The sequence below is a fragment of the Castanea sativa genome, chromosome 5, assembly GCF_040712315.1.
Source record: "Castanea sativa cultivar Marrone di Chiusa Pesio chromosome 5, ASM4071231v1".
NCBI lineage: Eukaryota > Viridiplantae > Streptophyta > Magnoliopsida > Fagales > Fagaceae > Castanea > Castanea sativa.
In genome coordinates, this window is record NC_134017.1 from 76106292 (window position 1) to 76162409 (window position 56118).

Sequence of the window (56118 nt, forward strand, 5' to 3'; positions counted from 1 at the left end):
TTTTGCCTATTTTTCTTCTAAAAAAAAATTAAAATTTTGCCTATTTTTTAAAAACTATTTTGCCTATTTTTTTGACTGTTTGAACTTGGCTTTATCTCGGCTTCCAAAAAAAAAAAAAAATTGGCTTTATCCCATTATACTTATCTGTTGGTTGGTGTGTGACTGTGTGTTGGTATTGGTGTTGGTGTTGGTGTTGGTGTGGGTCAGATGGTGAGATATTAATTGCCTTTTTAGTGTAATATTATTATGATTTATGATTGTGAAATTTTTTGATTGGTAGCTGACTCTTGTAATTGGAGCATTAGGCAAGCTTGCCTTTTGAGTGGGGAAGCAATGTAATAATTTTATGTTAGGCTAAATTAATAATTAATAATTTAATAATTGAAGCAATGTAAATAGTAAAGCAATAATTAATAATTTAATTAACTAATACATTATAAAAGACAAACAAATTAAATTATGTTAGACTAAACAATAATTAATAATTTTATAATTAATAAAACAACAATATAATAAATTATAGTTGATAAAAGACAAATAAATTAATGAAACAACTAAACAACAATACATTTGGGGGCTGGAACCGCCACTGGAAAAAATTATGTTTCTTAAGTAACACCCTAAAAAAAATTCCTGGAGCTACCACTGTTGACTGTGCACTATAACTCAAAGATAATATATATATATATATATATATATATATATATATATATATATTTATTATATTCGGTCTCTCTTTTATTATTATTTTTTCTCTCTTTCTCTCTCCGGCTTCTCTCATTCTTTTCAACTTCTCTTTCTCTCCAGCGCCGCCCCTATCTCCTTCTCAACTGAACTAAGCCTTTCTTCTCTTTTTGTGGTGTCACCTAGGTTTGTTGAGATCACCGGTGTGGGTTTGTGGTGGTGGGTCAATGTGGGTCGGTTGGGTGGGTGGGTTTGTGGCAGTGGGTTGGTGTGGGTTGAGTTTGTGTGGCTGGGTGGTTTGGATCGGTGGGTTTAGTGGTGGTGTGGGTTATTGCTGGATCAGTGATTGGGATTGGTGGTTGTGGTGGTGGTTTCATCATTATTCAATGTGAATTTTTACTCAGATGTGTATACCGAACACATCATACCAAATGTGCGTAGTAATCACTTCATTATTAGTTTCTCATTTGCCTGTCCTAAAGGAAAGAAAGTACATAGGATCCAAATGAAGTTGTGGAAAATAGTACATGTGTTATAATACATGTTTTCAGTTTTTAAACAATTTTACACGTATTTTTACATATTTTTTCACCCACACGTATTTAAAAAAAAAAAAAATTAAAAACTGTTGTTTAAACACACATACCAAACAAGCTCAAAAGTATTAAAAAATTTATGGATTTGAAAGAGTACAAAATTGGAATTAAGGAACTAAGGAAGACAGTGACTGAATTCAACTGTCATTCAAAGTCATCCAAAAACTTGCAGGAAAGATTTATTTTTTATTTTTTATTTTTCCAGGAAAGAAGATTCCGCACTAGAAAGAATTTTTTTTCATACATTCATACAAAGAAAAGTCGTAGAGATTGGAGAATTTTGTGTCCTTGATTGATGGACTAGTAAGTCTAGTATGTCCTACCATAGACTTTGTACACTCTTGGGCTCCATCCGCGTCAAAATCCTGTGAGTGGAGCTTACTTCCATCATGACAAATTATTACTCCTGACTCCTTCCATCCTGACACTAGTATGTTTAGGAATAATTTATTTAATTAAAAATAAAATTTTTTGCTAAAAATATTACAAATAAAATTAAAAAATAATTAAAATAGTATAATAAAATTTATGAATAATATTAAAGAGTGTAATAATATTCATTAATAATGACAAAAATAAGTTAAATAATAGTAAAAATAAATTAATTAGTAAAAAAAATTCTAATTTTTTAAGTCAATACTAAATGAAACCGTATTGCCCGAAGTGGGAGACTCATGAGTAGGCTCACCGTTCAGACCTCTTCTATTTGAGAGCGATGTTTTTTGTTTTCTCTTTCATAAAAAAAAATTCAAACAATAGAAAAGGATTGTCTTTTATTCATATTAAAAAAGTAGTATGCCTTGGAAAAAAAGGTGTTCTTAATGGACACGGAGTCGAATACATATAGACGAGTACAAATATTTTTTTTGTTCCTTGTCACATATTTTTTTTTGACTTCCCTTATAAAATAATCAAAATTCAAAATAGGAAAAAAAATTAAATACATAAAGTTGGTGGAACAAAAAGTATACGGAGCAAAAAGTACAATACAAAAGATTAGATAAAAAGGATTTGTATTCCATATAAACGCCATCCTCTTGTCACGTAGTTAGGCTCCATCATCCATGTGAAAATAAATAAAATAAAATGAAAACCTACAAGCTTGTGCCATAGTTCTTATTTTCAAGGATAATTATTACACCCACTAGGGAGTGCTCCGCCCATCTCTATCTCTATCATTTGGTGCGTGTACATATTACGCTCTTAGTAGTGGACTCCACATAAGAAAGTAATAATGTTTCTATAATTTATAATTTCTTAATCATGTGAAACAATGAGAGCGGAAGAAAAAGCTAAAAGGCTATAGTACTAATAATTTTTCGTGTGGTTGGTGTATCCACCATTCATTGGCTGAAATATAATAAGATTTTGTCAAAACCATTGTACACGCTATATTAAGGTTAAAGTCTCTTTTCTCCACTGAAATATCAAATTATCAAAAAAAAAGAAAAAGAAATATAATGATGTTTTACTCTATATTTTTATGTCACATTACCAAACATCATTTATTACCTTGATCATTTTCTGGACATTTTTTTTAACAATACTACGTTTATTCTATGTTTTAAATACCGGATCGAATTGATCAGTTCAACTATAAAGTATAAACAAGCATCAATACTGATCCAGTCATATGAAAAAAAAAATGAAAAATTCTTAGAATACCAAAAATAACTAGAAGGCAGTGGTATAACCTGAAACCATTAAACTGATTTAGAGCAAGTCTTGCCCACTGAGGAAATTTCATTGGCAACTAGATTAATTCAAACATCAACCATCTACAGCTTCGGCCCCTAATTATCGGCCATCGCTCACTCTCAAGGCTCTCCAGCCTCACACCATACACGTCTCTAATCTGCCACATCATCATCGTCAAAATTTTCAGTCTTGAACCACTCAAAGTTACATATCCACCAATTTGTTTTCGCTGAAATTCTACTTATTCGATTTGCTATTAAGTGGGGGTAACACAGGCTTTGAGTTTTGGAAGAGAGAGAGGAAGAGAGAAACAGCAATGGGATTGGCTTGTGGTAACCATGTATGAGATTTTTTACTAAAGTACATCTTTAGCTCTTAAAGTTTAGAGTTGTTTCATTTTGGCTCTTCACATTAATTTCAAAATTTTCAGTTTGGCTTTGCTTTTGTTTTCATTTTCACCTTGCCATCCATTTTTATTAGTAATTTAACCGTTAAGTGTCATATAAGTGGCTCAATTTAAAATATGTCACTTATATATATATATATATAATGTCATTTGTTATCAAATTACTAACAAAAATGTATTGATGACATAGTATGAAAACAAAAGCAAATATGAAAGGTCAAAATAAAAATTTTACAACGTAAAGAACTAACAATCAAAATAACTCCAAATTATAAGCCTAAAAGTGTACTTTAGTTGTATTTGTTTGATAGTTTCTTTAGCCATTATTTTGGCTATTTTATTTCCTTAGTGGATGAGGTAAGTTTTGTTAGGTTTTGAGTTTATAATGTTGGCAAACCATAACAAAAAGTAAGTCTCATTTGGTTTAGAATAGTTTACATTCAAGTCCAAGACAAAAAACTCAAGTTTGGGATGGAAAAAATGAGTTACAATCTGTTTCATTCGATTAGTACTCGATCGATCGAAAATCGCATATCAGCAAAAAATCAGCAAACATAAAAAGCCCATAACTTGACCGTTTGAAACCCAAATCGCAAGCCGTTTTTTCCAGTATTTAAAGGACATTATAAGCTAACCCTAGAGAGGGTTTCAGAGTTTTTTAGAGATATTAGAGTGTATCTTGTACCTCTTTTGTGGATCTAGGGTTTTGTACCCAAAGGCTCTTTAAAGTCTTCTACCGGTGTTATTCCTTGAAGAATCTCAAGATCCGGTATTATAGAAGTTATTGCATACAAAATCAACGTCTAAAGAGATCCAAAACCTTTGAGTGGAGTCTTAAAGTCACAAGCAGGTGAGCTTGTGTTGGTGCAAAGTCCAAAGAGAGAAGAAGTCCATGGATTCAAAGCTGTCACATGGTCGTGTCAATAAATTCTACATGTAATAGCAATAGGATATTAGTAGTCTAAGTCTTATTGTAAACTTCATTTCTTTCTAGTGGATTTGCTTTTTACCTTGAGGATAACTAAGTTAAATCCTCCCCAAGTTTTTTATCGATTTGGTTTTTTTGAATCATCATATCGTTGTGTTATTTACTTTTCCGCTGCTTTGCATGATATGCTTATTTTGTTTTAATCTGGATTTGAATAATAAACCTAAGTATTCACTTGGACACAGGCGAACAAGCATTAGATAAGTTAGCTCTTGCGGAAGAAGAGACCCAGGCGAACAAGCAGATTGTGAATTATTGTTTATCAAATAGCAATTCAAATAATGCGTTACAAAATGAGAAAAGGTTGGTCACCCATTTGGCCTAATCAAAATCATTCTTCTAGGAAATAACGGCCATAAAAATCATGTCATGCAAACGTTCATACATAATTAACCAGCCAAACATGTCATAATAAGAACTAGCATATGAGGTGTCGTTTCTATCATCAGGACTTACAAATTTATTTTTTTGAGTTGATTTTTACCCACTACAAACATCTATGTATCAAGGAAAAAAAAGGTGGAGCTTATTTGCTAATGTACAACTTTTTGAACCTTATTTTTCTAGGTACAATAAAAATTCTAACTTTTAGCAACAGCAGCAACCAAAACAAAATCCAATTTTGTTGTTGCCAAATGAACCAATAAACATGGCAAGCCCTTAGAAGTGTGATTCTATATCAAATTACCAAAGTCATAATGGTAATGCCTTGAGGCATGTATATAGCAATTAGAAATTGAAGTACAGCTTCGTCTTCTTGGTCTTCTTGGTCTTCTAACCATTTTGTCTTGGGTCTTGGTTAATTATACTTATTGGTTTGCAAGCTTTCTATGGTTCATGAAGTCTCAAATCTTTAAGCAATGGTCATATGCAACTCACTGTTCAAATCAATGACTTCCAAACAAATACTAATTTTAGAGAGACCCTTACTATACTCACGCTAGCGAGGGTATAATTCAGTATTTGATGCTTCATTGACAGAACATGAGATCGATTTGCTTGTAGATTGATTTGACTCCTGCTCGTTTGAACGCTTGTTGTCCTCTGTTCGGCTACGAAAAAAAAATGCTGGTCGTTGAGGTAACGGCAGAGTAACAAAGTCACTGTTTAGCGTAAGAACTACTGTAGCCACAGTAGGCCTGTCAGCTGGATTGTCTTGTACACAATGTAATCCAATATGGAGACTTCTGATGACTTCATTTCTCGCGTAAGAGTCTCCCAAAGTTGGATCCAACAATTCCAAGGGTGTTTCGTCCCTCCAATGTTTCCAAGCCTGCATCAATTGGTCATGTAATTTTGTAATGTCACTCTTTTTGCCACCACACGGTTGTGATGATGTTGGCATTCATATAGGAAGACAAAATCTGAATATTTGGTTTATACTCACATAGCTTAAAAGGTCTTCAGCACTATTTTCTTGACAAGAAGAACTGTTCTTCTGGCCGCTTATAATCTCTAGAATTAGGACCCCTAAACTATACACATCGGATTTCAGAGAAAATTGCCCAAACATAGCATATTCTGGAGACATGTAGCCACTATAAAAACCAGCACCCAAGATATGGCAAATGTTAGTAACAAGATATGCTAACGGATTTAACTAAACAATGAAATACTCGGTATAACTGACAACATTACTCATGCATAGATTGATGCTACTGTTAAGGTTAGAGTGCAACACATCTGTAAATCGTAGAAAGTAGAATTTGTAGAATATTAAAGTGGTTCAGATTTTTTGTAGACATTTACAACTTACAATGTGCCGACAATCCTGTTGGTGTTTCCTTGAGTTTGATCAACTCCAAAAATCTTTGCCATGCTAAAATCTGAAATTTTTGGATTCATGTCTTGATCTAACAAAATGTTGCTAGCCTTAAGGTCACGATGTATAACTCTAAGTCGAGAATCTTCATGAAGATAAAGGATTCCTCGAGCAATGCCTTTAATAATTTTGTAACGTGTTGACCAATCCAATTGTTCTCGTCTTTTAGGATCTACACATTCATCAAATATATATATATATATATATATATATATATATATATAGAGAGAGAGAGAGAGAGAGAGAGAGAGAACTTCAAGTTAGAAAGTAGTCATGGCTTACACAGAAGAAAAAAAATGCTATAGACTTACGCAGAGACAAAAACAAAATGCTAGACTTAAACAGAGACAATTTGATCTATTCATCTCTGGTAAGTTCCACAACAATAATGAATTTATTAGTAGTTAAGAAGTCTGCAAACTCAATCCTTCTTAAATGGATTTTATCCTCCTTGAAGAAAAACCTTAATCCTCTCATATTCTATGGCAGACTAGAAAACAAGGCATAAGTTTATAAGTGACATACCACATAGAAAGTAGTCAAGGCTTTTGTTGGGCACAAATTCGTAAACAAGTATTTTTTCTTCTTTTTCCAAGCAAAATCCCAATAACCTTACAAGATTTCTGTGTTGAAGCTTAGCTACCATTACAACTTCGTTTTTAAATTCCTTTGATCCTTGTCTAGAGTTTTGTGATAGCCTCTTCACAGCTATTTCTTGTCCATTAGAAAGTATGCCCTGAGAATATAATTCAACCAATCTTAGAACAATTTACCCCTAACAATTTACGTAATCTCAACATCAAATTGCTTCAGCATTGTTGGAATTGCAAGCATTAGATTATCTATAGTTGATGAGTAGAATTAATCCTCAAACAAAAAAAATGGTAAACTAATCCAATACCTTGTAAACCACACCAAATCCGCCTTGACCTAGCTTGTTATCATCAGAGAATTTGTCGGTGGCTGCTTCAATTGTAGCAAAATCAAATTGCAAGGACTCTACTGTAGTAATATCATTAGCAAGACAACAGTTAATTACGTAACCACAAATGTAAAAATTAGAAAATATGAAAATCAATGCAATCAAATCATTCCCTGTTTACCATTTTCTTCCTGATTAACATTGTATTTTCTTTTCTGCTTCCCTCTAAGGTAGCAGTAGCCCGTAACAAATAGCATCGCAGAAACAGAAATCGAAGCAACAATAACGACAATTGTCTGCAATGAGATTTGACCTTTTCCTGCATAAACAATATTATGTATCATTGCTAAGCTAAATGATAAAATGATTAATAATTAGAGGTCCTTTGTGGACAATGATGACAATAATGTTTGGTTGAATAGTGCCGTAAAGGAGTGATACCGATCGACTATTAAAAAGTCCATGATTGTTCATTTAAATTTGTAGTATCTAATAATATCATTTAGAAATTACCTTTAGGTGTTATTGGTGATTCAGGATCAAGCTGTTCACTTGGGATCTGGTAAAACGGGGACAGTGCATACTTAACATTACAACTAGGAGTTTGAACTAAGCCCAATTTCTTTCCACTACAACAGCTCGGCAAACTAGCAATGGCTATTTTAAGACATCTATAGCAATCGGCACCGGACAGGTCCGGCGTGCACTGGGCAAGTGTGTACAACGTTTCAAACGCTGAGAAAGTCGCTTCTCTTGTCCCGAATTTCTTGGCTCCAGTGTTAACGTTTGAAAGCTTGGTTGCCAAGTCATTCATTGTTGCCTGCACTAGCTGGTCAAACCGGTCTGGCTCCGACACATTCAATAGGTCCCAATTGTAATCAGCTGGGTCAGAAGCCATGCTGGAAAAGATATAGCGGTTTGAGTATCTCAACATGCACTCCTCGTACCAACCCACCGCAACCTTCTCCACTGGACAGCGAACTATTAAGTCTTTGGTTGCGCCGGCGACACAGGCTCGGCAGACATCAGGTGAAATGTCGCCGCGGCATAGGTAGAGGCCGTAGACGGTATCATCAACAGGGCCCGTGGTGGAGGCGGAGGCAGTAGCGTTGTAGAATTCAATGTTGCGAGTGGCGTTGGAGGAGAGGTAAGCTAAGAGGTGATTCAGGTTGGATTGGTAGGGGGTGTTGATGGTGAAAGTGGATGTGTTCGGGCAAGAATGGTCGCTGTAAGTTGGAACAGCTTGGATTCTTGATTGGCTATGGAAGCTGACGATCAGCAAGGAGAGGACCAAAAGGGTTATCCAGAAGTTGATGGAAGGCCCGCCCATTATCATGATCAAACCAACCTAAGCTTTTTGGATCCAGCAAGAATTGCTTGGATATAGAGCAAGTTAACATTGGAAAATAGTCAGATATTTACGAAGTTCATTTACTCTCGTCAATAAAGCAAGTCAAGCAACTCAAATTATTCTAAGTCGTGTTTGAAGGTTTGAACGACTTCTGAGTGGAATCAATGCTTTCTAGCAAGTGGAAGAGCCCAGATTTCAGTATAGGAGAGCATGATTAAAAATAAGTTAATTTGAAAAATATTAGTCAATAGTAATAAGAAAATAAATAAAAACAGTAAACTAATGTAACTCTCAAACAAAAGCTAATATAAATGTAAAATTGTAATATTGTCAATCTAAAAGTGTTTAGAGTACAAAATAGTATATAAGTCCACTTTCCTTTATAAATTTGAACATATTTTTCTACTCTTTTAAGTATTTAAAATTTGAGTTAATAACAAAAATCCAAAATTTGGAGCCATTAAAAAGCCAAGAGATTAAAGAGAAATAAAAAATAGTGATGGTTTCAATGTCTTACAAGAGCATTAAGTAGGACAAATTTGGTAGGGACTAAATCGTCATCTAACTAATGTGGCATAGAAAGTAATTTTTTATTATTCCGTTTAACATATCAACTTTTTTTATCCAAGATATTATGACAAAGACTAAATTAACACGGCAGTGAAAGATAAAGGACCAACTTGATCCAATTGAAAAAAAAAGAAAAAAAGTTAGGGATCAAATTGAAATATGATATAAATGATAATGACTAACTTTGTAATCTATATATTACTAAAAGCTGAAGCATGACATTTATTGCTGATGAACTCTTGTTGCGCTACCTCATTACCATGTAATTCGCCACATAATTATTATTTATTATTTATTCATTTTTTTTACAAAAAATATATATAAATAGATTATTGACTTTGCATATTCGTCTTTGTCGGTTTTAACATATATATATATATATATTTCTTTTTTATTTCCTATTTTCCTATAGTTTTTTTTACATTCACTTATTTTTTAAATATTTACACTTTCTTCAACATTTCTTATTACCTTACGTTTTCATCTCCCCACTACCCTTTACTTTAATATTGCTTCATCTTTCCCTTCATCTTCTTTTATTTATCTCTTCTTATCTCTTCCCTCTTATTATAAATTTGTCACGCTTTTCCATTCTTTGCATAGTTTTTTCTCACAAAAAGGTTTTTCTCTCTCTCTCTCTCTCTCTCTCTCTCTCTCTCAATGTTTTGGTGGATTTTTATTTTTTTATTGCATCTTCGCTTTAGGTTGATAAATTTTTGTGTTTTTAAGAACTCTAATTTAGGTTGATATGATTTAATTTTGTGTTTTAAGTTATTATTATTATTATTATTATTATTATTATTTTGCTCTTTGATTGTTAAATTTTATCCGATTACATTATAAAAAATTAAAGATAGTAAATAAAAATAAAATAGTATTCCATTACATAGCATAATTTGGATAATTTAGTGTTTATTGTTATGTATTTTAATTTTTCTTATTTTTTTCTTCTCTTCTATTTTACTCAATATTGAAATTCAACCATATCCTCCTTATCATTAAATTATTTATATTTTCTCCCTCTTTTTTAAAAATAAAAATAAAAAATGTAATATTATACTTAAATTCAAATAAAAGAAAATTTTTCTTATCAAATTGTACTCATTTTTTTTAACATTTACACTTTCTCCAACCTTTTTCCTTCTCTATATCTTTTCATCTCCCCAAACATTCTACTTTGATATCACTCTTCCTCTTTCCTTTTATCTTCCTTTATTTTGTTTCTTTTTATTATCATCCTCTTAGTATAAATTTGTCATTCACTCTTCCATTTTTTACATAATTTTCTCTCACAAAAAAGTGGTTATTTCCCACTCTTTCTTCCTCAATTTTTTGGTGGATTTTTATTTTTATTTTTCTTGCATCTCTATTTTAGCTTGATAAAGTTTTGTATTCTTTAGAACTCTATTTTGGTTGATGGGATTTAATTCTTTAGAACTCTTTCTCCCTCAGTTTTGCATCTCTATTTTAAGTTTTGTATTATCATATTGCATTATAAATAAATAAAAATAGTATATATATAAGAATGTACTTTTTTTTTTTGAGGGTCACTATAAGAATGTACTATTATTACATTACATAGAATTATTTGGATAAGTTAGTGTTTATTGTCATGTTTTTTTTTTCTCTCATATCATTTTGTTTAACATTTAAATTCAGCCACATCCCCCATATATATCATTAAATTATTTATATTTCCACTCCTTTTTTATTTTAAAAATTTTAAAATATAATATTTTTGATATCATCTATTCCGTCTTGTTCTCATTTTGGTATGGTGGGGGGAAAAGTTTTACAACATAAATCGTTTTGTAGTGTTATTCTTTTCGTTTTATGTTTTCTTAAAGAAATACTAATCAATCTTAAGATTTAAAAAAAAAAAATTTAAAAAAAGAAAGAAAAGGTCACGTAGACCTGACTGGTAAAATTTTGAACATTGACAAGGTAGATGTTAGCTGTAATATTCCTTTCAGAAGGCACTACTCTACTCTTCCGAGTTTTTGTTATAGAAGAAGAAAGGAAACTGCTGAAGTAATACCCCTTTCAGAGCTGCGGAAAATATGGCATAGAATAATTGCTGACGGGGAAAGAACGGTAAGCTAGAATAGTTGTTTTATAAATTTTTGGGAAAATTACCCTTTGCTCAATTGTGATTTGTTTAAAAAACACGATGTGGTTTAAAAATTGACACTTTACTCGCTTGAAGTTAGCTTTGTTTGTTTTTTGTTACCCACTTCTATTAAAAATAGAGATAAATTTATATTTTTATTACCTTTTTATGTCTCTCTTCTTTCAAAACATAAAAAACTAAAAAAAAAAAAAATTTTAAAAATCAAAAGCTAGGTTTTGTAAAAATTAAAATCTAACTTTTACATATTTTTCAAATCAACTTTTAAATCTTCTATTTTAAAACCTTCCCCTCTTTCTACAGAACACACATCAACAAAGCTGTCAACAACTTTGTCTTAATCCTAGAATGAGTAAAGATCAGGTGAACTAAACATAGAGGCAACATTAACCATGAGTCTAGAAAGACATAACAATGAAAAAAGATGAAAAAAGAATTGATGGATATTGGAAAGGAGTTGTTTACTGTTGAAGCAAAATTAATCCTTGTTTGGGTAATAAGAAAAAGGAAAAATTTACTACACTGAGATCAATTTAATTGTGTGGCTTTTTAGTTCAGGTTGAGTTTCTCAATATTCTAGGAAGGAGAAATTTGTTTCATGTTCCTCAATGTCCTCGACAACCAAAGGGATGGTAATAAATGCCATGAGGAAATATGATTCTGTAATGGATATGCATACCGGTGAACTCGCTTAAATTACATTACATTTTTCATATTTTTTACATATTTAATAGTTTTGAGGTTTGATCACTAAAACTTTTTTGTTTTTCTGGTGCTATTTTAATCTGTTGTAGTTCATAATATTGAGTATGCTTTTGGGACACATGAGCATTCAACATCAGGGATTTTTGAAGTATAACTAAAGCATTGTCTTGGTTTCACGTTTAGAAAATCAATATAAGGTCTAAAAGTTGATGCATGGAAAAAGATGTAAAAGTTAGGTTTTAATTTTTACAAAATCTAGCTTTTTGATCTTTGTTTCCCTTGATTTTTTAGTTTTTTATGTTTAAAGATGAGAGAGACATAAAAAGGTAATAAAAATACAAATTTACCCTTGTTTTTAACAGAAGTGGATAACGGAAGATAAACAGAGCTAACCTCAAGTTGGTAAAGTACCAATTTTCAAACCACAGGTAAACAAAGTATTTTTTGGGCAAACCACAAATAGATAAAGTGTAATTTTCTCTAAATTTTTTATTTTATTTTTTAGTTAGGGCCTGTGAGCATCAAGTTTTTTCCCAAAAATATTCTTTTATTGTTTACTAGTTTTTGACCCGTATAATGCACGAAAAAATTTTACAAAAAATATTTATATAATAACTTCCAAACAATTCAACAGAGTCAAACCTTACAGATGAAGGAGAAAGAGAGGAATTATTACAATGGACTTGGAATTAGTTTGATTTATACATTTCTGAATCAAACATCCCAAATAGAGAGAGAGAGAGAGAGAGAGAGAGAGAGAGAGAGAGAGAGAGAGAGAGAGAAATTATTACAATGTAAGTGTTTGCAAATTTTGCTAAAGCATCCGCTACAACATCCTTATTGACCCAATTTTAAAGGACCAAAACTTCTACGGATAACTCTTGTATTATTACATGGAGCTGAGATGGACCATAACATTTTATCTAAAGCTCCATTGAGTGCCTGAAAGCATGATTTGGCATTTTCTTACAATTGATTGTGTCTGTTGCACTAATTGTTGTGACTAAGGAACATAGAGTAGTAAATAGTTGAACTCGTAACTGTTTGCAATATACACAACAAAACCAAATAAAAAAGAAGAAAGGACTATTAAAAAGTAAATATAATTTGTTAGTATCCTCTCCAGATGAGGATGCTAACAAATAAGTATATAAATCGAGTTGCATAAATAATTAATTAATTATATAACTATTTGTCTTTTTCACCTTGAAATAAGTATATAAATGGAGTTGAATAAAAAAATGATAAAGTATAACTACAAAATTGGTTGTAGTATAAGGTTACAACCTTACTCAATATCATTAATATTATTATATATTTCAAAAATCTAATCGTTGGATTATATGTTCTTTACTTTTTTAATACATATGTCAAATTCAGTGCCAATTGGATATTATTTACTATATTCTATAAAATTATATTTTACGCATAATTTTAAAATACAAAAACTTGCAATTTAAACAATTTATAGATGACATAACTATTGATCTTTAATTTTCTAAAAATTTTGCAAGTATGAAAAATATAAGAAAATATAATTCAATAGTTCATTTGTTAAAAATTTATCTTTGATAAAAAAAATATTGAATAAAGTTGTAGTATAAAGTTACAACTAGGGTATGTTTAGATACCACTTATTTTGTTAAAAATTAAAAACTGAAAATACTGTAGTAAAATAATTTTTAAATATATAAATAGTGCTATAAAACTTATTTTTAATAAAAATTTTACTAAAAAAAATAGTACAAAGGACCAACTAAAAAAGCTTCAACAGTGCTGAAATGCACTTCTCCCCAAAAAAAAAAAAAAAATACAGACGCTGATGCTGAATAATCATTATCCAAACCGGTACTAATTTTGTCAAAAAAAAAATTGCCAAAAGAAAAGTGAACGTGGAGTGCCAGTATTTTTTTTTTTTGAAGCCAACGTGGAATGCCAGTTAAATGGGCCAATGTGATGTGATGTTTTCTAATGGAAATGTTAGCAAGAGTTCGGCGATTCACGGTAGAAAGACAATTCTACAAATGAGATATTTTCGGGTGAAAAGAAGGGTTTGACTTACTTTTGTTAAATTATTAAAAAAAATTAATTAAAATCAAATTTTCCCTCACCAGTTGACGTCTCAAAACTCAAAGAAGTGACGTAATGTTTACTACAAATATATTTTTCTAAATTTATATTGGGTTGTATTAACGGCACTGTAATAAGGTGTTCATTAACAACACATTTTAAGTAATTTTTTGTGTAATTTTTTAAATTTTTGACACTTTTTCAGTTTTTGGCAATTTTTTTATATTTGCAATTTTTTTTACAACTTTTTTTCCTCTTTTTAAATGAAACACAAAAAAGGAAATGTTAACAAGTACCGTGCTTGTTAACATTTCCCATTTATATTATATGCATTTATTTAACATATAATGTTTAGTAAATTATTTTAAAAAATTTTTATTTATAAAAAAGTTGATAACTTTTTCAAAAAATTACAATAAAATATTCTCCAAAACATACAAGAATTAGAGCATTTGTATTTGTATAAATACTATAATGTTATTTTAGCATCTAAAACACTAAAAAGCAAGCTACAACAAATGTTGCATTCTTAAAAAAAATAGCAACTTAGCTACAGTGAGCTTATCTTAAAAAAAGTAATATTATTTTAATGCTTTCTCTTTCTTCTTCCCTTTAAAAAAATATTTTTTTTGGAAGTTTTGTTTTATTTTAATAAGCTGTTTATATTATTAGATGTATTGTAAAATGAGATGTTAAAATTGATAAAATAATTTATTGAGATGTTAAATACTAAAATTTTTGAAAGTTTGGATAAGAATGCTCTTACCACCTCAAACTCTAATTTAGCTTAACATTGGTAGAGTCAAAGGTAAAATTTTTTGCTTTCTTGCTGCAATGAATTGTCAGAGACTAGCAGTTCACTAGCAAAAAAGTATTTAAAAAATTATTACTTTATCACTTTAGTTGGGATTGGTGACAGAAAAGAAGTGAGAAATAAATTAATAAAAAAATAAATAGTATTTGGTTAATGGTAAAAATAAGAATATTAATACAAAGTGTGTTGTGAAATTATGTATTAAAATAAATAAAGTAGAATTTTGAAGTGTTAAATGCAAAAAAATTTAGCTCAACTAATGTAAATGCATAAAGCCCCAACTTCTATCTTTTTTGTTCACCTCCTTTCCCTTCTCCATTTGTCTAACAAATCCCTACTCCTCTCTTATTTGGCACAATGTCAAGTAGATCAGTGGAGATCGATGTTTTGGTGTGCGAATTGATGTGATGGTGAGCATAAATGCATAATCATCACCCATTAGTGGAGCTTTGTCACGAACTATCAACGGAGCTTTGTCGTTGCACATGCTCTGCTGCGACCCATTTATGGAGCTCTAGACCCTACTCATGGCCGACATACCTTGATTTTTTTTTTATAAAAAAGTTTTGCATGTAATTATTTTAAAAAATATGTAACTAAGTAAATTTTTTTAGTGGAAGTAGAAGATATTAACTACAATCAAGTTGAGAAACAAACACACACGTAAAAGAGATGGAAAAGAGTTCTAACACAAAGATACTAAAAAAAAAAAAAAAAGAAAAAAAAAAAAAAAACTACAACCAAGTTTCTAATTCAAAATTTTGTCTACATATGTATACACAATTAATAATAGGATTCTATATTTGGGTTTCAACATTTTGCATACTAAAATACCTTCACACACAGTAGTGGCTTCAAGAATTTTTCTCAGGGTGTTCCTTAAGTCTCACATCCTCCTTGCTTACCAACATCTTGCCCAAATAGGTAGCAATATAAACAATATACTGCATCCTTGTTTATACTATATTCCAACTACTTTCTATTTACATACCATTCGAATTTAAATCAACGAAACTTTCCAGAAAAATCTGTTAGAGGGTAATCATGGTCTTGGAAAACAGGTTGACAAGGGCCTTTTTGTAAATAATGTTTTCTTATTTCATCATGACTATTAGAATGATAAGATGATATCTTTTCTCGTAGCCCAGGATTTGAAAGAAGAGTTTCTAAGTTAAAGTCAACACGAATTCGCTTAGAAAATGAAGATGAATCTTGCACAAGAAATGAATCTTGAGTATGTGGTTTTTTTTATCAAATATTTGTCCATAATTCTAGCAAAAGAATAAATAATAAACTATAAATTCATTTGAAATATTAATAAAGCTATTAATTATTGTTGTTTAGCTGTTTCATTAATTTGTTTTGTCTTTTATAAACTATAATTTGTTATATTGTTATTTCATTAATTATAAAATTATTAATTTTTGTTTAGCCAAATATAATTTAATTTGTTTGTCTTTTATAATGTATTGGTTAATTAAATTATTAATTATTATTTATTAGTTGCATCTCCCAATTAATTATTGGTTAATTAAATTATTGGTTATTAGTTGCACTAGCACACACCTCATGTGCATTTACTTCCCCCAATTCAAATATCCCACCCCGGCCCCATGCCCCCATCTACCCCCCACTCAACACACAAGCCCCATGGCCCCCAATCACAAGAACCAATTAGATAAATTCACAATCACAATATACTAAAAGACAATTAATTGTATCTCACCAACACCAACAGTCACCAACACCAACGAATAAAGCCAAAAATAAAGTCTAAGAGAGAAACTCATACCCATTAACCCGTATATGTAAGAGACTAAAGAGAGAAAAAGATGAAATACCTTGAGGTTGAGGGAGTACGAAGGCCTGAGGCTAAGCTGAGGGATGGCGCCGTCGAGCAGCACGTAAAGGCGTGACTGATCTCCAATCCGATCGGACCGATCTTCGATCTCCAATGCCCGATGTGCTCTAGAGCTCCAGTTTGAGGCCCGATCATTGATGACCGATGTGCTCTGGAGCTCGCGCCGTTTGTTGGTTGTTGTCGCTGATGAGGGTTTTTTTTTTTCTTTAGGTTAGGTTTCTGATTTCAATTTTTGCTTTACTTGATGAATCAGACACGTATATTAGGTTTTGGTTTGTTTGTTTGGGTTTGCTACCATTTGTAATCTATTGGGTTTGCTACCATCTCTAATCTGTTCATTTTGATGTTGGGCTTTTTTCCTCTAGTGGACTTGCTCTGTTACAATTTTTTCTTCTTCAGATTTTAGTTCAAAAATGTTTTTGGGGGGTTTTTTTTTTTTGGCTTGAAAGTATAACAAATAAAAAAAAAAATTATTTGAGGGTATTCCTAATTTTTCTTGAGGGTGTTCCTAATTTTTTTTTAAGAGTAAACAAATAAAAAAAATTAAATTATTATATATAAATTTTTTTTTCAGGTCAGGGTGTCCCTGGGAACACCCTGGATTGAACGTGGCGCCGCCACTATTCACACAAATTCTTAAACTCTCTAAAACATCCATATCTTTTAGTTAAATAATTTTAAATTAAATACACAAACTAATTAAAAGAGTAATTTACCATATATTTCTAAGTTTTAGGTTTTTTTTTTGTATCTTCTCCATTCGGCCTAAAACTTAGGAGGGACACTATCTCTATCTCATTTTTAAACATTATTTCATGTTACTTTACCTCTTTTTTTTTTTTTCTTTTTTTTAAATTAGACAGTTATTCATACATCACTTTTAAACGTTATAACACTAAACCAAAAATACAAATAAATGAAAAAAAGTATTATTGTACATGCAAAGCGTGTGTATTATGAGTCTAATATATATATATACACGCACACACGCACACACACACTAGTCATTTAACCCGTGTAATGCACGGGGTTAATTTAATTAATGAGTTTGGAAGGAAAAAGAAAAAACATTATATTTGAGTTTAATGGTTACTATTAAGACTTTAAAAAGAAAAATAGTTAGAAACGTAGCATAGATGCATAAAATGCTTCTGAGGAGATGGTTAGATGGCTATATCTATCCACAACAGTCATTGGAATCATTTTTTAAAAGATGTAATCATAAATAGGTAATAAATAACACTGTATAACTAAAAGAAAATAAAAGGACATAAGAAAATGACTTAATATTTTAAATATATATTCATAGTTAATTGGAAAATTTTATAGAAAGTAATTAATTGATATCAAGAACATAATAAATTTCGGCCTAAAAAACTAACTGAATAAATAAATCTTTAAATTATCATTTTTTTTTATAAAAAAATTGTGATTAATACTGAATCAGCAAAGTACAAAAATCTATACAGAATACATGTCTAAGCATTACTCTAGTCTTTGTAGTATATTATATGCCCATACCAATTTAAAAGGAAACTGTGTAGATCTAACTAAACGCAAATATTCTAATAACACTATTGAGAGATAGTTGGAAACAAAGCCCAAGTGAAAGATGAAATAAATAAATGAAACAAATTTAGTATTTTTTTTTTGGGTATAAAATAATAAAAGTAAGGATGGAATGGTATTTTACGTTTACCTTCCACGAAGTTGCCTTTCTGCTTAAAAGTTGCTAAAGTAGCAAAACTCAACTCCCCCACGTGACTATCATCACCTTTTCTACAATGCCACTTTTTCTTTTCCTTTTTAATTCTTTCCCTTTCTTAATTCTCTTCATTCTTATCTTTTCTATGACATTCTTTCGTCTCCTTCTTTTTTTTAATCTTGTTTTCTCTTATAGTGCCACTGTAACTCTCTCCTATGTTTTCAATTTTTTATTTTATTTAAGTTTCTTTTCCCCACAATAAGATCATCCACTGCTTTCATTCTCATCTTCTTCTTCCTCTTCTTCTGTCAAATGCTGTAATAGTTGAAAAATGGGAAACTGTTGGGTTTGGTGGAGTTTGGACTTGTAAAGTTGAAAAGTAGAGAGATGCATCAGATCATGAAATTAAGATTTTATTATTTTGGCCTCTCTATTTTTTTTTCTTCTGTGTTTTCTGTGTCTTTGTTTTACAATTGTATGGTACTTGTACCTAGTGAAACAATATGGTTTTTTAAAGTGAAGTCAACTTTTGTTAGAATTAGACAATTTTGAGGTTAATAAATATAAATAGTGTGGTGTACCATCATCACTACTTGCAGTAATTGTTCCATTTTTCTTCAACAATTAGACAATTTTGAGGTTAATAAATATAAATAGTGTGGTGTACCATCATCACTACCGGCATTAATTGTTCCATTTTTCTTCAACAATGATTCAAGAGTACCCCTTGAAAAACAACATAATCAGTAACCAAATTTTAAAAGAAATAGTAGGAAAACAAAGGCATATATAAGGACGAATATAGCAGACCAGGAAAATGCACCTCCAGTTTACTTAGTGGTAATGACTCGGAAGCGCCGGTGATTTTCATGAACATGTTGATCGCCTGCTGTATTGGCATTGAGATTGTCAGTAATTTTTTTCAAAGACAGGTGTGTGGTTGAAAAAGAGAAACTGCTTGCAAATTGCAGTTTTTTTTTGTAGTCTGGTTATATTTAAATGTACCGAGGGAAAACAATTGTATGATACAGTGTAACAACTTATTTCTTTTGATTGTGATTAGTTTTTTAAAATCCAAAAGAGATAGTTGTTTAGTGTCTATTTTGCAACACAAAAAGACACAATTGTTCGGTTTTTAAATGTAGATGTGTGGCATAAATTTATGTAATTCCTTGGCGCAATGAGACGCATTCGACAAAAAGTCAAACGTTTCGACTATTAGTTATTATATATATATATATATTAAAGTACAAGTATTGAGAGGCATATTTTAATTTTACAGCAATTAAAATTGATTACAGTAAAACTAGGTTTCCAATTTACTTTGTCTTATTGCTGGAATGATAATACGTGTACATGTTATCATCCGTGAAGTTTCAGTACATATATTAAGTAATAACATAGAACATAGTGTTTGAAATTTCATGACTTATTAATTAAAGAGATAATTGTGGAGGAGCCCTAACTGGTCACCCAAACCAGTTGACTAGTTGAGAATATGCTTCAGTAATTGATGCTTCATTACCAGACGACAGCCCTGACTTGCTTGAAGGTTCATCTGACTCCAATTACTCCGTTGGATTTGTCGGCTCTGTTTCACTTAGTATGAAAACAGCCGGTTGTTGAGGTGTTTTTAGAGTAACAGAGTAACTGTCAAGCATGAGAATTATATTTGCCATTGTGGGTCTGTCGGCTGGATTTTCTTGAACACAAAGTAAGGCAATATGGATACATTGGTTGACTTCATTTCTTGAGTAAGAATCTCTTAAAGTTGGATCTAACAACTCCAAGGCTGTTCCATTGCTCCAGTGTTCCCAAGCCTGCATCAATTTGTCAATGTTCATATAGTATCTCCATCTCTCCCTTTCAACTGGGGGTGATGTTGGCAATTACAGAATGAGCCAAAACAAAAAAAAAAAAAAAAATGTAGTGCGTACTGCATACTCACATAGCTCAAGAGGTCCTTAGTAGTAGTCTCTGATTGATAGAGAGAACTGATCTTATTACCACTTAAAACCTCTAGTACTAGGACACCAAAGCTATAGACATCAGATTTTACAGAGAATTGTCCATGCATTGCATATTCTGGAGACATATAACCACTGCAAACCAATATCATCAATTCAACAATGTTAAAAAATAAAAAAATAAAAAACTTTAAAAGAAAAATAAAACTATAAAATCTTTAACTTATTATTAGTCAGATTCAAAGCTAACTGGGTTCAACAAATAAGTTAATGCACTACATATATCTAACTTGTGCTACAGAGGAGATTGGACTTAATGCATCTCTAAATTGTCTATGGGTTACTTGATATGGAAATTTTTAGGTTAGAATGACCTATCTTTTTCTTTTTCTAGATTAATCTGTTAGGATGAAAAAAATTAATATATCCATCAACCAATAAGAACATTTAAAAAAAAAAAAAAATATATATATATATATATATATATAGAGAGAGAGAGAGAGAGAGAGAGAGAGAGAGAGAGAGAGAGAGAGAGAGAGAGAGAGAGAGAGAGACTCTAATCAAGTACTTACTATGTTCCAACGATCTTCTTGGTCTTTCCTTCAATTTGGTCAACCCCAAAAATCCTTGCCATGCCAAAATCTGATATTTTTGGATTCATATCCTCATCTAATAGTATGTTGTTAGCTTTAAGGTCGCGATGAATAATTCGTAGTTGAGAATCTTCGTGAAGATAAAGGATCCCTCGAGCAATCCCTTCAATAATCTTGTAACGCCTTGACCAATCCAATATTTTTTTCTTGTCAGATTCTACACACCCATCCAAATTCGATATTCAAGTTAGACTAAATGAATCCAAGTGAATTGCAAATTCTACTAATTCGTTAATTTTAAAAGCACTAAATATAGAAAGACAATTTATTCTCTCTTCCTATCTTTCTTTTTTTTTTATTTTTTTAATGGGTTGTCTTTTATCTATTGCATCTTCATAGGCTCCAAAACACTAATAAATATTAGGTAATTTAATCCACGCATCTTATATGACAAATAAATAGCTGAGACATATGCATAGAATGTACAAACCAAATAGGAAATGATCAAGGCTTTTGTTGGGCACAAACTCGTAGACGAGCAACTTTTCTTTTCCTTCCAAACAAAATCCCAATAGCCTGACTAGATTTCTGTGTTGAAGCTTGGCTACTACTAAAATCTCATTCTTAAATTCTTCTACACCTTGCCCAGAACTTTTTGAGAGTCTCTTCACTGCTATTTCTTGTCTATTAAGTAATATACCCTGAGAATGTATTGCAATAACTATTAGAATGGTATACTTTGTGGAATTTATAAAATCTCAAGGTCAAAAGCTTTTGAATTTTAGAGTCAATACTATATCGAATAATGTTTTAGTTTGGTTAAAAAAATGAAATATTTCAATACTAATCAATATCGGTGTATTGTTTTGAGATTATCTCTAAGTTTATATATATGGCCATAATCTCTCTTCTTGTTCTTTTATAGGAATCTCATATATTATATATTATCTTTTTTTGTTCCTTGAAAGTATATATTATCTTAATCTTTATATAAAATGTTAGTTCATTAAAATTAATATTATAATAATAATAATAATAATAATAATAATAATAATAATAATAATAATTAACATCCTTTTAGATATTGTTAATTTGTCATATTTAGATATTGGTAAATATACTACACACATAAATAAAGACATCATAATATATATCGTAAAAATAGTTACTCTATTTTAATTCCAATTTCCAAGTTCCTTCTCTAAAAAATTCAAGTTGCATACTTTTGTATAATGTTCACATAAAAAACTTAGGTCCTTTGGGAGCAATGCTCCCTCCTCTCACATAAGGGGTGGGCCCTACACATGGGTCTCACCATGAGGCATGAGGGGAGGGAGCATTGCTCAATGTAAGAATTACCCAATGTTCACTCTGGTTGTTAGGCACATTGCACCAAAAAAAAAAAAAAAGTAATAACTAAACAGATCTGGAAAAAAGGCACAACAAAAAAAAACTCAAAAGAAAGAAACGTTTAATTGATATATACTCCATTTTCCTAGTATTGTTTCTTGCTAGGTCACAAAATACCCTTCTCTTTCTCGAGAAAGTATCTCATGCGCCAGGCGCATGAGACATCTCTCTCACTGCGCCTGGTGCATACAAAAATTTTCCCTCATTCTCTTATCTCTGACACTCTGTCTCACACTCTCTCTCTCATCTCTTTAAGCATCCACTGTGGAGCCAAATATTTTACTTTTTAACACCACAAAAAGTCACTTTATCTATTTTAGTTTCTCACATCTAATAGCAGTGATTTTATTTTATCTTTTAACACAATAAAATAATAGAAGCACTATAATAAAATAATATAAACACTACAATAAAATAATATTTCATTCAATCACCAAAACACAACCACAACTAAAAATAATGTGAACACATGGTGAACATTGAGAGAGACACATAAAGTGGTAAGTAGAGAGACAAAAGCAGTGTGCACACAATATGTGTATATATATATATATTTATATATTTACCTTTCAGCTACAATGCACAGTCAAAAGTAGCTGTGGCTATATATATATATATATATATATATATATATATATATATATATATATTTACCTTTCAGCTACAATGCACAGTCAAAAGTAGCTGTGCACTATAGCCAAAAACTATAACTTTGGCTCCGCTATTGCAGGGTACATTTTGATATTTAGTGGGGCTAAAAATAGCTATATAGCTACTAGTGCTCTCACTCCCAGACACCCAAGTCTCACCGTTGTAACAGAGAAAGTGGGAAAATTATGAAGAGCAAGAAAAAGAAGATGAGAAAGGAGCTGTGAGACCCACGGTGAGAAGAGAGCAAAGAGACAAAAGAAAAACAAGTGCTATTGATATTTGATAATATGCTCTCACGTGGGTGGGTTGGTAAATGGGAAAAGTAGGCAGCAGGAACTTTTTTTAGGAAGGCTACTTGAACAATTACCCAAATTTTGAATTTTTTTTTTTAAAGAAAAATCATAAATAAATGTTTTATAATAATTATCCTACTTTATTTAAGATTTTAAAAAAAAACTATGTTAAACTTATTATTTTCTATAGTAGTGAAAAAATATATATATATATATTTATTTATTTATTAGTGATAATTTCGAAATGATATGCCATAATATGCAGATATTTAAATATTTAATTCTGATAAATATTGAAATGGGATTTGAAATGTGATTAATGATTTTGATATAACTAATATGGGCTGTACTTAAATTGGTACAAAAAATTCTGATCAAATATATATATATATATATATATATATATAATTGACTCAATTTTTTGAGTAATTGAATTTTTGCATGTCCCCCAGCGTCCAATATATAAATTTTAAAAAAAAGGCAACAAATATACCTTGTAAACCTCACCAAATCCACCTCCACCCAGCTTGTTATCCTCAGAGAACTTGTTTGTGGCAGCTTGGATTGTAGCCAAATCAAATTGCAAAGACTCTATAGTTGTAATGTCAGTGGCATCTACGCACACAAATCGGGTAAACATTGGTGAAATCTTTGGCCCATGGGGGAAGCATAGAAAATATATTATAATTTTGAGTATACTGTCGGTGCTTTATATTGTAATCTTTTTTTCTTTTTCTTTTTTCTTTCCTCTAATAAAAGTTTTCAGTTTATCAAAAAATAAGGAAATACACGAATACACATCTCTCACCATTTCATAGATTTTCATCTTCACTTCTACTTTCTAGAATAACAAGTGGAAGTAATTACAATTATTTCCAGCAAACATAAGGGATTAGGATACAAGAGCAGTTAGAAGATATCTGGAAATCAAACATTATAAATTCAATTAAATTACTCATTACCATTTTTATCCGGTACAGAATTGTACTTCTTTTTTGTTCTCCTTCTTAGGAAGTAGTAGCTCAAAGCAATTAGAACCAAGACCGAAATTGAAGCAACAATGGCGAGAATTATTGGCCATGAGATTCCGCTTTTCCCTGCATTAACATAAAGATTTTTATTTCAAACTAAACAGATCAGTGCTTCAAAATTAGTTGAATTAATTGTAATCCACAAAGAGTTTTAATACTTAGTATTAGCTAAAGAGTAAAGAGTAGGATTATATTCTAGAATATAATCCTACTCTTTAAATCCATGTTTTAGATCTTGTCGATGTTTTAAATCCCTCTTCTTCCAAATATTGAATAACAATAATAATACTAATAAGAGAGTTGTGTGGTTCTTTGTTTAAAAACATGGTCTCTGGAGCTTAATCGACACTCGCACGACACTGTAAAATCAAAAGTTGGTAAATAGGTTTTGCACCTGGTGGAGGAGGAAGAAGCAATGGTATAGGTGGTTGTCCTAGTGCTGGTACGGGTGCTGGTACCGGTGGAGCAACGGCTTGTATCTGATAAAACGGAGAAACCTCATACCTAATGGTACAACTAGGATACATAACTCTACCCCCTTGCTTTCCACTGCAACACGTAGACACGTTTGATATGGCTTCCTGAAGACACCTATTGCAATCAAAGCTGGATAGGTCAGGAGTGCACTGTACAAGGCTGTACATCGTTTGCAATACCGTAAAATTGACTTCTTTCGTAGCGAACTTTTTAGCACCGGAGGAAGCATTTGCGGCCTGAGGCACCAAGTCACTCAATGTTGTTTGCGCTAGCTTAAGGAAGCGATCTGGCTCTGTAATATCCAACACGTTCCACAGAAACTTTGTTGGCTGTTCTTCCACGACAGAGAAGATTGATCGATTTGAGTAGCGTAACATGCATTCATCATACCATAGCACAGCCACTTTCTCTACGGGGCAGTACTGCTGAACAATCTCGTTTATAGCTGTTGACACGCAGTCTTGGCAGTCATCTGGGGTGAGGTCTCCACGGCAGAGGAAGAGGCCGTAAACTGAGGTCTCTGGGTTTTGGCCAACGGTGTTGTTGTAGAAGCCAATTTCACGCGTGGAATTGGAGGAAAGGGAAAAGAGCAGGTCTTTTAGGTTAGAGTGGTAGGTGGAGTTGGGAATGAAGGTGGTTTCGTTTGAACAGAAATGAAAGCGGTAACTTGGGACAAGTGCTTCACTAGTAAGGCTAATGAAGCTGAGCCAAAAAAGAACCAGATTTACCATGGAGACGCTTAAAGAAACCATGACTACTTTTTTGTGTCTCGTATTTTGATCTTACTTCGGGATTAGCTTTATAGGGGCTGTTATTGCTTCCCGGACGGGGCGATGCCCCCTCCCTCTAGCGTAACGGTGAGTCTACTCTACCGTAGACACGTTTTAGGAGACTTGTTGACCTCAGCTAGTCAACTGTCATGGTCTGCTGCGTGGAAATAATTGAGACTCTTTTTAGTGTTCATATGCCACACTAGAGGAAAGGATGCCCAAATGATCTGTATGAAGTTGTGTTCCTTGTGAACGGCATTCGAAAAGTCTTCGAATTAGAAATGCTGATGTCACGATTGGATTGGGCGTTTTGCCCAATTCATGTGTTTTAGGTTTTTTAGTGGATCTCATGGTTACTATTCACTTTTCCACCAAACTCAGCAAAACATAAATTTTAATGCATTTTTGGGTCCCATAATACTATTCGCACTTTTAAAAATAATTTTGCAACAGTATTTTTAGTAATAAGTTTCAGTTTTTAGCAAATAAGCGATATCCAAATACAACCTTAGTAGTCGGGGGTTTTTAATTCCACGCGTTTTTATTATCTTGGTAATCATTTGACAACTTGTTATATTTCTAATATTATTAAGATTAGTTTGTTTTGACAAAAAAAAAAAAAAAAAATTGAACCAAAAAGAAAGCCTAAAAATTGGGCTTTCTTTTAAGCCCACTAGGCCCACTGCCTCCCTTAAAGCCTCAGATACAACCACGTTTCTACAATCTTCTACACCCCTCCAGTTTAACGCTAAGGCCCCATCAACCTCCACAAACACTCCATTCTCCCTAACCTCGCCTTAACCCAACAATGTCGTGGGCAATTTGGATCAACAACCACACAATGGAGCTCAACAACTCCATGATCGACAACATCCGATGAGACCCCTTCATGATCTATGGGTGGATGGACAAAGACCTGTTGGATTTTTGGAGCTTCATCTTCCCTCTAACAGAGCAAAGCAAAAGGGACGGGTGCCTACCTCTCACACACCTTGCATGGCACAACACCCCAAATCCAGTGGAAATTTGCCAGAGAAAGTTTCTCACGGACGAGACAACGGGGGTTCTAATTCAGGGGATTCTCCCACAGCTCAAGCTCATCCAGACTCTAGCCTTCACGGAGAGCTTTACCTTGGAAGCAGTCACAAGGTAGACACAACTGCCATTGCTGGAACATGCCATAACTTTGGCCCATAACCCAGTGATGTCCAAAGAGGACCTGAGGCAGGTGGGATGGAAATGGATGACATCTAAGAGGGCCTTTGCCCAGGAATGTGAGTTCTTTTCTCCTTCCTTATCCCCAGACAAGTATAAGTGGTAGTGGAATTGTTGAGGGGCTATAAAGCCCTTTTTCCGTAGCACTATTCTTGATTTGACAAACTTTCATTCTTCTAGCATTGTGGAGGTCACGGAGACCCGCATTAGTGGCTCTAAGGCTAGTGAAATCCTTCGTTCCTTACCTTATGATGGTATGCACACAACCGACCCCATTGGCTATGCTAGGGGATTTGGCTTTTATGGCGCAAGGATATGGTGGACATGGATGTGCTCACTGCCACAGAACAGGAGATATACGTTATAGTGAAGGTAATCACCTCTCCCACTTCCTAGCTCCTTTCTTTTATTTATGGAAGTCCCAAATTTGAGGAATGCCAAATTTTGTGGGAAAATTTATGTTCTGTCACTCTTTTTCATGACCTTCCCTAGGTCATTGTGGGTGATTTTAATGATATTATTACTAACTCTGAAAAGTGGAGGGGTAATCTGGTAAGCCTCCGTTGCATCACTGCCTATAGAAACTGCATGAACTTCTGTAACATGATTGATCTAGGGTTCTCTGGAGCCACTTTCACATGGACCAATAGTAGAGATATCAATGCCTTAATCCAACAAAGAATAGATAGATGCTAGGCAAATCCGACCTGAAATTTGATCTTCCTTGATGCCAATGTTACCCACTTACCTAGGGTGAGCTCGGATCACTATCCTCTTCTCCTGAGTTTATATAAGAATCACCAAAGGAGGCTAGAAAGGCCTTTACGTTTCGAAAAAAATGTGGCTTAACCACCCAGGATTTCAACAAGTTGTGGAAAAAGCTTGGGGTCTTAATCCTAGTCTTGGACTGGCTATATCCACCTTCAAAACTTTAGCAACCACTTGGAACAAGGAAATTTTTGGGAACATTTTTTCAAGGAAAGGGAAACTTCTTCTCGAATAGGGGGTCTTCAGAAAGCTTTGGCTACTCGTCCCTCGACTTTCCTTATCTCTTTTGAACAAGAGCTTTCCTTTCAGTATGCCTCAATTCTCAATCAAGAAGAGGAGTTTTGGGCATTAAAATCTCAGGTGGACTAGCAACTCTTTGGTAACAGAAAAACTACCTTCTTCCATATAAAAACAATTATTAAGAGGAAGCACAATAGAATTCGGAGGATCATGAATCACTCTGGGGAGTGGGTTGATGACGAGGATCAGGTGATGGGCATTTTATTAAGTGGCTTCAAAGAGCTCTACCAAACTCAACACCTGACTTCCATCTCCACTACAGATTTTGAGCTCAATTGGGCTGTAGTGCTCTCGGATGATGATTCCTACAAGCTTTTAGTCATACAGTCAAATCTAGAAATTCTTAGGGCCCTTTCCTCATTGAAACCTTATAAAGCTCCAGGAATAGATGGTCTTCATACTGGCTTTTTTGAACATTTTTGGCACATTTGCAGACCATCAGTCACTGAAGAAATCTTGACCATCTTCACATCTAAACATATTCCCTCATATTTGAAATCAAACCTTGGTGGCTCTTATCACGAAAAGAAATGGCTTGAAAGTTTTGGGTCATTCTAGACCAATTAATCTTTGTACTTCTATCTACAAAACAATTTCAAAGATCATTGTCAATAGAATAAGGCCCCCAAATGCAACAACTGATCTCCCTACTCCAAGCTGCATTCATTCCTGGAAGAAAAGGGCTGGACAATATGATTATAGCTCAAGAAATTCTCCACTCTATGCAAAAGAAAAAAGGGAGGAGTTGCACAATGGCATTGAATGGAGTGGCACGATGGTGTTGAAAAAGCTTTTGATTGCCTTGAATGAAGTTTTATCAGGGAAGTTCTTGTATACTTTAATTTTCCCTCAAACCTCATTGCCATTATCATGGATTGTGTCTTTTCAACCTCTGTCTCTGAACTCTTCAATGGTGGCAAGCTCCCTGCCTTCAATCCTTCCCATGGCATCTACCAGGGAGACCATTTATCGCCATACATTTTCATACTGTGCCTTGAATATCTTGGACTCCTTATCCAAGACAAAATTGCAAACCGCACTTGGAAGCCCATCAAAGTCTCTAGATCTAGCCTAGCCTTCTCTCTTCTATTTTTTGCCGATGACCTGATGCTCTTTGGTCAAGCTAGTCTCAAGAACAGTGAGGCAATCGATGAAGTGCTAACTATTTTTTGTCATCTATCCAGACAGAGGGTTAGCAAGGAAAAATCTAGAGTTCTTTTCCCAAAAAATACCCCTCAAGAGACTAGAAGAGCAATATGTTGTTCTCTAGGCATTTTAGAAGCACAGAAATTTGATAAATATCTGGGGTTTCCGCTAAAATTCTCTGACTGTGGCTCTAGAGACTTTAACTTCATCATTCACAAATTGCAAGAAAACTTACAGGATGGCACGCTAGTCTCCTCTCCATTGCTGGTAGGAGGACTTTCATCAAGTCTTCTTTAGGTGCCATTCCTAACTATGTCATGCTGGAGGCTTTGCTTCCAAATAGAGTTTGCAAAGAAATTGACCATGCCAACAAGAAGTTTCTATGGGGTTCAACCCTTGAAAAAGGAAGGATGCACATTGTGAACTGGGACACTATTACACGGCCTAAAGACTATGGTGGGTTAGGTATTCATGAAACAAGATCGCGGAACCTTGCTCTCATTGCCAAACTTAATTGGAATTTGTTGTCATAGGACCCCTCCCCATGGGCTCATATCTTAAAAGCTAAATACCTCTTCAGTAATACTAGTAGGAGCCCATGGGCTTCTAAAGGCTCCTACTCCCGCACATGGGCAGCTTGCAAAGCTGCAAAGCCCCTCTTGGATAGCGGACTAAGAAAAGTATCACTACAAGCGCTTCTACCTCCCTATGGTATGACAATTGGACCTCAAATGGCCCAGTAAGAGCCCAAATAATTAGTCCACTCAATATTGGAGAGGAAAATCAGCTAGTAAGTCAAGCAATTGATAATTAGGGTAACTGGAATCTTCAGCTCTCATTTGATCTTCCTGATAATGTTATTAAGCTCATCCAAGCTACCTCTACAAACTTAGCTTCCCAGGTGGATGATCTTATTGCTTGGGCTTTCACTAATGATGGTGACTTCTCCTTCGAACTACCCACAATGCAGCAAAAGGATTAAATGTCTTAAACCCAACCATTTCCTCTCTCTCCTAGATTTGGAAACTTAAAGTCCTTCCAAAATTCATCCTCTTTATTTGGCTTTGCTCTTATAATAGCATCCCTATTAAAGAAGTTTTGGGTTGAAAGGGTTTAAGCCTAGATTAGCGTTGCTCCATCTGTAACTCACAAACTAAGTCCATAAGCCACATGCTCAGAGAATGCCCTTACTCAGTCAACTTCTGGAATCAACTTGGCCCTCCTTCAAGGCTATACACCTTCTTCGGCCTCCCCCTTTCAGATTGGATGCATGTCAATTGTACCTCTATTCTAGTCTCTCGGCACCATGGCATTCCTTGGCCCATTCTGTTTCTTTTTGGTCTTTGGTCCATTTGGACAAATAGAAATTGAGTCACCTTCCAAGCAAGAGGACCAAAGCAGCAACTACTAAGAGAATGTATTGCAAAAGCCCTAGAATTCTATTTCCTTAAAGCCTCAAACAAACCCATCAGAGCAAGGCCTCGACTCAATGCCAAATGGTCCAAACGCCCTTTGGGTTGGCATAAGCTGAATGTTGACACCTCCATCATCAATGATCATACTGGTGCTAGTGGCGTACTCCGTGATTCGAATGGGAACTAGGTCCAAGGATTCTCAAAACTTGTAGGCACCACAATAGTCATAATGGCTGAACTATGGGCCTTGCGAGAGGGGCTCTGCTTGGCAAAACAACATAACATTCACAATCTTGTGTAAATGTGGATTCCTCTGATGTAGTTAGGCTTATAACCTCCTCATCTTCCACTAATAGACTAATCGAGCCTTTGGTGGCTAAATGTAGGGACATTCTTCAAGCTTTCCATCAGGTCCAGCTCACCCACTACTTCGGGAACCCAACCAAGCAGCTGACTATGTTGGATGTATTATTTTTTGATAGCGCTAGTAGCAGCGCCCCTAATGTAACTGCTATATTTGAAACCTCTGTAACTACTAAAACCCGCTCCTTCTTGGGTTAGTTTTAATAGACTCTTTATTTAACCAATTTTTTTTTTTTCAATCTTTTTTCGACTGTTGAACCACTTGAAAAACTTATCAAACTAAAAATGTTTTCGATTGACTTTTTTTTTGTTTGGAAAAGAGACTGAATTCTCATTCAAAATAGAAAAACCATATACAATGAGAAGCAAACATACCAACAGCAAGCAAAACGGTAACAACATAGACCAAAAACAAATAAACCTCACCTAGACTGATCCCTCTAATCTAAGGAGGTCAAACAAAAATTTTGGGATCTCATTCCTCCGAACAGATATTTCTATAATTTTTTTGGCATGTTGGCAAGTTCGTGGGCTATTTTCTTTGCTGTCCCTGTCAATGTGTCTGACTCTAGCGTTTTTGAAAGCTGCTACAACCTTGACCAATGTAAAGGTATATGACAAAGCAGCTGATAAACAACCTATAGTAGAGCTGTAATAGTTAAAATTGCAGGTAGCTTAACTTAGGTGTGAAGAATGGAGTTAGTTATTGATGTAAGTCCATGAGTCAGTATCTAATTACTCTATATACACATGTTAGGATCTGCTGTGTTTGTATTAGAGTTTGTTAGATTCATTCGACATTCTGTGGAGGTGGTTATTGTATATATTGGGACTTGTAACAAAATTGCTTGAATTAAGAAGAACTCCATTTTATCAAATTCTTCACTCTCTGTTTTCTCAATTTTGCATTTCTTTCTTTCTTGTATTGCTTTGCTTTTCATGGCATCAGAGCCACCATTAATGGCTTCTGCTCTGATCTCTAGTTCTTCAACAACTCCATCCACCACAAATACTACAAGTCCTTTAGTGAATCCATCGTTGCTACTCTTGTCCAATATGTCGAGTATGATGACGATGAGGCTAGATTTTACCAATTATATTGTATGGAAGCATCAAATCGTGGTGATTCTTGAAGCTTGTGCCATGATTGGTTTTCTTGATGATTCGTTTAGCTCTTGATCCTTTCTTGAAAGATAGTTCTAGAAGTTTCACTAGAGAGCCAAACCTAGAGTATCTCAATTGGAAAAGTAGAGAGCAAGCCCTTTTCACTTTCATCAATTCCACTCTATCTTCGGCAGTCTTAGCCATCATTGTGGATCAGAAGTCTATGAAAGGAGTCTAGAAGGGGATTGAAAAGAGGTTTGCTTCTATATCTCGCTCTCATGTTTTGAGTTTGAGATATGAATTGCTAAGTATTAAGTAAGGTTCTGAAAGCATAGATAATATCTTTCAAAGAATTAAAGAGGTTAGGGATAAATTAAGTTCTATTGTTGTTTTCATCAATGAAGAAGAGCTTATATATTTAGCTTTAGAAGCTTTACCTCATGAATATAAGGATTCGTAAAGAGTTAAATACTTTATTGAATGTTGAAGAGGGAGCTATTAAGAAGAAATTTGAACCTAGGGAAACAGTTATGGCTATGATCCTTCAGAGTGGGTTTAATCAGAATAATAATAGAGGTAGAGGCAGAAATGGCAATCAAAGGGGTCGTGGCATAGGATTCAATAATTTTGGCCCTAATTTTGGATTCAATAATAGTTAATCCTCTGGAAATGTCACTACCACTGCTCAATTTTATGGTTTTCAACCACAGTCTCAACTCAAGAGTGGTTCTGGTTTTCCTTCAATTCATTCTTAAGGTCAATCTCAGAATTCAAGACTTACTTGTCAAATGTGTGGCAAGAATAGTCACATTGCCTTGGATTGCTATCATCGCATGAATTTCTCTTATCAAGGCAAACATGCTCCAACCAAGCTAGCATCTATGGCATCTAGTTCTATGGCAGCAACTGCAACTACTAATTCTGCTTCAACAAATACCTCAAATTGGCTTATTGATATAGGTTGTTTTGATCATGTCACACTTGATTTATCTCAGCTTTCACTGACATCTCAAGCTACTGTTGGTCATGAAACGGTTACTGTTAGCAATGGGCAAGAGTTACCTGTGACTCATGTTGGTAATGGTAAGCTTCTCAGACCTTCTTATAGTTTTCGTTTAGATAATATCCTTAGGGTTCCTGATTTAGCTTCAAACTTATTATCTGTCTATAAACTCTGTTTACAAAACAATGTCTTTTACTATTTTGATACCAATCAATTCTTAATTGTGGATTTCCCTATGGGTAAGGTTCTTTATCACGGCCTGAGTAAGGATAGTGTTTATCCAATTCCATTTTCTTCATAATTCTCTACAAATTTTGATATTTCTTCATGTCTTACTTTCAACTCTTCTGTTAATGCTCCTGTTTCCAATGAAGCAATGCTATGGCATCAAAGACTTGGTCATCCTTGTTCCAAGCTTCTTCACTCTCCCTTGTCTTCTTTCAATAACAATGTTCAAATTTCTGTACATGATGACATTTGCTCTCAATGTAAATATTGTATAAGTGCTGAGATGCATAAACTTCCTTTTCCAAAGCATATTATGTCAAGTACTTCTCCTCCACAACTTGTTCACAGTGATGTCTGGGGCCCTGCTCCTGATACTTTTGTCCTTAGCTATAAATTCTACGTTACTTTTGTAAATGACTTTGCTAGATTCACCTGGTTATTTCTTCTTAAACATAAGTATGAAGTTTTTATTGTTTTCTTGCATTTTAAAGCTCTTGTTAAGAATCAAGTTGGGTCTAAAATCAAAACACTTAGACCTAATGGTAGGGGTGAGTATACTAGTAATCATTTTAAGTATTTTTGTTTGGATCATGGCATTCAACATTAGTTTTCATGTCCTTACACATCTCAACAAAATGGTGTTTCTGAGAGAAAACATAAGCACATAATTGAGAGTGGTTTTTCCATGCTTCATAAATCTAATCTTCCCTCTTCTTAACGGTGTTATGCCTTTAGCACTGCCACTTATTTGATCAATAGGCTTCCCTCTTCTGTTCTGTCTTTTAAGTCTCCTTGGGAATTGTTATTTCATATTATCCCTCCTTTGCATTCTCTGAAGACTTTTGGTTGTGCTTGTTTTCCTCTTCTTAAGCCCTATACTAATCACAAGCTTCAGCCTAAGTCTACTCAATGTATTTTCTTAGGGTATCCGCCTTTATCCAAAGGGCATATCTGTTTTGATCCTCATACTTAGAAGATTTACATCACCTCACATGTTATTTTCCATGAATCTGAATTCCCTACTCTTCCTACAAGCTTATTTGATTCTTCTAGCAACTCTATATTTGACAGTCCTTCCTTAGACCTTTGGATCTCTACCTTTTTACCTAGTTCTTCATCTAATTCTTTATCTACTATCACTGATGTTTTTCCTTCTATCATTTCACTTCAATTTGCTCCTTCACTTCCTAATACTCATCCAATGCTTACCAAATCCAAACATGGCATCTATAAGCCCAAAGCTTATGCAGTTGTGAGAAATTATTTTCAAGAAGAGACCCCTACTTTCAATGTTGCTTCAAGGTTTCCACACTGGGTTGAAGCTATGGATTTTAAGTATGCCTCTCTGTTAAAAAAAAAAAAAAAAAAAAAACTTGGTCTTTAGTCCCTCTTCCAGCTAGTAAGAATGTGGTTCATTATAAGTGGGTGTACAAGATCAAGAGGGGCAGTGATAGGACCATTGCTAGGTATAAAGCAAGATTGGTGGCTAAGGGATTTTTGTAGCAGTATGACTTGGACTATGAGGAGACTTTTAGTCTTGTTGTTAAGCCAGCCATAGTTAGGATCATTTTGCCATTGGCTATGCAGAATCATTGGTCTTTAAAGAGGCTGGATGTGTCTAATGCTTTTCTTCGTGGGGTGCTTCAAGAGGAGGTTTTTATGTCTTAGCCTCCAGGTTATGTAGATCTCGCTTATCCTACTCATGTTTGTCAATTTCATAAAGCCATTTATGGCCTTAAGCAGGCACCTAGAGCCTGGTTTGATAGTTTTACTTCTCAGCTATTTCACATTGGCTTCCAAGCTTCTTTTGCAAATTGTAATTTGTTTATTATGCATCATGTTTCATTTGTGGTATACCTTCTTCTTTATGTGGATAGAAAGATCCTCAATAAGGGATAACAAAAAGCGAGCACGAGGCTTTGTGATAGTATCATAGTGTGACAAAGGATGAAGGATAAATGTCATCACTATGTTCAAGAATCTCAGACCTTTAGCAAAGGTCGAGCAACGGTTATTCTGACGATCACCCCAAGAAGACGGAGTCTCACAGAACAGAGACATAAGCTCGTAGTTGGACATAGTCCTCAGACGATCACAACTAGGATAGTCAGGATGCGCTACCCTCGAGACATGGAGCACCTCGGATACAATATCCGAAGTGAGCACAATGTGCATACCTCGAAAGCGAGTAGAAAACTAAGGTATTGAAGAATCAAATCCATGCATATTGAAGTAAAACTCCTGTATGATCACAAAAGGGCAAGTGACCAGGGTGCCACACAGTGACTCCCAACCCCTACTGTAGATGACAGTGGGTAGGTCTTTATCGGAAAAATCTGATAGAATGACTTGGCATTCTGAATAAATGCCTCATTTAGAAAAGTTCTTTGAGAAGCCTTTACGAGCCTTCTCATCACGGAACCGAACATGAGAAGGGGTAGGATCAGAAGAAGATGTAGATGCCCAAATGCAACTAACACAAGAGAGAGAGAGAGAGAGAGAGAGAATCAAAAAAGCACCAACAAGATAATATATATACAAATATAGAAACTTAAAGGTACGTATGCATGAAAATGCATGAACATGTGACATGCAAACTTAAAAACATCATGGGTTCAGCCCAATCCAATCTTAACAGCACACAATCATTGCAACAAGCTAAACATACATCTAAATGCATGAACCATTGTTATAATGCACATGTGATGCAATGCATGATATTTTAAGAAAATATATACAAAACCCAAATTTTGAAAAACCCCAAATTTTTCAACAAACCCCAAAAGTTAGGTCACAAAAGATGAAATGCATGAAGAAATGAATGAGAAAGAGCCTTACCAGAGAGAAGAAATGATCTTAAGAACGAAGAACACTTGGGAAAGAGGTTTGGAGTGATTTAGAGGTATTTTGGAGGTGAAGAGGCAGAAAGGATCGAGAGAGATCGAGAGAAAATGAAGTTGAAATCGCGTGGATCGCTTATATAGAAACTTCATAAACCTCGATGGATCGAGAGCTATCGAGATTTAAAACACGCCTTTTAACTATCGAGGAGCTGTCCAGAGGTTTCCTCAGCAATGAAGCTCAATGGATCGAGGTAGCTACTGAAAAGCTATCGAGCATCCAGAAGATTTCTCAAAGGAACGAGGTAGCTATCAAGAGCTATCGAGAATGCGATAAAAAGCAGCTGAAGGGTCTCGATAGATAGCATAGTTGTCGAGAGGTATCAAGAAGCTGTCGAAAGGTATCGAGAAGCTATCGAGATTGCTTAAAAAAAGTTTTTCAAGAAGAGAAAAACATGGATATGAATGCAAAGCATGCTATACAACCAAAGATCCAAACAACATGTTAAGCTCTCGGAATCATCTTTCAATAAGAAAAATGTTAAGCACATAGATCCAAAACACACGTACACACTAAACACGTCTAACTAATTTTATATTTCAAAAACAAGTTAAGACAATTTAGTGAGGATACATTTACATAAGTATTCCTTGTGATGGTCAAATCACATTGTACCTGCACGTGTATTAAGAGTAGCAAAGAATTTTGCGTGTTGTGTGTAAAAAACATCGCAAGATTGCATAAGTGTCTATATATTATGACGATTTGAGATATGAGAAAATCACTTCAACTCACACACAATCATAACTGTTTGATGTGAACTATCATCTTCGAGGTACATCCTATAACTCCCACATCTCCTAGAATACACGGTTACAATCATATATAAAGCATTTTGATCTTTTTGCTTTTATTTTTCTTTGCATATTTTTCTTTTTATAAACATATCATGCATGGACATATAAATTAAAGCCATGAAGATTGGACTAAGAAACAAGTGAAGAAAAGGTGTTTACTAAAATTGGACACCTCCTGGACAGTTGCTGGACACCTCCTGGACACCTGTGGACAGCTTCTCGATAGATAGCTATCTATCGAGGTTTAATGAGGCTCGACACCTGCTATCTATTGAGGTATCTATCGAGGTTATGGAAATCAGAATTTTCAAATCTGATTTTTGGGCCAGGCTTTTGTATTTGTGTAGAGTTTCTTTTCTCACAACTCTAGACATATATAAAGCTTATTTTAGAGGTCATCACATAAAAGAATACAAGGAGAACATATGCAAAAGGTGACTAAAGCGTTATTTTCTTGAAAGAAGCTACTGCGTCTTTGCTCCTTAGGGTTTTGTAACCAAGTGCTTCTTAATCTTCATGATTGATGAAGTGAAGAACTTTGCAGCTAACATTCTTCTTTCTCAAGTTGGTGAGTGAGTCACGTACTGGGATTCGTGCAAAGGAGTTAGTCACGTACTGGGATCTGTGCATCAAAAGGTGGCGTTCATATATTGAAGAGTTCAAAGGTTTTGAAGCGGTAGAAGGTTTCTTCTGTGAGTTCATCTACGGGGATTGTAGAGTCTAGGGACAAAGGTTTTTTACTAGATCTGAAACTTCTCTTTACTATAGTGAATTGCTTTTCGGGAAGGTATCCCCCTAGGTTTTTTATTGTGAAACTGGTAGGTTTCATTGGTTTTCTTGGTCATCATATCTTGTCTTATTTATTTTTCCGCTGCACTTAGTTTTGACATGATATTGATGTTTGTTTGTTTTAACAAGTTTTGTGCATAATAAATCTAATTAACAACTTGGGTTAAAACTTGTTAATTCTATCAACTGGGGTCTAAATTTTCCAACATTTAGCACTTATAACATGATCTTGTGATAGTGTTTATGTTCTTTATAGGACTAGTTGTTTAATTTGGAACTAACTTGTTGCTAATCAAGTTTATTATCCTCTTGTGTTTCATTTTGTTCTTTGATATTACATGATTGTTCTTGAAGATGTCTCCCTTTAAGAAATCAGCTGTGAAAGGAAGTAGTAGTAAAGGAAAAGAATCGGTGATTGATGTTGATAGCCTTACCCCAAAGTTAAAGAGGACTCGATCATCGACAGGATTCTTTGATGCCTACAAGTTCATATCATATGCCACATTTCAAGCCTATGAGATCTACTTCAAGGGTGCACCCTTGTTGGTTGAAAGGGTGGTTTAGCAAGTCTCTCTCCTTGATACGAACATTTCGACATGGTTCGCCACCAAGGATTGGAATTTTCTTCTATCCATCTTTGATGAAACATACGAAGATATGGTGAAGGAATTCTATGCAAATGCCATTTTTGATGAGGATGAGCTGAAATGTTGGGTTAGAGGAAAGGACTTCACAATGACACCCTCCTATCTTGCCATCATTTTGCGCATCAATTGGCCAACATTTCTAAAGCCACCAGTGTATGATGACTTGAATCCAGAGGCAAATGTGTGTCCATAGAAGTTGGGTGCAACAGCTACCAGCAATGATGTACTCAGCTTTTACAGTGGATAATGAGATGGAATTCTACTTTTTGCTCATCCAGGAGACAAGATTATTACCCACATAGAAACAACCCCCTGATGTACTCTTTCTATCATCAGCATTCCCAGCCCAATCAACGTCAGAATACCCAACTAAGACATCATTTGTGTCCTTGTTGTACCACACACCAAAGTCGGCAGTGGTTACTGTATGATTCTTTTCAAAGCAATCATATGATACCCTTTGGAATTAGCCTGATATCTAGCACACACTCCCACACTGTAACTAATGTCAGGTCTACTAGCAGTAAAGTAAAGAAGACTACCTATCATGCTTCTAAAAAGAGATGAATCTACACTTTTACCTAACAAGTCAACAGTGAGTTTATCATTTGGGCTCATAGGGGTTCTAACAGAATTAACAGATTCCAAACCAAACTTCTTCACAAGATTTTTAGCATATTTAGATTGAGATAGGAATAAACCTGAATCTTGTTGACGAATCTGCAATCCAAGGAAGTAAGTTAGCTCTCCAATCATGCTCATCTCAAACTCGGCATGCATGAGTTTTGAGAAAGTATGAGCAAGTTCATCCTTATTTGACCCGAAGATGATATCATCAACATAGAATGAGCAACTATCAACTCATCGTCTTCCTTTTTTATGAAGAGAGTTTGATCTGTTTTTCCTCTTATGAACCCATGTGACACCAAGTATTGTGTGAGCCGATCATACCAAGCTCTAGGGGCTTGCTTTAACCTATAAAGTGCCTTCTTAAGGTACAACACATAATCTAGAAAGTGTGGATCAATGAATCCTTTTGGTTGAGCCACATAGACATCTTCTTTAAGGAGCCTATTCAAGAAAGCAGTCTTCACATCCATTTAATAAAGCTTGAACCTCAAGTGACATGCCAGGGCTAGGAGAATTCTGATGGACTCCATACGGGCTACCAAAGCAAATGTCTCATTATAGTCTACTCATTCCATTTGTGAGTATCCTTGAGCTACAAGACGAACCTTATTGCGGATCACATTACCCTCCTCATCAGTTTTATTGCGGAATATCCACTTTGTGTTGATGATATGCTCACCCTCCGGTCTAGGTACCAAAGTCCAGACATCATTCCTCTAAAATTGAAGCAGTTCATCATGCATAACTTCATCCTAGCTTTCATCCTGAAGAGCTTCCTCAACTTTAGTTGGTTCAACCTACAACAAGTAACAAGAATAAGACACAAAGTTAGCAACACATTTATCAACTATACGCTTCCTTAGTGTAAGTTCATTCATGTTTCCCACAATAACTTCAGGAGGATGATTCAATTTGATCCTGGAGGAAGGTCTCTTCTCCTCATGGGAATTAAAATCAGGTGAAGTAGATATGTCAACTAAATCTTCTACAACACTTGGAGTATCGGGTGTACTTGGAGATGTAGGTTCTTGTTCAACAATTTCTTGAACTTCCTTAGGTTCAGGAGGAATAATTTCTTTGGGGATTTCCTCACTAAATTTATCATAACTAGATTTTGAGGATTCATCAATAACAACATTCAATGTTTCCATTACCTTCATGGTTCTTTTGTTGTATACCCAAATAGCCTTGCTTGTAAAGAAGTATCCTAGAAATATTCCTTCATCACTTCGGGAGTCAAATTTTCCCACATTCTCTCTTTCCTTGAGAATGAAATAAGTACTTCCAAAGATTCTGAAATACTTAACATTTGGCTTCCTTCCCTTCCATAACTCATATGGAGTCTTCTTAGTACTGGGTCTAAAATAGACCCTATTAACCGTATGACAAGCAGTGTTAACAGCTTCTCCTCACAAGTTTCTAGCCACATCCTTGTTGTGCAACATGGCTCTAGCCATCTCTTGAATAACCCTATTCTTCCTTTCTACTACACCATTCTGCTGAGGAGTAATAAGAGCAAAGAATTCTTGAGATATACTTGATCTTGTACAAAAGGACTCCATATATGAGTTCTCGAATTCTTTACCATGATTACTTCGAATTCAATCAATCTTCAAGCTCTTCTCATTTTGCAATCTTGTTCAAAAAGGTTCAATGTGCTCAAGAGCATCAGACTTGGATTGTTGGAATATGACCCAAGTGTACCTAGTGAAGTCGCCTACCACAACCATGATGTATCTCTTTCCACCAAGAGACTTAGTTGTAGTTGGACCCATAAGATCCAGATGTAGTAGCTCTAACGGTCTGGATGTAGCAGATGTCTAAGTGCCTAGATGTTTAACTTTTGTCTATTTCCCAAGCTGGCATGGTCCACACATCACATTGCTCACTCTACTGAGCTTTTGTATCCCCAACACTGACTCATGCTTAGATACTATTGAAAGATGTTTGTAACTAGCATGTCCCATCCTTTGGTGCCATAGATCTTCATTTGGTAAACAAATGCTATTGCACACAATATCAGCATCAGGAACCAAGCCGTAACAATTATCTAGAGTGTGAACACCACTTATGAGCTTCTTTCTAGACTCATCCATGACAAGGAATTTTCCCTTTGAGAATAATACCATGAAGTCTTGATCACTTATCTGACTTATGCTTAGCAGGTTGACTTTCAGACCTTTTACATATAGAACATTTGCAATGTCTGGCATTCCAGGTAAAGAGATGATTCCCTTTCCTTTAATCTGTGATTTGTTCCCATCACCAAAACTGACATTATGACCTTTCTTAGACTCGAAAACCTTGAAGAGAGATCGGTCTCCGGTCATGTGTCTTGAGCAGCCGCTGTCAAGGTACCACAAGCACGTGTCCATAACCTTAAATGCGAACTTCATCATGAAACACACTTCGTACTTAGATGACAAATCAGTGGGAATGGTGTTTTCTCTCATCTGCCTTTTATGAACTAAACCTTTAACTTTCACTCTTCTTAGACGAACTCCTTTGCACATTTTCATTCTGAGACAGCCTAGTTTCTTCTTTGTCAAGCTGAGATCTTTTCCAATAATCATCATAATAGAATTCAAATAACTTTTAGACTTGCATTTTTTGATACACTTAAACAAGTAAATATTAGAAAAACAAGATGTATTTGAAAGCAAAGATCTCTTTAAGCCGGTTGCAGCCATGACAACAGGGGTCAATGGATCACACAGCAAATATTAAAACCTAATCAGATTATGCCTGCTTTGATACTACTTGATAGGCCAAGAATGTATTGACCCCTCATGATAGATTAACCAATTAATTAGTTAAGTTGATAAATTAATCAGATTAACATACAATATGCGTGGCAGCACAAACAAATCACGAATTACACTAAATGTAGCAGAAATTAAATTGACACGGTGATTTGTTTTTGAATGGGGAAAACCTAAATGGCAAAAACCCCACCGGGTGATTTTAAGGTCATCACTCCCAAGAATCCACTATTATCAAAACAAGCGGTTACAAGTAAAGTAATCACAATACCTTATACCAACCTACAATTGAACCCTTACCCTAATACCTAATTGGACTTGTTCTGTAGTGAAAACTTCTCCTTTTCAATGCACGGCTCCTAGTACGTAACTAACTAATAGATGCGCGGATCCTAGTACGCGACTTGATCACCAACTTGAGAAAGATGTTGACTGCAAAGTTCTTCAGTTCATCACGATGAAGTTCAAGAAGCTCCTTGATCACAAAACCTTTCGGTGTACAAACACAGCAGCTTCTTCAAGAGAAAGATGAACTAAGGCAAATTCTGTCTCCCATCACAATTTGCATGAACAAGACTTTGCTTCACACTCGTGCAACTTGTGTAACCTTTGACGGCCCTCAAAATAATTTTTATATATGTTTAGGGTTGTGAGAAAACAAAACCTAAACACATACTCACAAATTGGATGAAAAACAACTCTGAAAAACTGAGTTCATAAACCTCGATAGATAACCATCTATCGAGCTAGCTGTCGAGCCATGGGCAAAAACAGCTTTTAAACCTCGATAGATGCTAACTATCGAGCTGTAAAATCTAGCACTTCTTCACTTGTTTCTTGGACAGACTTGCATGGGTTTAACACTTGAACTTGAAACCTTGTTCCTTGAAGTATTAAACACATTCTAGATCTACCCAATTACAAGTAAAGTGCATTTTGTCAAAGGATTAGCCAATTACATAAAATATTGCCATATGTTCCTAACATTGAATCACATATGTCCTAACAATCTTCCCCTTTGGCAATCCATAACAAAACCACAACAAACAAATAAACATATGAGAGAAGTCATAAATCACTCAACTCATACTCACTTGTTGAATACAATAAAATCTATCCTAACACAAACTCTTGAAAAACTTTGCAATAAGAGAGTTTATGACAAGTAGACTTTGACAACCTGTATTTCTAAAACACTTTAAACAAAACTCATCAAGGCATCTTAGTGTGAAACAGAAATATAAGATTGCATACATTAAATAAGAAACTTATGTATAAAGAGAGAAAAGAAACAATACATGGAGAGATAGGTGAAATTACATATATTAAAATATATATATAAACCAAATATAAGTACAATGTATGTCAAATGGTCACAAGACCAATGTATAAGAGATAATGTATCTAAATAGAAAGAAAAGAAAGATACAAAAATCCTCACTACATCCCTCATATACACACTCCTCCTAACAAAAATCTCCTATACTAACTCTCCCCCTATGAGTATGACTACTCTCGTCTCAAAATTACTCCCCCTTTTTGTCATGAGTGACAAAAGGTAAGTATATCAAGTAGGCATCTCATCATCATTGGGCAAGCTAGCACCATCATCCTTATTAGCATCCTCACTGCCGAAGCCATCGTCACTCTCATCCTCGAACGCCGGTGGAGAAGGGGAAAAAGCAGCAGTGAAACCACCCATGGCAGCCTGTTGTCGTGCGATACAACCGACACAGGTGTTCACCTGACACAGCTCATCACTAAAAGTGTCAAGGCGAGCATCCATGCACACTAGTACCTTGTAATACATAGATGTCTAGTATCCTAACAAAAATTCCAAAAAAAAAAAACCAAAAAAGAAAAAGGAATACTAGTACCTTGTAAACCTCACCAAATCCACCTCCACCCAGCTTGTTGTCATCAGAGAACTTGTTTGTGGTAGCTTGGATTGTAGCCAAATCAAATTGCAAGGACGTAATAGTCGTCACAACTACGCACACAAATGGAGTGAACATCATAGGAAACTTTGGCTCGTAAGAGCATTAGTATTGGTGGTACTAAAAAGCTATATTACTATTTTTAGCACCATTGAATAAAAAAATAGAGTTACATTGGCGGAGTCAAAGCCAAATAATTTGGCTCCACAACTGCTTTTGACTGTGCACTATAGCTCAAAGGTGAAATATATATATATATATATATATATATATATATATATTATATTCGGTCTCTCTTTATTATTATTATTATTATTTTTTTTGCTCTCTCCCTCTCTCTGGCTTCTCTTATTCTTTTCAACTTCTCTTTCTCTTCAGCGCTGCCCTTATCTCCCTCTCATTTGAACCAAGCCTTTCTTCTCTTTTGTGGTGTCTCATGGTGTCACCTAGGTTCGTTGAGATCGCCGGTGTGGGTTTGTGGTGGCGGTCCAGTGTAGGTTTGTGGTGGTGGGTTGGTGTGGGTACGTGGTGGTGGGCCAATGTGGGTTTGTGGTGTGGGTTGGCTAGGTGGGTTTATGGTGGTGAGCTGGCGAGGGTTCGTGGTGTGGGTTGGCTGGGTGGGCTCGTGGCCGTGGGCCGGTGTAGGTTGAGTTTATGTTGTTGGGTGGTTTGGATCGGTAGGTTTAGCGGTGGTGTGGGTTGTTACTAGATCAGTGACTGGGATTGGTAGTTGTGGTGGTGGTTTCATCATTATTCAATGTGAAATGTTACTCACATGTATATATACCTAACACATCATGCTAAAGGTGCACGGTGGTTGCTTCATTATTAGTTTCTCACTTGCCCATCCCAAATGAAAGAAACTACAAGGGATCCAAATGAAGTTGTGGAAAATAAGGCATTCAAAAATTTATCGATTTGAAAGAGTACAAAATTGGAATTAAGGAACTAAGGAAGAGAGTGACTGAATTCAACTGTCATTCAAAGTCATCCAAAAACTTGCACGAAGGATTTTTTTTTTCTTTTTTTCCAGGAAAGAAGATTCCGCACTAGAAAGAATTTTTATCATACATTCATACAAAGAACAGTCGTAAAGGTTGGAGAATTTTGTATCGTTGATTGATGGACTAGTATGTCCTACTGTAGATTTTGTACACCCTTGGGCTCCATCCGCGTCAAAATCCTGTGAGCGGAGCTTACTTCCATTGACTCTTGACAAATTATTACTTCTGCCGTGGACTCTTTCAAGAAAAAATATTCAAACAATAGAAAAGGATTTAGTCGTTTATTCATATTAAAAAAAGTGGTATGCCTTGGAAAAAAAAAAGTGCTCTTAATGGACACGGTGTGGAATACATATAGACGAATACAAATATTTTTTGTTCGTTGGTGGAACAAAAAATGTAATACAAAAAATCAGACAAAAAGGATCTGCATTCCATATAAACGCCATCCTCTTGTCACGTAGTTAGGCTACATCATCCATGTGAAAAAAAAAAAAAAAAAAAAAATGATATCCTACAAGCTTGTGCCATAGTTCTTATTTTCAAGGATAATTATTACATCCACTCGGGAGTGCTCCGCCCATCTCTATCTCTACCATTTGGTGCGTGTAAATATTACGTTCTTAGGAGTGGACTCCACCTAAGAAAGTAATAATTTTTCTATAATTTATAATTTCTTAATCATGTGAAACAATGAGAGCGGAAGAAAAAGCTAAAAGGCTATAGTACTAATAATTTTTCGTGTGGTTGGTGTATCCACTATTCATTGGCGGAAACATAATAAGATTTTGTCAAAACCATTGTACACACTGCACAGCTGCTTTCCTTTTTCTTTTTCTTTTTCTTTTTTCTTTTTTCTTTTTTTTCTTTTTCTTTTTTAAAGAGAATTAAGGTCAAAATCTCTTATCTCCACTGTACTATCAAATTATCAAAAAAATAGAAAAAGAAATATAATGACGTTTTACTCTATATTTATTTGTCACATTACCAAAAATCATTTATTACCTTGATCATTTTCTGGACATTTATTTTAACAATACTACGTTTATTCTATGTTTTAAATACCGGATCGAATTGATCGGTTCAACTATAAAGTATAAACAAGCATCAATACTGATCCAGTCACATGAAAAAAAAAAATTTCTTAGAATACCAAAAATAACTAGAAGGCAGTCTTGCCCACTGTAGAAATTTCATCGGCAACTAGATTAATTCAAACATCAACCATCTCCAGCTTCGGCCCCTAATCATCGGCCATCGTTCACTCTCAAGGTTCTCTAGCCTCACACCGCAAGACTTGGTTTAGGTCCAGTGCATTAATGGTGACACTTGTCCAAAAGTGGACACACGTCATCATCTCAATGGTTCCCTTACCACTAGACGCTAGACATAAGCCTGACCCCACACCACACACGTCTCTAATCTGCCACATCATCGTCATCGAAATTTTCAGTCTTGAACCACTCAACGTTACATATCCACCAATTTGTTTTCGTTGAAATCCTACTTATTCAATTTTCTATTGAGTGGGGGTAACACAAGCTTTGAGTTTTGGAGGAGAGAGAGGAAGAGAGAAACAGCAATGGGATTGACTTGTAGTAACCATGTATGAGATTTTTTACTAAAGTACACATTTACCCTTAAAGTTTAGGGTTGTTTTCATTTTGGCTATTCACATTAATTTCAAAATTTTCAGTTTGGCCTTGCTTTTGTTTTCATTTTCACCTTGCCATCCATTTTTATTAGTAATTTGACCGTTAAGTGTCATATAAGTGGCATATTTTAAAATACGTCACTTATATATATATATATATAATGTCAGTTGTCATCAAATTACTAACAAAAATGAATCGATGACACAGTATGAAAATAAAAGCAAACATGAAAGGTCAAAATAAATATTTTACAACGTAAAGAGCTAACAATCAAAATAACTCCAAATTATAAGCCTAAAAGTGTACTTTAGTCAGATTTGTTTGATAGTTTCTTTAGCCATTATTTTGGCTATTTTATTTCTTTAGTCGATGAGGTAAGTTTTTTATTTTTATTATGTATAAGAGCACTTGCAACAGTGGAGTTAAATAGCTTATAGCTATTTTAGCTCCACCAAAACACAAAAAACCACCATCCAGCAGTGGAGTTAAAGCTATTTTTTTAGCTTCATTGCTACAGTGCACATCTATAGATAGATGTGCACTATAGCTGAGAGCTAAAAAAAGAAAAGAAAAAATTATTCTCACTTCCTATTAAAATTTTTTTTTTTCTTTTTTCCTTTTCTTTATCGTTCAGAACTCTCAACTCTCACCTCTCTCTCTCAACTCTCTCAACTTCCTCTCACCGCTGCCAGCCCACCCCTATGTTGCCGACCCACACCACTGATCCACGCCACCAACCCATCTTGCCCTTACTTGGTTGCTTCTTCTTTTTTCCCCCTGTCGTGGGCTGTGGTGTGGTGATGGTTGTGGTTGTGTGGGTAGATTGGCGTCGGTGGGTGGCTAGGTTCGTCGGCATCAGTGGGCTATGGGTTGTGGTGTGGTTGAATAGTCAACGGCGATAGGGTTCATCGGTGTTGGTGGGTTGTGGTGTGGTTGGTGTGCTGTGGTGGGTCAATGTGGTTCGTGAATGGGTCACTAGGTTCAATACGGTGTCTGTGTGGGTGGGTTTGTGGGTAGATCGATGTGTTCGTGGTGGTGGCTCGAGTGGGTTTCGTGGTGGTGGGTGTGGGTGTTGCCTGGCGGGTCTGGTGGGTGTGGGCTTGGTTGATTTTTTTTTTCTTTGTTGTGGGCTGTGGTGGTTGTGGTTGTGGTTGTGTGTGTGGCTGTGATGGTTGTGTGGAGTGGATGTATTATTTTATTATAGTGGATATATTATTTTATTGTAGTAGATATATTATTTTATTGTGATGTTTATATTATTTTATTGTGTTGAAAGCTAAAATAGATCTACTGCTGCAGCATGTGTGTAGGTAAAATAGATAAAATAATTTTTGTGGTGCTAAATAGCTAAATTTTTAACTTCACTAGTGTGGATGCTCTAATATAGGTGATATATATATTATTTTTTTTGAGAAAATAATATAGGTGATCTTGATGTATACTAGTACGGTTCTTGTTGATGTAGGGTACTATTTAGAGGTTAAGAAATAAAATAATAATAAATAATAATAAAAAAAAAGGATGTAGCTCAAGATATTAAGCATGCAATAATGTGCAAAGAGTATATAATAAATTAACTGACTTTTGTTGTTTCATTTTCTCTTGTTTTTAAATTTTTCTTGCAAATAAATACAAAATTGTTATACATTTTTTCATTGTTCTTGCATTAATTATTGTGAGAAACTGTGACCTTGGACCCAGGCAAACATGCAGATTGTGAATTATTGTTTATCAAATAGCAATTCAAATGATACGTTACAAAATGAGAAAGGATTGGTCACCCACTTGGCCTAATCAAAATCACTCTTCTAGGAAATAATGGCCATAAAAATCATGTCATGCAAACGTTCATACATAATTAACCAGTCCAAACCAAGGAAGTCAATACTGTACCGGAGGCTGTACCGGTTTGACCACTGGTACGATATATTTCGGATAGCGGTCAATACCGATGTATCGTTTCGGATTTACCGCCATTATATATACATATAGACACACACACACACCAAAATCTCTAGAACCATGTTTATAAGCATATAATATTTCACTTATATTATAGTAAATATAAAAATTTATCATAAAACATTACCTCAATTCAGAACAAATTATTCATAGTTTTAGACTTTAGTATCAATTAAAAGGAAAAAAAACACAATATAAAAAATAGAAAACTTAGTTGTTCATTTCATACTAAAACAACAAATAATACTAATAAGTTAATGTAAATAAGTTACCATTATGCCCTTACAAAAATTCAAAAATTACAAAACTATAAATAAAAAACAAGAGCTTTTTTCTGTACCGGCTGGTACGCCCGGTATTGTCCGAAATTGGCCGGTATGGCCGGTACGACCAGTATTTTTCCTAGTACAAAATAGAAGTGTATTGATACCGGTGCACTGGCCGGTGTAGTATATACCGGCCGGTACGGTATCGACCACCCTGGTCCAAACATGTTATAATAAGAACTAGCATATGAGGTGTCGTTTCTATCACTAGGGCTTATAAATTTATTTTTTTGAGCTGATTTTTACCCACTACAAACATCTACGTATCAAGGAAGAAAAATGGTGTAGCTTATTTGCTTATAGACAACTTTTTGAACCTTATTTTTCTAGATAAAATCAAAATTGTAACTTTTAGCAACAGCGACAACCAAAACAAAATCCAATTTTGTTGGTGCCAAATGAACCAATAAACATTGCAAGCCCTTAGAAGTGTGATTCTACATCAAATCACCAAAGTCTTAATGGTAATGCCTTGAGGCATGTATTTAGCAATTAGAAATTGAAGTACAGCTTGGTCTTCTAACCATTTTGTCTTGGGTCTTGGTTAATTATACTTATTGGTTTGCAACCTTTCTACGGTTCATGAAGTCTCAAATCTTTAAGCAATGGTCATATGCAACTCACTGTTCAAATTCAATGACTTCCAAACAAATACTAATTCTAGAGAGACCCTTACTATACTCACGCTAGCGAGGGTATAATTCAGTAATTGTTGCTTCATTGACAGAACATGGATCGATTTGCTTGTAGATTGATTTGACTCCAGCTCGTTTGAACGCTTGTTGTCCTCTGTTCGGCTACGAAAAAAATATGCTGGTCGTTGAGGTAAGGGCAGAGTAACAAAGTCACTGTTTAGCGTAAGAACTCCTGTAGCCATAGTAGGCCTGTCAATTGGATTGTCTTGTACATAATGTAATTCAATATGGAGACTTCTAATGACTCATTTCTCGCGTAAGAGTCTCCCAAAGTTGGATCCAACAATTCCAAAGGGTGTTTAATCCCTCCAATGTTTCCAAGCCTGCATCAATTGGTCATGTAATTTTGTAATGTCACTCTTTTTGCCACCACACGGTTGTGATGATGTTGGCATTCATATAGGAAGACAAAATCTGAATATTTGGTTTATACTCACATAGCTTAAAAGATCTTCAGCACTATTTCCTTTACAAAAAGAACTGTTTTTTTGGCCGCTTATAATCTCTAGAATTAGGACCCCTAAACTGTACATATCGGATTTCAGAGAAAATTTTCCAAACATAGCATATTCTGGAGACATGCCACTATAAAAACCAGCCCCATTGATAATGGAAAATGTTAGTAACAAGATATGCTAACGGATTTAACTAAACAATGAAATACTCGGTATAACTGACATTACTCATGCATAGATTAATGCTACTGTTAAGGTTAGAGTGCAACACATCTCTAAATTGTAGAAAGTAGAATTTGTAGAATATTAAAGTGGTTCAGATTTTTTGTAGACATTTACAACTTACAATGTGCCGACAATCCTGTTGGTGTTTCCTTGAGTTTGATTAACTCCAAAAATCTTTGCCATGCTAAAATCTGAAAATTTTGAATTCATGTCTTGATCTAACAAAATGTTGCTAGCCTTAAGGTCACGATGTATAACTCTTAGTCGAGAATCTTCATGAAGATAAAGGATTCCTCGAGCAATGCCTTTAATAATTTTGTAACGTGTTGACCAATCCAATTGTTCTCGTCTTTTAGGATCTACACATTCATCAAATATATATATATATATATATATAGAGAGAGAGAGAGAGAGAGAGAGAGAGAGAGAGAGAGAGAACTTCAAGTTAGAAAGTAGTCAAGGCTTACACAGAAGAAAAAAAAATGCTATAGACTTACACACAGACAAAAACAAAATGCTAGACTTAAACAGAGACAATTTGATCTATTCATCTCTGGTAAGTTCCACAACAATAATGAATTTATTAGTAGTTAAGAAGTCTGCAAACTCAATCCTTAAATGGATTTTATCCTCCTTGAAGAAAAACCTTAATCCTCTCATATTCTATGGCAGACTAGAAAACTAGACATAAGTTTATAAGTGACATACCACATAGAAAGTAGTCAAGGCTTTTGTTGGGCACAAATTCGTAAACAAGTATTTTTTCTTCTTTTTCCAAGCAAAATCCCAATAACCTTACAAGATTTCTGTGTTGAAGCTTAGCTACCATTACAACTTCGTCTTTAAATTCCTTTGATCCTTGTCTAGAGTTTTGTGATAGCCTCTTCACAGCTATTTCTTGTCCATTAGAAAGTATGCCCTGAGAATATAATTCAACCAATCTTAGAACAATTTACCCCTAACAATTTATGTAATCTCAACATCAAAATTGCTTCAGCATTGTTGGAATTGCAAGCATTAGATTATCTATAGTTGATGAGTATAATTAATCCTCAAACAAAAAACAAAAAAAACAAAAAAAATGGTAAACTAATCCAATACCTTGTAAACCACACCAAATCCGCCTTCACCTAGCCTGTTATCATCAGAGAATTTGTCGGTGGCTGCTTCAATTGTAGCAAAATCAAATTGCAAGGACTCTACTGTAGTAATATCATTAGCAATACAAAACAGTTAATTACGTAACCACAAATGTAAACATTAGAAAATATGAAAATCAATGCAATCAAATCATTCCCTGTTTACCATTTTCTTCCTGATTAACATTGTATTTTTTTTTTCTGCTTCCTTCTAAGGTAGCAGTAGCCCGTAACAAATAGCATCGCAGAAACAGAAATCGAAGCAACAATAACGACAATTGTCTGCAATGAGATATGACCTTTTCCTGCATAAACAATATTATGTATCATTTCTAAGCTAAATGATAAAATGATTAATAATTAGAGGTCCTTTGTGGACAATGATCACAATAATGTTTGGTTGAATAGTGCCGTAAAGGAGTGATACCGATCGACTATTAAAAAGTCCATGATTGTTCATTTAAATTTGTAGTATCTAATAATATCATTTAGAAATTACCTTTAGGTGTTATTGGTGATTCAGGATCGAGCTGTTCACTAGGGATCTGGTAAAACGGGGACAGTGCATACTTAACATTACAACTAGGAGTTTGAACTAAGCCCAATTTCTTTCCACTACAACAGCTCGGCAAACTAGCAATGGCTATTTTAAGACATCTATAGCAATCGGCACCGGACAGGTCCGGTGTGCACTGGGCAAGTGTGTACAACGTTTCAAACGCTGAGAAAGTCGCGTCTCTTGTCCCGAATTTCTTGGCTCCAGTGTTAACGTTTGAAAGCTTGGTTGCCAAGTCATTCATTGTTGCCTGCACTAGCTGGTCAAACCGGTCTGGCTCCGACACATTCAATAGGTCCCAATTGAAATCAGCTGGGTCAGAAGCCATGCTGGCAAAGATATAGCGGTTTGAGTATCTCAGCATGCACTCCTCGTACCAGCCCACCGCAACTTTCTCCACTGGACAGCGAACTATTAAGTCTTTGGTTGCACCGGCGACACAGGCTCGGCAGACATCAGGTGACATGTCGCCTCGGCATAGGTAGAGGCCGTAGACGGTATCATCAACAGGGCCCGTGGTGGAGGCGGAGGCAGTAGCGTTGTAGAATTCAATGTTGCGAGTGGCGTTGGAGGAGAGGTAAGCTAAGAGGTGATTCAGGTTGGATTGGTAGGGGGTGTTGATCGTGAAAGTGGATGTGTTCGGGCAAGAATGGTCGGTGTAAGTTGGGACAGCTTCGATTCTTGATTGGCTATGGAAGCTGACGATCAGCAAGGAGAGGACCAAATGGGTCATCCAGAAGTTGATGGAAGGCTCGCCCATTATCATGACCAAACCAACCTAAGCTTTTTGGATCCAGCAAGAATTGCTTGGATATTGAGCAAGTCAACATTGGAAAATAGTCAGATATTTACGAAGTTCATTTACTCTCGTCAATAAAGCAAGTCAAGCAACTCAAATTATTCTAAGTCGTGTTTGAAGGTTTGAACGACTTCTGAGTGGAATCAATGCTTTCTAGCAAGTGGAAGAGCCCAGATTTCAGTATAGGAGAGCATGATTAAAAATAAGTTAATTTGAAAAATATTAGTCAATAGTAATAAGAAAATAAATAAAAACAGTAAACTAATGTAACTCTCAAACAAAAGCTAATATAAATGTAAAATTGTAATATTTTGTCAATCTAAAAGTGTTTAGAGTACAAAATAGTATATAAGTCCACTTTCCTTTATAAATTTGAACATATTTTTCTACTCTTTTAAGTATTTAAAATTTGAGTTAATAACAAAAATCCAAAATTTGGAGCCATTAAAAAGCCAAGAGATTAAAGAGAAATAAAAAATAGTGATGGTTTCAATGTCTTACAAGAGCATTAAGTAGGACAAATTTGGTAGGGACTAAATCGTCATCTAACTAATGTGGCATAGAAAGTAATTTTTTATTATTCCGTTTAACATATCAACTTTTTTTATCCAAGATATTATGACAGAGACTAAATTAACACGGCAGTGAAAGGTAAAGGACCAACTTGATCCAATTGAAAAAAAAAGAAGAAGTTAGGGATCAAATTGAAATATGATATAAAGGATAAGGACCAACTTTGTAATCTATATATTACTAAAAGTTGAAGCGGGACATTTATTGTTGATGAACTCTTGTTGCGCTACCTCATCACCATGTCATTCGCCACATAATTATTATTTATTATTTATTCCTTTTTTTTAACAAAAAAAATTATATAAATAGATTATTAACTTTGCATATTCGTCTTTGTCGATTTTAGCATATATATATATATATATATATACATATATATATATATATATATATATATATATATATATATATATATATATATATACTTCTTTTTTATTTCCTATTTTCCTATAATTTTTTTTACATTCACTTATTTTTTAATTATTTACAATTTCTTCAACCTTTCTTATTACCCTACATTTTCATCTCCCCACTACCCTTTATTTTAATATTGCTTCATCTTTCCCTTTATCTTCTTTTATTTATCTCTTCTTATCCCTTCCCTCTTATTATAAATTTGTCACACTTTTTCATTCTTCGCATAGTTTTCTCTCACAAAAAGGTTTTTTTTTCTTCTCTCTCTCTCTCTCTCTCTCTCAATGTTTTGGTGGATTTTTATTTTTTATTGCATCTTCGCTTTAGGTTGATAAATTTTTGTGTTTTTAAGAACTCTAATTTAGGTTGATACGATTTAGTTTTGTGTTTTAAGTTATTATTATTATTATTTTGCTCTTTGATTATTAAATTTTATCCGATTACATTAAAAAAAATTAAAGATAGTAGATAAAAATAAAATAGTATTCCATTACATAGCATAATTTGGATAATTTAGTGTTTATTGTTATGTATTTTAATTTTTCTTATTTTTTTCTTCTCTTCTATTTTACTCAATATTGAAATTCAACCACATCCTCCTTATCATTAAATTATTTATATTTTCTCCCTCTTTTTTAAAAATAAAAATAAAAAATGTAATATTATACTTAAATTAAAATAAAAGAAAATTTTGCTTATCAAATTGTACTCTTTTTTTTTTTTTTTAACATTTACACTTTCTCCAACCTTTCTCCTTCTCTATACCTTTTCATCTCCCCAAACATTCTACTTTGATATCACTCTTCCTCTTTCCTTTTATCTTCATTTATTTTGTTTCTTTTTATTATCATCCTCTTAGTATAAATTTTTCATTCACTCTTCCATTTTTTACATTATTTTCTCTGACAAAAAAGTGGTTATTTCCCACTCTTTCTCCCTCAATTTTTTGGTGGATTTTTATTTTTATGTTTATTTTTCTTGCATCTCTATTTTAGCTTGATAAAGTTTTGTATTCTTTAGAACTCTATTTTGGTTGATGGGATTTAATTCTTTAGAACTCTTTCTCCCTCAGTTTTGCATCTCTATTTTAAGTTTTGTATTATCATATTGCATTATAAATAAATAAAAATAGTATATAAGAATGTACTATTTTTTTTTTTTGAGGGTCACTATAAGAATGTACTATTATTACATTACATAGAATTATTTGGATAAGTTAGTATTTATTGTCATGTTTTTTTTTTCTCTCATATCATTTTGTTTAACATTTAAATTCAGTCACATCCCCATATATATCATTAAATTATTTATATTTCCACTCCTTTTTTATTTTAAAAATTTTAAAATATAATATTTTTTCTAAGTTAAATAAATAAAATTGTCCACATTAAGTGGAGTAATGCTACGGAAACACTCATTCTCACACCCAATGCATCAAAGGAAGAATGAAATACAAAACAAATCAAGCTAGAAGCACTAGATTTAAATAAATTAAAGAAAACTAACAATGCATATTTAATGTCATAGAATCATCATCAAATTTTGAAAAATGATAGGTTGCCAATCGAGAGAGAGAGAGAGAGAGAGAGAGAGAGACCAATACAAAGTAATAAAGAGTAGATAAAGAAAAAAAAAACGTCAATTAGTAATCGTTGATTGGAAAACAAAGAGGTTGTAAGGAGAAGTAAAAAATAAAATAGAGATTACCGTGTGAAGAACATTAAAACTTTACAGTGTAGTAACATAAACCGTTAAATTCACTTAAAAAATTAAATCAACAATCAACAATTAAATACAATCATAGTACTAAATTTAAATGTAAAACTATTCAAACTCTAACTATGGAAACCCTAAAAACGAGATGTTCTCTGATAGTAGTAGAAATTACATAAGAAATAAAGTTACAAAATTTAAAAATCCATTTTTTGACATTTCATTTAACCCTATTTATAATATATATATATATATATATATATATATATATATATATATATATATAATTTTCATACACTATTACTTTCAAAAATCTAATGAACAATGCTACATCTTATTTATTGTCTTTGTTATGCAAATCATCAGTTAGTAAATATATGATAATGGTAAGAACGTTACAAACAAGATCACTAAAAAATATATAAAATTCATTAGCTACTATCATTATGGAGTAATAGTCTATAATTTTACGCATCCAAAAAAGTGGAATATATAGAGTTTTCTTAAAGGTATGTGTAAAGATTCACTGTGTGTGTGTATAAAGGTAAAAAAAAGAAGGTATATTTAAGGTTTTAATTAACTTAAAAACTAATGAAAAAACAGTTAATAACTAAAATTATAGTTGTGAGGTGCCGAAGATCCGAGGATCCAATGAGCCGAAGACCCGGAGACATACTGAAAGGTCTAATGAGCAGAGGAGAATAAAGAAATATGCCCGAGGATGAAGTGGAATGGTCGGGTAAAGGAAGAAAGAGAGATTGATGATGTATGGGACATGTTGCAAATATCCAGGTGGGGCTGGATAACTTTCAGCATTGCATTAAATGTCCTATACCAACCGTTCTGGCCACATTAAATAGGGAATACCAGCTTTGTCCACTGCATTAATGTAGACATGACCTGAACAGTACAGAACACAGAACTAGAGCTTTTCTCCATTACCGACGGACAGGTGTCAGGGGAAGGGATTGAGTAGATGGAGAGGTGTAGGGCTGAGATGATAAGGGCAAAGGGTATAAATAAGAGAGGAGAGACACAGAAGAGGGACTTTTGTTGTTGTTACCCTCTTTACAAATTCATTGTAT

The 56118-nt window shown here is 34.2% G+C and overlaps 2 protein-coding genes and 1 pseudogene across 2 annotated transcripts; all 3 read right to left on the reverse strand.

The window, feature by feature from the left end:
• Positions 1 to 4719: 4719 nt before the first annotated feature.
• LOC142636711 (cysteine-rich receptor-like protein kinase 10) lies at positions 4720 to 8600 on the reverse strand. The gene is made up of 7 exons (XM_075810998.1): positions 7630 to 8600; positions 7298 to 7435; positions 7096 to 7196; positions 6720 to 6930; positions 6129 to 6366; positions 5760 to 5910; positions 4720 to 5645 (listed from the first exon to the last, which is right to left on the reverse strand). Exons 1-7 carry the CDS (start codon positions 8450 to 8452, stop codon positions 5313 to 5315), a joined length of 1995 nt encoding a protein of 664 aa, XP_075667113.1. The 5' UTR covers positions 8453 to 8600; the 3' UTR covers positions 4720 to 5312.
• A 10980-nt stretch (positions 8601 to 19580) lies between these two features.
• Positions 19581 to 25605, reverse strand: LOC142633548 (cysteine-rich receptor-like protein kinase 10). Its single transcript, XM_075807789.1, has 7 exons — positions 24660 to 25605; positions 24197 to 24331; positions 23728 to 23849; positions 21371 to 21581; positions 20860 to 21097; positions 20269 to 20422; positions 19581 to 20140 (listed from the first exon to the last, which is right to left on the reverse strand). Exons 1-7 carry the CDS (start codon positions 25492 to 25494, stop codon positions 19889 to 19891), a joined length of 1947 nt encoding a protein of 648 aa, XP_075663904.1. The 5' UTR covers positions 25495 to 25605; the 3' UTR covers positions 19581 to 19888.
• A 23419-nt stretch (positions 25606 to 49024) lies between these two features.
• Positions 49025 to 52400, reverse strand: LOC142637141 (cysteine-rich receptor-like protein kinase 10; annotated as a pseudogene).
• Between the last annotated feature and the right edge of the window lie 3718 nt (positions 52401 to 56118).

Bases quoted from the DNA above. Each gene is read 5' to 3' on its own strand.
- LOC142633548 (XM_075807789.1), bottom strand. From the start codon at position 25,494: ATGGTTTCTTTAAGCGTCTCCATGGTAAATCTGGTTCTTTTTTGGCTC. The intron at 23,850-24,196 runs GTAATGAGTAAT...TTGTGTGCGTAG, and splicing joins TTCTGTACCGGATAAAAATG to ATGCCACTGACATTACAACT. The intron at 21,098-21,370 runs GTTTGTACATTC...ATGGGTGTGTAG, and splicing joins CCTTGATCATTTCCTATTTG to AATCTGACAAGAAAAAAATA.
- LOC142636711 (XM_075810998.1), bottom strand. From the start codon at position 8,452: ATGATAATGGGCGGGCCTTCCATCAACTTCTGGATAACCCTTTTGGTC. The intron at 7,197-7,297 runs GTAAACAGGGAA...ATATTACTACAG, and splicing joins TGTTAATCAGGAAGAAAATG to TAGAGTCCTTGCAATTTGAT. The intron at 5,911-6,128 runs GTAAGTTGTAAA...TGGTTTTTATAG, and splicing joins AACAGGATTGTCGGCACATT to TGGCTACATGTCTCCAGAAT.